The sequence below is a fragment of the Rosa chinensis genome, chromosome 1 (assembly GCF_002994745.2).
Source record: "Rosa chinensis cultivar Old Blush chromosome 1, RchiOBHm-V2, whole genome shotgun sequence".
Classification (NCBI taxonomy): domain Eukaryota; kingdom Viridiplantae; phylum Streptophyta; class Magnoliopsida; order Rosales; family Rosaceae; genus Rosa; species Rosa chinensis.
In genome coordinates this window covers 18713481-18773862 of record NC_037088.1, presented here as the reverse complement: position 1 = coordinate 18773862, position 60382 = coordinate 18713481, and the positions used below count along the sequence as shown (strand labels likewise).

The following is a 60382-nucleotide window of genomic DNA, read 5'->3' as shown; positions in this document are numbered from 1 at the left end:
ATGTCATAACGTTTCGCTATCTTATCAGTTTGGTAGTTTCCGAAAAACTGAATATGCAGCTTATGGATGTAGTTACCGCGTATCTATATGGGGATCTAGATATAGAGATATACATGAAGGTCCCAGATGGACTTCAATTACCCAAATCAAGTGGCTCTAAACCACGGAGCGCGTTTGCAATTAGATTGAAACGCTCACTATATGGATTAAAAAAATCCGGACGGATGTGGTTTAACCGTCTAAGTGACTACTTGATTGGAAAGGGATATGTCAACAACGAACTATGCCCATGTGTGTTCATAAAAAGGACAAGTTCCAGATTTGCAATAGTAGCTGTTTATGTCGATGACATGAATATAATTGGCACCCTTAAAGAGTTAAGGGAAACCGCTGAACACTTGAAATCCGAGTTTGAGATGAAAGATCTTGGGAAAACACGGTTTTGCCTCGGTTTGGAACTTGAGCACCGTAGAGATGGTATCCTGATTCATCAATCAGCTTATACCCAAAAGATGCTTAGGCGTTTCAACACTGATAAGATTAAGCCTTCAAACACCCCAATGGTCGTCCGTAGTCTTGATCTGAAGAAGGATCCATTTCGTCCAAAAGATGACAATGAAGAAATGCTAAAGGCAGAAGTGCCCTATCTAAGTGCAATAGGCGCATTATTGTACTTAGCACAATGCACAAGACCAGACATCTCATTCGCTGTGAACTTGTTACCTAGATATAGCTTTGTGCCAACACGACGCCATTGGACTGGTGTTAAAGATATCTTTCGATACCTGAGTGGTACGATTGATATGGGCTTGTTCTATCCCTACAGAGAGAAGATGGATTCGGACCCATCAAATGATAGGGACGCTACACATAGTGGAGTGCGTTTCCTCTCCCCATCCCAAAACGATATAAGTGTTTTGGAAGGTTTTGCTGATGCTGGGTATCTCTCTGACCCACACAAAGGTCGCTCCCAAACTGGCTATGTTTTCACCATGGGAAAGACCGCGATATCTTGGAGGTCTACAAAGTAGACCTTAGTCGCTACCTCTTCGAATCATGCAGAGATTATTGCTCTTCACGAAGCAGTTCGTGAATGTATATGGCTTCGATCCATAGTTACGCATGTTCGAAGCAATTGTGGTATAAAGTCTACCACAAATGAGCCAACGAGCATTTATGAGGATAATGCTGCTTGCATTGAACAAATGAAGCAAGACTACATCAAAGGCGACAACATCAAGCATATATCGCCCAAATTCTTCTACAATCAGCAACAACAGAAGCTCCTCAAGATCAAAGTGAATCAAGTTCGATCTGAGGACAATGTGGCAGACTTATTTACTAAGTCATTGTCCAAATCCACATTCGAGAAACATGTGACAAGAATTGGCTTGCAGAAATTATCTGAATTCCCATGATCGTAGTCATCAGGGGGAGGCGCAGACATCAGGGGGAGATGTCTACATGTTCGTCTCGAATCGTGAAGGATGTGTTGTGCTCTTTTTCCCCTTCGACTGAGGTTATTTTTGTCCCACTGGGTTTTTGTTACTCAGCAAGGTTTTTAAGGAGGCAACGAGAGAAGCACTGCATTTGGGCAACACAAGGAGGAGTGTTCAAGGAGAACCTAATTTGTGTTTAGCCCAAACTCTAGGTTACTTGACCTAGTGGTAATAGGATTTAATTAGAAGTATCTAGAATCCTAATCAATATAGAATTACTTTCCTTATATGATTGAGATTCTATGCATTGTAATTCTCTATATAAAGAGGCCCCTATTATCAATGAGAACACACAGCAAATTTCTCTCTATTTCTGATTCCCTAAAACAATTCCATAATTTTGAGTATTAGTTGCTCGAGGTGAACCAATAATTATTTACTGCATGTCAATAATTAATTACTGTAGTTGTTGACATGCGGTAAATAATTATTAACAGAGAGTTAGTTAGTTTGCTAGTCTGCACTCTGCAACCAATAATAAACTGGGTATTGGCTGACCACGCAGAATGGGATCTCCGAGTCACCAATAAGAGAGAGTAAAAGAAGCCACCAATAACGTAGAGACGGCAAAATGGGGGAGACGACGTCGTTCATGAGGAACAAATACTGGGTATTGAGGCACGGCAGGAGCATTCCAAATGAGAAAGGCCTCATTGTTTCCTCCATGGTACTCTTCTTCTCTTTAATTTTGCTGTTTTACCCCTTATCCTTTACTATTTTTGCAATTGCCACATTGTTTGTTAAAATCATTCATCACAGGAAAATGGTACCCTCCCAGAATATCAACTGGCGCCACAAGGTGTTAATCAGGCTCAATTAGCTGCAGAATTGTTCACAAAGGTACTTTTCTGTTTAAATATTTCATCTTTTCAGTTTTGTTGGTTTTGCTTTCATTGCATATAATCTTTTATTTTTTATTGTTCAAAATTTACTCTTTGATATAGTGCTGGGTCTAGTGTTACCAATACCGATTAGGAAATGTGAATTGTAGTTGAAAATGGAAGAGAAAGATGGTTGCCATAATTTGTTACAGAGGCTCCAGGCCTTTGGACTAGTTTTAAATTCCAATGCAGAGGGTGCCTACTAAATTTCATAAGCATTTTAAAGTGTTGTTTAGGAGATGAGATAATTAGTGTTGCCTGTGCAGTTACTTGAGGAAAGTTGCATACCACTTGCAGATGTTCGCATTTGCTACTCTCCGTTTTCGAGAACAACTCAGACTGCTCGAATTGTTGCATCTGTCTTGAACATTCAATTTGAGGGTCATCAATGTAAGGTAAAATGCTTCAGTCACTTCACCCCCACAAAAGGGTTTCTGTTGAAGTTGCTTTATGGGCCAGAAAGACCACAAAAACAAAATTGCTAGCTTCAGTTTGTGTTTGACACAATGCGCGAGTGATTCTTGTGTATGTAAGTACACCAGAGTTCAAGACCAACTTGGCTGTCAAACCAAGGGTTTTTGCCTTCTGGCACTGATTATGTAGTAGCTTTTTCTTTTCAGGTGATGGAAACCCTCCGCGAACGCTTCTTTGGTCCTTCATTTGAGCTTGGGTCTCGTGATGAAGTAGGTAACAGCTAATGGTTTAGCTTTTCCACTGACTATAGTCATTGCTTTTCTGTAGGGCTTGGTTTATAAACTCTACTATAACTTAATCCTGTTCTACTGAGTTTATCACTTTATCCTAATTCTGTTTTCCCTTTACCTATAGTACCATGAGATCTATGGCACACTTGATGAGAAAGATCCTCTGATGAGGCCAGAAGGCGGAGAAAGTGTTGATGATGTTGCATCTAGACTTGCAGAAGCTATGGTAACTATGGAGTCTCTATTTCAAGGGTAAGTTTATGAATAACATTTTTGGTCTATCTACATTTTGCTTGTATTCAATACACCAACATCTATGATAGCTCCACATACGCCCCATCAGTTGAATTAATTCATCCTATTCCACAGCATATCATTAGGCAGTTTGGCATTGCAGAGATTTGAATAAAATAATCTGACTAGAAACATAAAGTTCTTAAGAAACTGAACTAAAAGTTAGGATGAAAAGTTTGTATTCTAATTTTCCATATAGTTCAAATTCATCTGTATAACATGGAGACACTTGACCCTAATCAATCTGTTAGCTGGATATAACTTGACCCTGCCTTACTTGTTTAACTTCCATAGGAAGTAAACTAAGCCATAGATTTTTCTGCTTATATATTAGTTGAGCTTGTGTTTGTCTCTTGAATGTTTTCTATCTGCAGGTGCACGATCTTAGTTGTTAGTCATGGCGATCCCCTACAAATCTTGCAAGCTATATTGAATGCTACTAAGCTAAACACCGAATCCAGTTATGACGACTTGGCATCAAGAATTCAAAATGTTAGAGCTCCTTCCATCTTGTCACAGCACAGGAAATTTAACCTGCAGACTGGGGAGCTCCGGGCAGTTATATGAATATGAAGATTATATCAGGCTGAAAAAGTGTCCATGGATGAATAAGATTGCTATTAACAATAATAGGCGATATCTTCTTATTAGCTTTCTAACGAGGCATAATGCAACCTAAAGTATCTCAGTTATTGAATGTTTTGCACTTGGCATTTGGCAATGCTCTTTTTGTTGTGGTCAGATTTTTTGCACTTGGAAATGCTTTTGCAACTCAGGAATTCAACTGTAATGATATCCTTTATTTTAAGTAAGCTCACAAGATATAGGTTGGCAAGTTAGGCAGAGTTGGCTCAACCCAATGCGGGGTGAATCAAGTATTCAAGTAGCGTGGGCAAGAATGTTCTATTGGAGCAGGTCTGCTCTACAATCTTGCAATTAAGGACGCTGCAGAAGTGGCAATGTTTGTATGGATAGCATGCAAAGGATTCTTATTTCTTACCTAGTGCAAAATGTCTTTTTCGAAGGAAAGTGGTGCAGGACCCAATTTTTCGTCAGTGTGGGATGGAAGTGGGTGGAATCCATTATTCATGCCATTTGGTCTTGTCAAACAGCACGCTCTACTCGGAAATTATCTCTTTAGTGTCAGGGTCTGGAAAGAAAAATACTTCATTAAGGGATTCCAATGGAAGTCTGGTTGGTGTACATATGCATTGCGAGCTCTTTTTCAGCTCATGCAACGGACTCTTGCTCTCCTCTTTAGGTTGCAGTTTTCTCAGAATAAAGGTTTGCTTAGAGCATGGAAAGTGATAATGCGAGCCATTCAGTGAAGGTAAAGACTCATCTCTTGACTGTAGTGCCGCTGGCAATATCATTAGTGAACTAAAGCTGTTGCTGCAAGGCTACTTGTTATTCATTGCCATATGTTTCCCAAGTCTATAACAGCGTCGCGTATCTCTTGGCTATCGAACAAGTGGTTGAGTTTCATGATTCAGGTGTGCCGTGGATACCCAAAAAAATTTGAGTCCAGTATTTGATGATGTATTTGTTTATTTTACGAATTAGTGGTACTCTCTTTTCACCCAGCTATAAGTCTCTGAGATTTAAAGGGTGAAGTTTTAATGAGGCCACTCATGGGTTGGTTATTCATAAATTTCCATTTCGAATAAAAGATCTCTCAATTAGTTCCTGGTATACTTATTTGGACATGCTTTTAGTTCACTCCAGGGTTACTTTTGTTTGGATGAATTACATGTGGGTCACCGCGTGATTGGTGAAAAAATTCCTCCTGAAAAAGCAAGATCATTTCATGGGTGACCTTAATACAAGCATTACTTCATACTGCATGGAACCTGCTATGTTTCACCATTAATTAGTGTTTCTGATGGGCTTGACAAAATTAACAAAAATTATTTTGGGGACACTCCTTAATTCCTAACCATGGAATCTAGTTTGAATTTCAGTGCTTAGCTGCTTGCTCATCTTCATTCAAAATCTGCATATTTTACTGGGCTGGAATAGTGTACTAGTGTATTAGTCTTTATCGATCACTTGGTTTCTATGGATGTGGCGGTGTAAGAAGTTCATATTTGATCAAAACTTCTGTATGTCCCTTGATCTTAATACACAGTTATCTTGCTGGAAACGTGTGGTTGGAGGCTAATACTCCTAAAAAAGAAGAAGGAATATACTGATCATTTCATCTACAACAAATAGTTATTCAATTCGAGGGAAATGATCAGCGTGCAGACGATACAGTTTTGATTAGATATTCCATTAAAATGACAATAGATTCAAGTGAAGAAACATTAAAGCTTCAGAGATTACAGGAAATGGTTTTACATTTGTTGGTGTGGTTTTGACAAAAGTCTCGACACTAAGTTTGCGGTGATCGGTTCTGGAAGACATGGATATAGAATGGTGAAATCGGTGGATTAAGTGGGTCGGTGAATGACCTGTTGTCGACATGATCAATCTGGTCTGACTGGTCTTTAATATAAGCTACTGCAAATTTAGTTACCAAACTAAAATATGGAAGTGTTTCCAAAACATCCCAACTGAAGTACCTAGCTAGAGTAACTCGGGTTGGAGAACGCATTTCCGAATCTCTGCACTTGTCTTTATATTTTGCTCACTAGAAGTCCAAATTCAAAGCAACACACCTCCGTTGCACCTTTTATTACCAATAATATTGGCTAGGAAACCATCTACTCACGTACTATCCTAGGGGATAGAACACCCATTTTTCGTTGTTAGCCACGAACAAGTACTTGAGTTGCAGACAATGTAGTGAGCGATATAGCTGTAACACTGTGTAGTCAGACGATAACTAGAAGCACAATTTCGGTGCCCAATACGTAAGTCTTAGAGATCCGTCTATACCTTACATAAATGCATGTGCGATGGCAAATGTAGGCTACTTTACTCAAACGGCTATCGTTTCACGGCCTTCCCTAGTAAGCGATTAACTTTTCGTTTCATCTTGCTAACAACATTTTCCTCTTGAACTTCCCAAAACTCCTCAGCTACAATGACTCTTCGTATTAGTTGCTTGTGTATTCCCCTGAAGTGGTTAAAAGTGAAGTCTTCATCTTAGAAACGGAGCTATTAGACGAACAATTAACGACGATGACGACTAATGTGGAAGATAGAGTGTAAGAAAGTGATCGCAGAGAAGGATGAAAAAGAAAGGAATGTGTTACTTGTAAAAACTCAGGTCAATTTAACCATCACAAACCAACTGAAGCATTGTGAGTACCAAGCAGATCCAACCTCATTTATGATCCCAAGTGTCGAAATTCTCCACGAGCCGCGAGAAGTTATAGATTGATCCTTCAAGTGGGTAACATATATATCCTAAATTTCATTTCCGATTGCCAAGAGTCCTCTAGAAATAGCCCATAGTTTACCCAATACCAGGTCCAATACACCAGCTAAAACTAAGTAACATTAGGCAATGTAAAAGTTTGGGAGGGAAGAGAGCGTTCAAACTAGCGAGGGCGACCCCATTCGCCATTAGATCTTCTTGGGTATAGAGCCCATTTCTTACGTACCTTGAAGGCACGCCTCCTAAGTACGAGAAAGTGTTCCGGGAATAAGAGTTGGAGAAAGAAAGCGTGAGGGAAACCTCAACTATTTGAGAGTCAAACAAAAAGGAAGTCGATGTTTATGAACAAATGGTGTGTTTTTTTGAAAGGAACTGGAGGTGGCAACCTATAACTAAAAGGGTTAGAGGATGGGTATTGTTTGGGTTCAAGGAAGGAAATAATGGTTAGTGTAGGAGAGTGTGTGTCTCTGTTTCGAAATAAGGTTCAAATTGGAACAACGTTTTTTGAATGCTACCAATTTTTATTTTATTTTTTTTATTTTTTATTTTGTTTAAGGCTCTTTTCCAACCGCAGACCAAACTTTGCAAAATCACCCAGAATTTATTTCACGAAAGAGAGAGTTGAAAATTTCCATATCCATAGTTAACTGATCAAATTGAAATATATCAAAAATTCATGAATTTTGAAGATCAATAGGTTGGGCAAGATAAGACTCGATGTGGGCAGTCCAGTAATTGACTAGAGAACTTCCAGCAAGGTCGAATTTTGCTGTAGAAAATGAAGAAATGTAGGCCCCGTGGAATTCCAAACATCACTTTTGGACGAGATATATATATATATATATTTTTTTTTTTTATATATATTTTTTTTCTTTTGTGACCTCTGTTTGTCTAAAGACTTTTGGAAATTGCTTGGGTTTGGGCCTTATGCCCAAAAATAGCTTAACGTTAAGTCCATAATTTACTTTGGACACCCAACAGACGGGTATGCTAGTGAACGTAGCCCAATAAGTTAGTTGATCTTTGACCCGAACATCTCCCTTGATCCAATAAGGTTCTTGTAACTCATGATAACATCCATGCATAATTTTGAAATCTACTTGTGCGTGCATTTATGATTTTCTTATTTTACTTTATTTCTTAACAATTGGTGGAATTTCTATTCACCTTACTCAATGCTTACTCATCAACCATCCCTCCAATTTTCAAAAACACTATTTATTTACTCCATATATTTTTCAAACTCTAGCAAATTTCCGACAAAACTTACCTTGCCATTTTTCAATTTAAATACTAGATTGGTAACTCCAGATACTTGTTTAGTCCAGTCAACATTTTAATTTTGAGTTTTTCTTGAATTTATCAATTCTACTTTTATCTCCCTATTATTTTAAGTTTAAAACCTATTTTTCCTATCACATGACTTGGCTGATTCAAACCCTTTTATTGCCCTAAGTTGAGCCTTCTACCTCACACACAAAGCCCAGCCTTCTTCTTTTCTTGTTCACGTCAAAATTGGGCAGAGAGAAAGGAGAACCTCGTTCAGCTCCTCCATTCCACGTTGCCACCATGCAAAGGGCAAACTCTCCTAGAAAATCATCCTATGCCTTCAAAAGGGAGTATCCAAGCCAGAGATTGTCATTCACCCTTCCTCTCGTTCCTGTGCATATCAGTCTGCTTGCGCGCCGCGAAACGCCTAGTTCAAGACGTTTGATCAAAAAAAATTCTGCATCAAAGTTGTTCACCTCTGTCTCTTCTATCTGACCTTCAAATTTCCACTCTATTAGAATCGTTTTGAGACCTATACATCAATTAAGTGGGAGCTATTCAGAAGCGAACTTGCTCCGAATTTCTACTTGAATTCCTTCTCTTGCTCTACCCGAATCCCCCACATCTTGTATGAGACTGATACCAATAGCTGGTAAGATCATTTAACTATCAATAGTTCCTATCTCTTTTCTTATATTTTAGCTCAATACGTTCAAACAACTTTTCTACATATTGAGAAATTTCTATTTCACGCTACATGTCTGAGATCGAGTAAACTTCTTGGCCTGCAACTGGGCTCGATCAAATCAAACTCCCTCGGCCCTCTTTCCAGTTGAAGCCCTTAAGTAAAACTCACATTTTTGGTTATTCTTTGGTGAGTATCATGCTTTCCTTAACACTATGTTTGATTTGGTTGTTGTTACGAATCCTTGCAGATTACAACATGTCACTATTGTTGTTGGTACCTTGTTGCTTTAACTTTGATTTTCTCATTCTTTCTGATGTGTTGGATTTACGCTAGATCAAGGTTATCTTGAACATTAAAATTGTGCTTGGTCCAAGAGTTTATTCGTTTTATGGTTGTCCAAACATCATGTTTCAAAACATCACGTTATAGAGCTACATGACCTCCTCTTATATTATTAAAGGATGGCTGAAATTTTAGGTCTTTAGAAGCTTTAGATACATTCAATAGGCGTCTTAGAGTCTACTTCGCTGGCCATATTGGGTACCAAAAGTGCTTTGGACAAGAGAACAACTTTTTGCAGTTTTTCAGTTTTCAGTACAATCTGACCCAGCTGCATTTATTTCAAAACTGGAGCTAAACTACTGAGAATTTGGGATCCGTTCCTTCTAGGAAAAGATAGTACACACAAAAACGAATGTTTCAGAATTTGAATTGCTCTAAAAGAATTTTTCTAGAATTACTTACGGAATTTTGAAATATGTGTATAGAAGCTGATATTTCTGGAAAGAATCTGCTCATTGTTTTACTTTAGCCTTTAAAACCTTTACTTTATAAATGGCTTCACTTGAAATTCAATAGCCATTTAAATCTTGCTGAGTTGGTTGTTAAACCATCCTCCTTTCAAAATTTTCCCCATAATTTACCTCTAGTATTCTAAACAATTTTCCTTGACCCTTGACAGTTCCTTTTTAAACTTTGTCTCTAGCTTTTAACAACTTGTCTTTTAAAGGTATTCTTACCACTTTTTCCTGAAAAATCAACTTCTTGGAACCCAAATGGTCTGGTTATTAGTTAGCAAAATTAGATTAAAGGAGGGGTTTTCTTCGGAGAGTATTGAGAGTGAATTGCTAACCTTGTTTATCATTGTTTACGTCACTTATTTGATCTAGGCTCGATATCTTGGTAGGATCTTGTGAAGTGGTGGTTGCTACAAGGTTGCATTGAGGCCAAGTGCTGCAAGAGAAAGCTTGAGTTCCAAGTAGGGGATGCCTTTAACTCTATCAATGTTTATCATGCATATACTATGTTTTATATGAGGCCTCTTGCATGTTTTGAAAATTATATGTTTTACACTTGAAATGGTTTGCGTGGTTGGATTGATGTGTTGGCAATTGATGGGGATGTAAAGAGATGGTTTGTTCCTCCTTGGGGATTGAAAATCCTGAACCACCGGTGGTGGGCAGTGTGCACCATGCCCTTATTATTGATTTTCCCCTTTGTCTCTAGCCTTGTAATAATGATTGAATTCCAGAAAGTGATTGGCTAGATTGACGGTTATGATGGAAGTTGTGGAAGGAGATCAACTGTCGTGGGATTATAATTACGTGGTGACGATCACGTGGAATCGCAAACCGATTTTATCTACTATCTTTTTATCAAAGAATAACCAATGTTTTCAAACATAGATATGGGGGCGAACCTAGGCAATGACTGGATGTAGGAGCCTAACCCCTACTTTAGTTTGTTTTGCAGGTTGTTGCTGTCGAAGCTTGGGTACGAAGGATTATCTTTGGAGGCCACAAATTATTGTATTTAAAGTTTATTTTCCTCTTTATTTGGCATGTTTGATCCAGTCAAATTTTGTAAAGATATGTATGGTTGATGATGCGTGTGATTGCTTACCACCAAAGTGGAACCCTAGGGTTAGAACCACCACTTGAGTTTAGGTCCTAGTAGGCTAGACCTAGAAGACTCACACAAATTACCATTCAATGAACCTATTGTAAATTTGGGCTAAGAATTAAAAATGACGTAGGTTCTAAATTCAACACAACACCACCTTCCTTTCCTCTTCTTTACCTAGTTCATAATCTTGTGGTTACGAGCCAAGCCCACTATGCAAGCCTACGAATTTTGGGCTTATAGATTTCTTGTTTTTCAACCTAAAGGCCTTGTCTCTTTGAAGAATTCTAGGCCCAAAGCCACTTACTCCCTAAGTGTCGGGGGTATAGGGTTCCTTGGGGAGGCGGCGTTGTGGTAGTCCGGTCTCCGAGTCGCCACAGAAAACTTGGTATCAGAGCATACGGTTCTAATGGACCTTGAACTTGAACCTTTTCATTGTGTGAAGTTTGATGGATTGCCTTTAATCCTTGTTATTGTCATCAACCATACTAAAAGCTAGTGTTTTGAAAAATATGTTTTTTAGATTTGAAAGAAAAATGACTGACTCCTCCATGGACTCCTTCGGCAGCAACCGCACAGCCGTATCCTGTGACGATAGAATCGAAACCCTCCACCCGGATTGATGTCCCTCCACCCTCTTCCTCTAATGCTCTTCCCTTTTCTTCCGCCAAGCGTCTGAACCCGAAGGTGGTGGAGATGAGGAACCTAATTGCCGAACTTGATAGGGATCCCAAAAGTGTAACAAGGGCGATGAAAGAAGCAGTCTACCCTTGACAAAAGGTCAATTCATTATAGGAGTATATTCAAGAATTCTTGGCGGTGAGAACTAGACATCCTGACATATATAAATGCTTAGAGAATCATAGTTATCGATTCATACATGGTCTAAATTCAAGGATGTGAGAAAGAATGACAATGAACTACTCCCGACCTTGGCACGAGGCTGTTGAGGAGGCCGAGAGGGTTGACACATTCTTGGACGAAATATACACTGTGCTCGATGCAGAACGCAACGGACGACGACTTCCTCTAGAAAATCAAGTGATCAAAGACCGTATCGATCTTATAGACTATCATAGGGAGATAGCATTTTATCCATACGATCCGGAAGATTCAGACTAGAGCTTGTTGTTAGCAGGACGTTTGTGATCACTTTGTTAGACCCTCTAGTCTCTTTTCCAATGTTTTGTGAATGCTGCCAGATTAAAGAGTTCAAAAAGCAACAAGAGACTAGGGGGTCCAACAAAGTGATCACAAACGTCCTGCTAACAACAAGTTCTAGTCTGAATCTTCCGGATCGTATGGATAAAATGCTAGCTTCCTATTATAGTCTACATGATCGATACGGTTTTTGATCGCTTGAAATTCCGGAGGAAGTGGTTGTTCGTTGCCTTCTGCATTAAGGACAGTGTATATTTCGTCCAAGAATGCATCAACCCTCTTGGCCTCCTCAACAACCTCGTGACAAGGTCGAGAGTAGTTCATTGTCATCCTTTCTCGCATCCTTGAATTTAGACCATGTATGAATCGATAATTACGACCCTCTAAGCATTCATATATGTCCGGATGTCTAGCTCCAACTCCCAAGAATTCTTGAATATACTCCTATAATGAATTGACCTTTTGTCGAGGGTAGACGGCTTCTTTCATCGCCCTTGTTACACTTTCGAGATCCTTATCAAGTTCGGCGATTAGGTTCCTCATCTCCACCACCTTCAAGTTCAGATGCTTGGGGGAAGAAGAGGGAAGGGTATTAGAGGAAGAGGGTGGAGGACATCAATCTGGGTGGAGGGTTTCGATTCTACGGTCACACAGGATTCAGCTGTGTTGTTGGTGCCAGAGGAGTCCATGTAGGAGTCGGACATTTTTCTTTCAAATCTGAAAAATATATTTTTCAAAACACTTTTAGAATGGTTGAAGATAATAACAAGGATTAAAGGCAAACCATCAAACTTCACACAATGAAAAGGTTTAAGTTCAAGATCCATCAAAACCGTATGCTCTGATACCAAGTTCTCTGTGGCGACCCAGAGACTAGACTACCACAACGCCTTCTCCCCAAGGAACCCTATACCCACGATACTTAGGGAGTAAGTGCTTTGGGCCTAGAATTCCTCAAAGAGACAAGGCCTTTAGGTTGAAAAACAAGAAATCTATAATCCCAAAATTCTTAGGCTTGCATAGTGGGCTTGACTCGTAACCACAAGATTATGAACTAGGCAAGGAAAAAGGAAAGGAAGGTGGTGTTGTGTTGAATTTAGAACCTACATCATTTTTAGTTCTTAGCCCAAATTTACATTAGGTTCATTGAATGGTAATTTGTGTGAGTCTTCTAGGTCTAGCCCACCAGGACCTAAACTCAAGTGGAGTTTCGAAGTTTCTAACCCTAGGGTTCCACTTTGGTGGTAAGCAATCACACGCATTATCAACCATACATATCTTTACAAAATTTGACGGGATCAAACATGCCAAATAAAGAGGAAAATAAACTTTAAATAAAACAATTTGTGGCCTCCAAAGATAATCCTCCGTACCCAAGCTTCGATAGCAATAGCCTGCAAAACTAACTAAAGTAGAGGTTAGGCTCCTACATCCAGTCATTGCCTAGGTTCGCCCCCATATCTAAGTTTGAAAACATGAGTTATTCTTTGATAAAAAGGTAGTAGATAAAATCGGTTTGCGATTCCACGTGATCGTCACCACGTAATTATAATCTCATGGAAATTGATCTCCTTCCACAACTTCCATCATAACCATCAATCTAGCCAATCACTTTCCGGAATTCAATCATTATTACAAGGCTAGAGACAAAGGGGAAAATCAATGACAAGGGCATGATGCACACTGCCCACCACCAGTGGTTCGGGATTTTCAATCCCCAAGAAGGAATAAACCATCTCTTGACATCCCTATCAATTGCCAACACATCAATCCAACCACGCAAACCATTTCAAGTGCAAAACATATAATTTTCAAAACATGCAAGAGGCCTCGTATAAAATATAGTATATGCAAGATAAGCATTGATAGAGTTAAAGGCATCCCCTACCTGGAACTCGAGCTTCTCTCTTGTAGCACTTGGCCTCAATGCAACCTTGTAGCAACCACCACTTCACAAGATCCTACCAAGATATCGAGCTGAGATCAAATAAGTGACGTAAACAACGATAACAAGGTTAGCAATTCACTCTCAATAATGTCCGAAGAAAACTCCTCCTTTAATCTAATTTACTGACTAATAACCAGATCATTTGGGTTCCAAGAAGGAGTTGGTTCTTCTGGAAAAAGTGGTAAGAACACCTTTAAAAGACAAGTTGTTAAAAGCTGGAAGCAAAGTTTAAAAAGGAATTGTCAATGGTCAAGGAAAACTGTTCAAATACTAAAGGTAAATTCTTGAGAAAATTTTGAAAGGAGGATGGTTTAACAACCAGCTCAGTAAGATTGAAATGGTTATTGAATTTCAAGTGAAGCCAATCAAAGAGTAAAGGTTTTAAAGGCTACAATGTGCAGATTCTTTCCAGAAGTATCAGCTTCTGTACACAAATTTCAAATTTCCATAACTAATTCTAGAAAAATGTTTTTGGAGTGATTCAAATTCTGAAACGTTCATGTTTATGTCTACTATCTTTCTCTAGAAGAAACTGATTCCAAACTCTCAGCGGTTTAGCTCCAATTTTGAAATAAATGCAGCTGGGTCAGATTGTACTGAAAACTGAAAAATTGCAGAAAGTTGTTCTCTTGTTTAGAGCTCCTTTGGTACCCAATATGGCTAGTTAAGTAGACTCTAAGACACCTACAGAATGTATCTAAAGCTTCTAAAGACCTAAAATTTCAGTCATCCTCTAATACTATAAGGGGAAGTCTTGTAGCTCAATAATATGATGTTTGGACAACCGTAAAACGAATAAACTCTTGGACGAAGCACGATTTTAATGTTCAAGATATGACCATTGTCTAGTGTAATTCCAATACATCAGAATGGACTTGAAAATAAAAGTTAAAAGGTACTAACAACAATAGTGACAAGTTGTAATCTGCAAGGATTTGTAACAACAGCTAAATCAAACACAGTGTTAAGGAAAGTATGATACTCACCAAAGACTAACCAAAAAGGTGAGTTTCCTTGAGGGCTTCAACTGGAAAGAGAGTTGAGGGAGTTTGATTTGATTGAGCCCAGTTGAAGGCCAAGAAGTTCATTCGATCTCAGACATGCAGAGTGAAACATAAATTTCTCAATATGTAGAAAAGTTGTTTGAACTTATTGAGCCTAAAAATTGAGGAAAGAGATAGGAACTTGATAGTTCAATGATCTTACCAACTATTGGTATCAGTCTCAAATAAGATGTGGGGGATTAGGGCGATGACTTAAAATTTTTAACATTTTCTGGAAAATAAGTTTAAATTTTAATTATTGTGCTAAACTATTTGTTTATTATTTTTTATATGTGTGTATAATGTAGAGATGATTTTACTTGTTTATGGGTTTAAGTAAATAAAGTGCAGCCCAAAGTATTTGGCCCAAAACTCAACCCAAGTGGCTTAACAGCTTATAGAAAGAAATTCCACGACCAAACTAGATCAAACAACGTTCTAAACTCAAAGCTTTGTTCCATCTCTTCATTGCCTTCCTCACCTTCAGATTCTCTTCCATCTAAAGGGATGATTTTACTTGTTTATGGGTTTAAGTAAATAACGTGTAGCCCAAAGTATTTGGCCCAAAACTCAACCCAAGTGACTTAACAGCTTATAGAAAGAAATTCCATGACCAAACTAGATCAAACAACGTTCTAAACTCAAAGCTTTGTCTTCCTCACCTTCAGATTCTCTTCCATCTGATACACCAGCCACTGCCTTAGGAAAGTACAAAGGTCATAGCCGCCGCCATGGGCAAGTAGGAGGTGTCAACAGCCTTGGAAATCAAGTTTCAGAATTGGTGATTCCTCAAAGCTATGAAGCTAGAGCTGGAAACCCTAGAATCAGGAGCTGAAACTCTAGAAATCTAGAGGTGGCAAGTCTAGTACCTATATGGGTAAGATTTCAATTAGAATATCCAAATTTTCTTCTGTTAGACCTATCTTGCTTTCTACATTTTCACCTCCTTTCTAGATACTATAAATAGGCTGAACCATCTATACTTTCCATACAGTTCCTTGAGTTGCTAGATACGTAAATAAACAAGGGAGAGAGAGAGAGAGAAAGAGAGTTATGGTGTCTTAGAAGTGGAGGACTAAAAAGTCAGGTGTGATTTTTTTTTTTTTTTTTTCTGATTTGATAAGTTCATTGTTGGTTCTGATTGTTAATGCAATTTGAAAATTTGGTTATGTTTCTGCTTTAAATATCCATAGGCTATTATAAGACCTAGGGATTCATGATGATAGAAAAACTTGCAATAGATATGAAGTTCAGTTAGGAATAATTGTTGTTACTAGAACATAATTAATTCTTTTCTCATCTTCTATTTGATTTCACTAGTTTTCTGGAAAATAGTTTATATCTTTGGTCTTTGAATTTATCCAAAGTAGAATTTGAAATCATTTTGCATTTGGTTTGTTGTTTCCTTTAGTCATTAGAGTTTTTGGAAGACATAGATTAATAGAATCTGACTTGAGAAGAGTCAAGAACCAAGTAGGAAACATATGCAGTTTTAAAGTTGAATTTAGAAAGCCTTAACTCATCCTTTAAAGCCTTGTTGAGAGTGTGGTTTCTTTTCTTTGACACTTTAGAATGTTTATTTTCATTACTGAAAGTTTTACACAAATTGGAGTTTTAGAAAGTTCCAGTAAACAGAAGAAGTAAGCTCACAGCAGCAGTTTTTGCAGAAAAATGTAGAACTGTAGCTGGATTTTAAAAATTCATAACTAATTATAGGAAAATCGTTTTCAGGTGAGTCCAACTCTGAGAGTTTCTTTGAGATGTAAGCTACAAATTGTTAGAAGACCATGAAAATAGATTTTAAACAGATTTGCACAGTTTTTAATGTAAAGGTGACTGGGTCAGGAAACTGTAGTATTTCAATCTGTCAAGTAAACACCTGTTTTGGTCAAAACAACTCACCGCTCAGATTTTCAAAGTATTTTAGCTGAGTTTTGCTTGAATTCTTTGTGTGTGGAACTAATGAATTCTATTCTTGCAATAGGAATTTGTTTCCATCCGGATACTTAACGTGAAAATCGATCGAGGTAGGAGGAAACTTGGGGAGCCTCTATGTTTGCATTGGATGGTCGTTTGCATGATTGTATGCATATATGTTCTCTGTTTCTGCTTGTTTGGAATGGCTGAATAGTGAATACACTTATATAATCAGAGTATTTGATGCATCAGTAAGACATGAAGTATAAGGGTGGTGATGGTAATGTGAGTATGCTACTGGAATAAGTATGTTGTTAGTTTATCTTTTGCGTAATTGAGTCTATAACCTCAACAGGTACTAGATCCCAGGTATGCCCACTTGTTAATGTGCACTTAGTATAGGATATTAAAAGGGTAATTTGGGACTGACGAAAGAGGAATGGACAAGATGACTAGCAAAAGAGGGTTAGGGGGATTGATTTTAGCTGAGGGTTAGTTCACATTGTTGAATACTCTGAGTCACCTTCGTGGTAAAATACATGGAATGGGACATGTAGGCTTAGTTTATTTTGCAATGTGGATTATCGGGAATAGATAGTAGTTGCATCTATTCATTATTGTTATTCTAACTATGATCTTCAAAGAGGTTTTATTCTCCTACTGGGCAATGTATGCTCACCCCTTTTATCATTTTGCAGGTGACGAATAAATAAGTTTGAAGTTATTTTACTGCAAGGGTGTTTTTAATAATGTGATATACATGTGTGTTATTGTTAATCATGCTGGGGTTCTTAGACAAGAACTTGGAATATAGTTGGTCTTTTGTTGTAACTGTTGGTGCAAACCCCTCTTGTAATAAAGGTTGTGTTTCAATTTCGGAAACTTGTTAAGTGCCGTTCTTTTCCAATTATTCATATTTCGATTTCAGAAATTTACTTTCATAATTGGAGTATGAGTTGCATCTCAAAAAAAAAAAAAAAATTGGAATGTGACAATTCGGGTAGAGCAAGAGAAGGAATTCAAGCAGAAATCCGGAGCAAGTTCGCTTCTTAATAGCATCCACTTCGCTTTGTGTACAGGTCTCAAAACGACTCTAATAGAGCTGAAATTTGAAGGTCAACTAGAAGAGACAGCGAAGAAAGCATTTTGATCGGAGGTCCCGAACTAGGCGTTTTGGGGCGCTCAAGCAGACTGATATGCATAGGAACGACCGAATGGGTGAGAAGAGAAGGGAATGAAAATCTCTGGCTTGGATACTCCCTTCTAAAGGCCTGGGATGATTTTCTAGGAGAGGTTGCCCTTTGCATGGTGGCAACATGGAATTGAGGAGCTAAACGAGGTTCTCCTTTCTCTCTGCCCAATTTTGACGTGAAAATGAAAAAAGAAGGTTGGGCTTTGCCTATGAGGTAGGAGGCCCAACTTGGGGGTAGTAAAAGAATTGAATCAGATAAATCATGGGGTAAGAAAATAGGTTGTGAAAACCAAAATGATGGGAAAATAAAAGTAGAATAGATAGATACAAGAAAACTCAAAATTAAAATGTTGACAAGACTAAATAAGAATTTGGCTTTACCAAACTTGTATTTAGATAGAAAAATGGCAAGGTAAGTTTTGTCAGAATTTGCTCGAGTTTGAAAAATATATTGAGCAAATAAATAGTATTTTTGAAAGTCAGATAGATGGTTGATGAGTAAGCGTCGGGTAAGGTGAATAGAAATAAAACCAATTGTTAAGAAATAAAGTAAAATAAGAAAATCATAAATGCACGCACAAGTAGATTTCAAAATTATGCAAGGATGCTATCATAAGCTACAAGAACCTTATTGGATCAATGGAGATGTTCGGGTCAAAGATCAACTAACTTATTGAGCTAGGTTCACTAGCATACCCGTCTGTTGGGTGTCTAAAGTAAATTATGGACTCTAACCTTAACCTATTTAACCCAAGCAATTTCCAAAAGTCTTTAGACAAACAGAGGCTGTGAAAAAAAATATATCCCGTCCAAAAGTGACGTTCGGAATTTCACGGGGCCTACAGTTGGGGATCACAACAGCAGGTATTTCATACTTGCAACTGTCCTCCGAAACTTGGCTAATTAAAAGTTTCAGTATAAGATGAAAGAATCGATATGAAACTTTTTTTTTTTGATTAAGAATAAACTTTATTAATACTAGCATTGAGGTAATAAAGGTCGAGATTTAAAAAATAATAAAAAATAAAAAAGGGTTTTTGTCCATTTACCCCATTTCTAGGGATTTTTTCTCACTTACCCCATTAAGTTTTTTTAATTCTTTCTTACCCAAAACACTCTAAGAAGGTCTTCCCTAATACCCCATTAAGATTTTTTTTTGTTTTTAATTTTTTTTAATACCATTTTACCCTTACTCTTTATTACTTAGAGAGAGAGAGAGAATGGAAGAGAGAGAAACAATATGAGACTTCGCCGGAATCCGGTCGCCGGAATCCAGCCAACTTTCACTGGAATCCGATCACCGGTCGCCGAATTCCGGCCAACTTTTGCAGAATTCCGGTCACCGGTCACCGATCGCGGGATTCCGACCCCCACCCACCGGAAAGATTTACTGCTCCAATAGACATCTATTGCCCTCCAATAGAGGGGCAATAGAAGTCTATTGCCCTCCAATATACGTCTATTGCCCCTCAATAGACGTCTATTGCCCTAATAGTCTATTGCCCCAATAGTCTATTGACTCCTAATAGACGTCTATTGCCTCCTAATAGACGTCTATTGCCTCCCAATAGACGTCTATTAGCCATGTATTGCCCTTCAATAGACGTCTATTGCCCCCAATAGAACTTTCAGTTACCGAAATGGGAACTAATCTCCCTAAAATTAAACAAATAAAACTCTAATTACAAAAAAAAAAAAAAGGAGATTGCATCAATTTAAAACATGTATTGCCCCTCAATAGACATGTATTACCCTCCAATACACCTTAAATAAAAGTTTATGGGCCCTTCCAATAGATGTATTGAAAAGCCAAACTGCCAAAGCACTAAAGAAGCATGCTTTTAGTATTTTTTTAATTAAAGAACAGTGACTCTCTCCCAACTAGTTTAATGAACGACTTAACAATTCCAATTTTAAAACCATAGACATCGAATCCAGGTATAAAACTCTGATAGCATAGAGAAATAGAATGATTTAATTTGTTTCTCTATGCACGAAATGGTATTCTTATGACTATAAAACTATTAAAAACATAGCAGAAATAGAGCATATGAAGGTGATGGAGAGAATCGGGAGAGAAGCGAGAAGCGAGAAGGTCAAGCATGGCAGCTGCTGCAACTGATGGACTTTCCGGGCGCCGTGAATCAATTTCTCATCCAAGGACCTGGACGACGTCGTTTTCCGATCGATCATAGTGTTGCGGTCAGAGCCAACCCCTCGGTGCTGCTGCAACTTTTGCTCGTCTTCTTCGATGTAATCTTCGTTGTCGTCATCGTCGTCTTCGAAGAGGACGAGAGATAGCCGCTTGCGGCGGATCTAGGTGAGGCTGTCGATGACTTGGTCAACGCTGCGTTTGTGGATGTAGAAGGCGGAGACGGCCATAAGGGAGGCGCCGACTAAGGCGACCATGGCTAGGTTCAGAGCAGAGGTTGATGAGTGGAAGAAGATGAAGATGACGAGTCCATTTTCTGAGTGGACTCAGCGCAGTGGCTCTGTAAGTGGAGATGGCTATGGGGGAGTGTGAAGAGAAGAGAGTTGTGCATCGTGACCGGAGAGAGAGGAGAGAGATAATAGCGTGGCAGTATTGTAGTTTAGTAATTAGGGTGAGGGTATATCTATCATTTTGTTTTAAATTGTGTTAGTGGGATTAAAAATCTGTTGCTGGGGTAAGTGGGATAATTTTTGCTTATTTTGGGGCTTTTGATCAAGGACCCAATAAAAAACTCTAGCTCTCTCTCTCAGATTTTTTTTTTTTGTTGACATGGTAAGATTAAGGCCCCATTTGTTTGTGAGGAAATGATTTTCATTCCATGCAGTATTGTCTTGTTTGGTTTGAAAGGAAATAAAAATTGAAGGTTTGATCGGAGTCAAATTCACTGTTAGAGGCGGAAATAGTCAGTAATTAGTGGTTGGTATTTCAATTCCAACAAACTATGGAATTATTGTTAAATTACCAATTTTATCCTTTATTATCAGAGAAGAGAAGAGAAGAGGTTGAGAGACTCTGCCAAGAATCATATTAACCCTTATACTATCTAGATTTGTTCTTTCTTTCTGATAAACCAGTTCGTGAAGTTCGATACGAGATTTTTCAATTAAGTTCTAATCCTATGAGAATTTCTATGATAACAAAGTGGTTTTGATCTTAATTGGATATGTAGGTCTACTATTCGTTCAGCCTAGACCTCTGATGTCAAAAGGAAACCTCCTCTTCTTCTTCTTGATATCAGGTCAAAGGCTCTCAAGAATGAGAATATCAAGAACTTGATATATCTATCTATCAGGTAGCTTATGTTGAAGACTACCTCGAGCTTGGTCGAATCTGACCTCTGGTATCTACAAATTAATTTGAAACCTTGAAAACAAAATATGCAGAATTGGAAATCATAGCGATATAATCTCATTAGGTTTACTAGACCATATCATTTATCTGTAGGTATACTATTCCCATAAGTTTCTGGGAAAATGGCCCATACAGTACCCCACTTTTTGGCTATTCTAAACTTCCGTACCTCAGCTTTCAGAAATATCAGAAACATATTTGAGGTTCTGACCCCGACCCAATTTTGGTATCTAGAGTCGTTAGCTCCGTTATCTGCGTGCCATGTGGCATATAATGAGGGGTATTTTCATCCCTCATGGTATTTCCGCCAATTCAATGACCTATGCATTCCCTCTGTTTTTCCTTTGTGGATCTGAAGACGCATTAATAGCCAAATTTGGAGAGAATGGTTATTCCCTCCATCAGAGGACCAAACTATATATCACTTTGGTGCCTCATTTTTTGACCTTGACCGAAAATAAGTACTGCCTGTAATTTTTGAAGCTCTCTTTATCATACTGTGGCACTAATATGACACAAACTATGTAACCAAATTGAAAAAATATCAAACATCACATGACCTGAAATAAAGCTTGCATCGCCACAAAGTTTCAAACACAATTGTTGTTTCAAAAAGCACAAATGACAGCAAATTAATTTGAATCAGCAACATACAAAAACAGAGTGTGCTCTATGTCAACAACACAAGAAAGAAAACAAATCCAAATTAGTCCCACAACTCTTCTCTATTCATCTGAAGTAGTTGGTGATGGAGGGGCATTCTTTGGCTTGGGCTTTCTGTAGGGCTGTAAATAGGCTCGATACAGCTCGTGTTCGGCTCGTGTTCAGCTCGATTTTAGCTTGTTCAGCTCATGTTTGTAAGATAAATGAGCTGAGCTTAAACTCAATTTTAAGTTCGACAAAAATACAAGCCGAGCTTGAACAAGGATATATTCAGCTTGTCTAGCTCGTGAGTAGCTCGTAATTTTCAAGGGTAGCTCGAGCTTGTTAAAACTCAACTTATGAAGATTTATAGCATAAATAAAAATATAATTTTTCTAATCTCAAATCATTAATTCTTTTTAACACATTCCTTTTCAATTGGAAGAGAATTTGAGAATTTAAGTAAAATTATTACAATAAAGAACAATAAATCCAAATTTGATGGATAGACATCAAATTTCGATAAATTTTCTTTCTTCCATTTTTATTTTTTAAATTTAAAATCAAATGAACCAAGCCGAGCCTATTCAAGCTCGAGCTAGTCCAATAAATCGAGCTGAGCCGAGCCCAGCTCGAGCTTAAAAAAAATATTCAAGCCGAGCCGAGCTTGAGCATGGAAAAAAAAAAATTCAAGCCTTAGCCCGGCTCAAGCTCGACAAAAAGCAAATGAGCCGAACATGAATAGCTTGGTATTCGCTCCGACTCAGCTCATTTACACTTCTAGGCTTTCTGTGAGCAAGTGTTTTGAACCTTCCATGTTTAAATTGGGGAATGGATGAGGTTTCCTGAGCAATACTGGTCTGTGATAGCTGAGTGGGCATAAAAGCAAGCTGGGACTTTTGTTGCTGCTGCAAATTCTCTGCACTGTGTTTCACACTCTGAGCTTGTGACTGTTGTGTATTATTGTCACACCCCGAATTTCAAACATAAATAATAATACAATTACATCAAATATAGAGTATCGGGTGTGATGGTTCGGACACCAATACTAATTAGCGGAGAAATTTTTCCTTTAAACATGGAACCCAACGATGTCCCAAATCCACAATGTAAACACAGGCTCGTTCTTTAGAGTCACATATTACATTAAGCAAAGTTTACAAATTAAACTGAAACATCAATTCAATAAATAATTGCACACACAACGCTTATTACACAGCGGAAGACTAATAAGTGCATAGCACAATTAGGTAATAAACCTACCAATGCAACAGCAAGGGAAAATCTACGGCTTTAACCACACTCACCCTAACCTGTAGGATAAACCCCTACACCATGGAATAGTGCATCGGGTTGCAAACACAAACCCTATAAGCTTTTGCAAGCTTGTATGAGTAAACTCAAAACCAGCAACAAAAACAACATGCTTAAGTCCTCTCAACCTAATAGTCAATAAGCATATGTCACAGCATCAACTATCATTTCCACTTATTTCAATAGCATGCATCAACAAGGCTACTCATAAAGGAGTCTATATGCCCATGTCTCAATTCAGCATTCAAATCCATGATCATAGTCCAAAACAAAACCCTTCAAGTAATGTTTGAATCATATTTGACGCTCAAAGGCGGATTTCTAAATCACGATATTCAAAGTCATGGGAATGCAACTCAAGGAAACAACTCACCTAAATGATAAGGAAAACAACTCACACTTTGATTCCTTAACACATGAAATAAAGGAGAACAACTCATGCTTTGATTTCCTTTCAAATCGTAATAAAAGAAAGTAACTCACACCTTGATTTCTGTCAACATGAAATAAAGAAAGCAATTCACACCTTGATTTCTTTCAAATCAGGAAATGAAGAAAGCAACTCACACCTTGAATTCTTTCAAATCACGAAATTATAAAGAAAGCAACTCACACCTTGATTTCTTACAAATCACAAAACAAAGAAAGCAACTCACACCTTGATTTCTTTCAAATCACGAAATAAAGAAAGCAACTCTTACCTTGATTTCTTTCAAATCACGAAATAAATAAAGCAACTCACACCTTGATTTCTTTCAAATCACGAAATAAAGAAAGCAACTCACACCTTGATTTCTTACAAATCATATATAAGGAAAGCAACTCACTCTTTGATTCCTTAAAACACAAACTCATGAGTTAGATATAACCTCGCTCCGTTACCCCATGAATTACACTAGCAGACAGACTAGAGCTCTAACTGAATCGTAACTACTCGTCCGGCCAAAGACGTGATTACTCGATATACTGCCAAAAGTCAACTTGTGACATTAAATCCTCGGGCCTCTCGGTCCCTCAGAGTAAAACATTAAAGAAGTCGCACATAACTCAAAATGTTACACAAATCTCAATGTTTTTCAAAACAATAGAAATCAACATTTCCATAATCATTTGTTTTCCAAAAAGCCAAAACACAAAACAATAAATGAGCATAATCATGCATATTGTTTTCATCAATCAACAAAATCCACCAACATATATAAATTTCACATAAATATATATATATATATATAAATACGTAGTCATTCACTCAGGAATGCCTACTAATACCAACTATACCAACTATAGTTTGCAGTTAAATAAATAACTCCCAAAACGATAAAGGTAACTCCGTTTGTAAATAAACATTGTGAGATTACTCACCTCTGAATCCCGATGCGTCTTCACACACAAACCGAGATAAGTACTAATTGCCGCAATCCACTTAACACACTTTCCACGTACCTAATCACATCAAGGTCACATCTTAATACCACTTGTGGTACGAAAACATCTAATTTCAAAGCAAGCGATTAAAGTTCGAATCCCCAAATCGCACTACAACCCGAAAGTACAATCGAGGCGAAACCTCATCCAAGATTACCCAGAGTCTCCGGAATACATCTACGATCGATATATCAAAACCACAAGTTGATCAGACAATCAGATCCACAAGGATCGAATAATCGAACGGTCTGAAACCGTAAAAATCATAACATATTCATACAATCTCCAAAAATTGCGTATTATATATCAAAACGCTCGTATCTACGAGTATATGATATATAAAACCAGAAATTGTTCCTTGCATAGCCGAAAAGCCCGCCACAGGCGGTGGTGCACCACCACTGGTCAAACTCAAAATCACAATAATCAAGCCATCCAGAAATGTTTATCATGAAGAGTTGAGCAACTTTCATACCTGGAGCTAAGCCTAGATCGGTCTAGATCGTCCTAGATCAAGCTGGCAAGATCGACCAATCGCTGCCGTCTAATCAAGCTCCAGATTTGTTGTGCATCGCTGATCTTCAACCCTTGATCTTTCACTCCTCACACAAAATCATTCTTTAAGGCGGGTATGGGGATGATCAAGAGGAGGAGGAGATTCCAAAACTGAGAAGGATTAGCCGAGACGTCGCTGGAAAAGTGGATTTCCGACCGGGTCTCGATCGTTTCAACTGTTGGAGGTCTGATCTCCACTTTCTGATGAACCACTGTGTAAACCACCACCATAGGTCGACGCGCAAGGCTGGTCTGAGTTGGTCTTGGCTTGTCCCGTCGCTTGAGGTGGTCGGAGTTTGCCGGAAAACTCAGGTCGGGTCAGGCAGGTACGGGTCGGGTCAGGATGTTTTCTCTGAACTGAAGGTATCAGCCGAGAGAGAAAAGAGAGAAAGAAATTTCCAAAAAAGAAAAATGGGAAATTATGAAATAATTTTCGGAAAAGTCCAATATATACTAAAATGGAAACTTTTTCTGATGACCATAACTTCCTCATACGAACTCCGATTTCCGCGTTTTACATATCCACGAACTCATAACGACGTGCTCTACGACTTTTGTAAAGGAAGTTTTTGGAGAAACCCAACGTATAAAAGTCAACCTTTGCACCCCCCCCCCCCCTAAAACTATACTTTTCGGATAAAAATTCTTCCGAAACACTTCCGCTCCATCCACGCACCACATACTCGTACCAACACCCACTGAATTAATTCCGGAAAATCCTTGAAAAATAAATATGAATTTTTGGGGCATTACAATTGTGAGCTTCATGCTCTGTCACATTCACTAGACCCTGTTCTTGCACAATCACAAGTTCCTCCTGCTGCACATTATTACCTTCCTGAGATCCCAAAATACAAATCAATATAACTTTGGATCCACAACAACAATAAAGATCACCATCCACACAAATCCACAATAATCCAAATCTACATCAATTCAAGTCAACATCGATCTATATCCTCAAACCAGACCTGATTCCTTGTTTGACGTCCTTTTATTGTGACCCTTTTTCTTGCAGATTTAGCAAGTTACCTAGGAGTAGTACACCTTAGGTAACTTTCTGGTAATACTAGGAGGTGGGGCTACCTCACCTACAATTATTTTAAGGCAGTGTGAGACAGTTAGTTACATGGACAAAATCACAAAAATTGGCTTGAAATGAAACTTCAAATGGCCTCTTACCCTTGTCAACTTGTCTCTTTTATCCCCTTTCATATTCAACTTTAACCCTGTCAATGTGTGGCCCAATATCTTCACTAGCTGGCTCCTCAGGCCCATGTCCCATCTCTTTATTCTCTGGCTTATCCTCATTAACTGTTTCATCAGGCCCATCCACATCAATTACAACCTCAGGCACAAATTATGGATCCCAATCTTCTACACTTAACTCATCATCCCAATTAGGAATGAATTCCACCTCGTCAATGTCATCAATCAACCAACCCAAGAAGCTAGTGTACGTGATCTAGGTTTTGTAGATAGGTTTTGTAGATAAACATTTAGCTCATTAGCTCTAAACACCCTTCTTTCTGCTTCACACACTATGTACATCTCCAACATCTTTGTTCTTCGAGAAACAAACCTACACGCATCCACTGCTTCCATATCATTGGTTATAGGAAGAAAGCCACTCCTAGGTTCACTACCTAGAATCCTAAACCAGAATTGCATTGGAGGGACTTGATATCCAATATCATAAGCCCAGTATACCAAACCTGTCATAGAGATCTTGTTTGGGTCTACTCCATCAACAAACAAGACCCCCCCCCCCTCCCCCCTATACTGCCTATTTAACCCATTCTCACTATGAAACCTACCTCCATGATAGATTTTCATAGTGAACACATTTGGATCTACAACAACAAAATCAACAACCACATTAATCAAAATTGTCCAATTTGAAACCGTGTTTTGCAGAACCATTAATCCACATTATAAACCCCAATTTTGGAGACCCATTCAACCCCATTTTGAAGCTCTAAAATATTGTACCCTAGTTATGACTGTCACCAACCCGGCAATAAAAACCCTAAACTCGAACACCCCAAATCTGCTAGGATTTTTGATTCCTCACCAACCCAGCCCCAATTCTTAAACCCAATTCATTTATTCATCCCACCCACTAAATCCCGATAGCAAACAGACACATAAATAGAAAATTGCAGATGATAACAAGAAAAAAAAAGGGCATAAAATCCTAACTCTAGACAAAACCCTTGAAAGCCAACAAAAAGTGAAACTTTCTTGCCCAAATTTGACACTATTCTATTCCCCCCTCTAGTAAAGGAACAGGGTAAATGTATCAAAACAAAAAGGAAAAGGGGACCATTTTACCTAAATCAGTCAAATGGGCCCCTGCCACATGAAAGTATCTCTACTTTTGGGTCATAGCTTGGAATCTTATGGATCAGTAATAAGAGAATCTCTAAAAATCTCTGAGTCAAGATTCAAATCAGTTTAGAGAGAGGGAAACACCGTTTTTGATTTCAATTTGGGAAAGGGGAATAACGAGATAGGTTAAGATGTTTACAAAAATATGGCTGAATAGACGAGATTACCCTTGCACATTTGAATTTAGGAAGCCTTCGTAATGGAGCTGGGTCGGGGTCAGAACCTCAGATACCTTTTTGATATTTTTGAAAGCTGAGGTACGAAAGTTTAGAATGGCCAAAATGTAGGGTATTGTACGGGCCATTTTTTCTAAGTTTCTAGTGAAAACAACGGATATTATTGGAAATGATTTGATTCTTTTTCCTATATTCGTTTTCCTCTTTGCTGAGTTACCAAACTATTCCAAACGTTGGGAACAAAAACATTAAAATCATTCCATTCCAATGCAGATGGGAAATGAATACAATTCCATTTCCAATTCTCACATTCCCTTTAAACAAACGGGGTTTAAAAGTTGATTTTTGAACATTTTCTTTTGAATACCAAAGGAGGTAAAACGAACACTCTAATTTAGTTTAGTCCTATCGATTTCCAACTCAATTCCAACCCCCTCTCACCATTTGAGCTTACTAAAAAATATTTTTGGGTCCTTGCCCAAAAGCATCAAAATAAGCCAAACTTTTCCCACTTACCCCAACAACAAATTTTTATTCTTACTAACCCAATTCAGAGTACAATGACAAACACACTCTCAGTCTAATTAAACAACTTCATTTTATGCAATTCTCTCATCTCTCTCTCTCTCTCTCTCTCTCTCTCTCTCTCTCTTTCTCTCTCTCTCTCTCTCTCTCTCTCTCTCTCTCTCTCTCTCTCCATATCCGGTACAGATCACTGGCCACCTTCACCTGAGAAAGTTTCATGGCGACATGGAGAGCTATTCTTCCCCGACGCTCTCTCTCTCTCTCTCTCTCTCCATATCTGGTACAGATCATCGGCCACCTTCACTGGAGAAAGTTTCATGGCGACATGGAGAGCTATTCTTCCCCCGACGCTCTCTCTCTCTCTCTCTCTCTCTCTCTCTCACTTTCTCCATATCTGGTAGGGATGGGCGTCTGGACCCGAAAGACAGAAGACCCGACCCGGATCGAGCAAAAAAGCCCGATTCAGTTCGGTTTTAGTATAGAAAATCTCGGTTCGGTGCAAAGCCCGACCAGAATGTATATTTTCGGTTCGGTCTCGAGCTTCAAATATTCGGAGACCGAAAACCCGACCCGATTTCTCTTCCATCTCAATGAAACCATCTCCTCCCAAGCCAGATCCTCTTCCTCCTGCATACTCAAATTTGCAGTGGCTCCTGAAGCAACCAAAGCAATACCGGAGTGCCCAGTCTCCACATATGAAGAAGCATAATTTCAGCAAACACCCATAAACCATGTGAAACAAGGAAATCAAATTTGGGCTTTTGTTGGAATCCAAAAAAGTGACAAGACTATGAGGATTATAGTGGAAGCCATGACCTTTGTGAAGGAGCCCATGTCAGAAAATAGCTAAATTATGCTACTGTGACAAGCAACATGGAATTAGAGAATTGAAAAGAACATGGAAATTGATTGAATCATTGGAAAGCATAATTTCAAAAGAAACCTAGAACCTATATGAAACAAAGTATTAAAATTTAAGCATAGGACATCGGAACATAGAGAAAGGAGTTGCTTTGAGTAATCTTATCTTAGGAACCAATGAAGCTGAGAAAGCAACAACTGGGAATTGAAAGAGTTTTTTTTGGCCAAAAGGAATTCCAAATCCAACACAGACCTCATGCTCCCCAGACGCAAGACGTTGATTTGATGAATATATGGGACGTCTTGCGTCTGGGGAGCATCACCGGTTTCGATGGGATTGATCTCCACCGCTCCACCCAAGGACCCGATCCGGCGAGGGCCTCAGCTCCATTTTGCAGAACCACCAATCGCCGTCATTTCAGCATCGGGCTCCGGCTAGTTTGGATTTGTTTCAGTGACCGGCCAGAGTTGAATTCGATTTAGCAGAACCACCAGTCTCCAATTCGATCTTTTTTTTTTTTTTTTAAGTAACGGGACAAAATGAAAGAAAAAAAGTTTTGAATGTCTATTGGGGGGCAATAGATGTCTATTGGAGGGCAATAGACATTTTTAAATTCATATAATCTCTTTGTTTTTTTCTTTAATCAAAGTTTTATTTGTCTAATTTTAGGAAGATTAGTTCCCATTCCAGCTACCGAAAGTTCTATCGAAGGGCAATAGACGTTTATTGGGAGGTAATAGAGGTTTATTTCCCCTCTATTGGGGGGCAATGGGGAGCAATAGACGTTTATTTGGGCAATAAACTTTTCTAGCGACCTATTAAATCTTCGACGACCTCTTTAGGGATCTTCGGCGAGGTTTACAGAAAAATCCGGTGGGCTGCGGCAGGTGACTGGAACCCGGGGAAAGTTGATCGGAATCTGGCAGTTGGTGACCGGCTAAGGCGAAGTCTCCTATGGTTTATCTCTCTCTCTAAATAACAAAGGGGTGAGAGTAAAATGATATTAAAATTAAAAAAAAAAAAAAAAACTTAAAGGGGTGAAGTGAGAAAAAAAGTAAAACTAAAAAGTTTGACGGTAAGAATTATGGTAAAAGGATTAAATACAAATTAAAAGTGGTGGTAATAAAATGATAGAGACCAAAAAAGGCTCTCAGAGTCGCCGAACCAGCCGTAATTCAAAAACACTGTAAACTTGTCCACTCGGGTGAATTTGAGCAGAGAAAGCAGGAATCAGGGATGCCTTGCTTTCCCAAACCCGGTTCCTTCACCGTTTGCGAAATCAATCGCGACCTAAGTAAGTCCCAACCCCCTCTTTCTTCTTCTTCCTCATTCCTTCGACCTAATTCTCACATCAATTGCTTATTGATAATCTTCTCATATGATATAGTCACCTCTGAAAACCTCTCCGATGATGGAGCCAAAGAAACTTATGGAAAGATTCTGGTCTGTGTTTCCTTCACATTTTCATGTATCTGCATATCTATTCATTCATTCATGTCAAATTGATGGGTTCTATGTGTTTTAACAGGGAATGACATTCAGCCCGGTTCCATTTCAATCCGAAGTTGGGCCTCCACCGAGTCCGGACCGCGAAACAGCTCCCACAAAGGGACTCCTACAAAGCCTATTCCATCCTAACCATGTATCTTGCCTTTACTCTTCTTTGTTTTCACCCAATTGCACTATTTCATTAGTTTTCTACATGTGAATAATTACTAGTGACTTTCGCATTATTCTTAGCGCAGTTTAGTTTGTAATGTATAGGGGCGGCATTATCGAGTTAACGATAGTAGAGTACAAATTTGTGATAAAACAAGCTGCTAAAGTTTCCATGTCGCGTCACTCGGATGTGTAGGTGAACTTGTTACCGGAAGTTGATCTTCAGGGATTGAGCTGGCACCCACATAAACATGTTGTAGCATTTATATCTGGCTCAAATCAAGTTCTAGTTCGAGATTATGAGGATTCAGGTTAGATGATTATCTACTTCCTGTATCAATTTTGCTGGCTTGTTTTGTTAGACTTTTGTCTTTAGCTGGACTTGTATGTATGTGAATGCAATTTTTACTTCAACAGAAGGGAAGGAGCCGTGCATTTTGGCTAATGAATCGCAGAAAGATGTCAAGGTACTTGAATGGAGGCCAAATGGTGGGAGGACGCTTTCTGTGGCATGTAGGCAAGTAAAAGAGTTCCTGCCTGATGACATTGTACATTTTATTTATTTAGACTGGCTATATGTTTGTTAACACTGATCTTGTTTCATTGCATGGAATTATTTCAGTGGTGGGATCTGCATTTGGGCCGCTTCTTTCCCTGGCAGTGTTGCATCTGTGAGATCTGGTGCTTCTTCCTTTTTGGGAACTCTCTCTAGAGGTTCTGGAATCCGATATACTTTGGTGGATTTTCTTCGGAGTCATAACGAGGAACAGATTACTGCACTTTCCTGGAGTCCTGATGGAAGATATCCAAACAAACTCACTTCTGGGTTCAATTATGTTAAATTGAAAACACACTGCATGAAAATGAAGGCTTTCTTGCAACTTATACTAGTTTTTCAGACATGCAAAATGTTTTTTATTCCCCTCTTAAGATCAATTGTTTTTGTTTTCTCTTTGATCCCAGAAATCCACAGAAACTTGCATGCTCCATATCACCTTTTTTTTTCTTTTCCTTTCTTCTTTTGATACCGAGGTATCTGCTCTATAGTCATGCATCATATTTTAAGCAGGAAAACATGCTCTGCCTTCATTGTATTAAAAGAGGCTTTAGATAATTTGAACCCTTACTTTGTACATTATGGCTATTTGAAATATCCTTGACATGTACTTACATATTTGGCTTCTGGCTCTTATGAGAGTTCATCATTTACCATATGGGATGTTGCTCAAGGTATTCACCATATGCTACTCACTTCTTTTGCTACTTTCATTCATTGTGAATTGTATCTTGATGTTTGCCTCAGAGGAAGTGTTGTCTAGCTCGCTGTTAGCTATTAGATGACATTATTTTCTGTTTGCAATCTGTCTTAAACTTTGATGTTCTTCTGCATTAGCATGTTATTACTAGATCGTCATAATCATTACTAGTAGTATTAATCATGAATATTGTTCTAGCTCATGCTGCCCCCTATACCCTTTCACTGCATTCATGTTCAAGCATGCATGACACTGTAAACTGACACACTGCAGCTAATTTACTGATTTAATTGTTGTTTTGGTAACATAACTTGATCTGACACTTTGGCTTGTGTCTTGCCTAACTGCACACCATCAAATACTGTATTTACCAATTTGATTGAAAAAGGATTGCATATGCTAGTGTACAACTGGCACTGCTTTTATGTAAGTAAAGTAATCTTTCGTAATGACCCAATATGCTAGACCATCTTAAGATTGGTAAAAGATGATAAAGGGTACATTTGGGATTTTTATTATTATTTTTTGTATGACCATGTGCATCTGCTTTTCTAATGGAATTGTTGATTTTTTTTATTTTTTCAAATTTAGCAAGCTGCTTTGCTTTGCTTGTGCGTTAAAAAAACCTCTTTTGGAAATTCTTTTTAAAAGCTGGTAATCTGCTTCATTCAGGATCTATTACTTTTAGTTTATTTGATTTTTGAAACTTCTTTGTTTGCTGGTGAGTAAGTTAGATGTTTTTATACTCTTAAAGCAGAAAACTTATGCTTTACTTTTTCAACTTGTGACTTAATTGCCTTATCTGCTTTGTTAGGGATTGGGACACCTATTCGACGTGGACTAGCTGGCATATCAATACTGAAGTGGTCACCAACTGGCGATTACTTTTTCTCCGCAAAATTGTACTGTCATATTGAATATTTGCTCTTTGGTTTGGTTTGTCCTAAGCTTAATTGAACGTAAACCAGTTTATGATGAATAAGCTGATCATTCTTTTATTGTTAAACAGTGATGGAACGTTTTATCTTTGGGAGACAAACACATGGGCATCTGAATCATGGTCGTCAACTAGCGGCTTTGTAAAGGTCAGTTACAGTGCTATTTTCAATTTGTAGATGCATATTAAGTGATGACCTATATGGCTATCAATGTCTTAGATCATTGAGGTCGGTAGCCTGTGTACCATGCTGTCATTTTGAGTGCATGGCAGGAGCAGTTCCCTTTTTTTCTTTTCCTGGTTGTTGCCTTGCGAGGAATGGCTCCTTACAGGTATGCTGTATGTTTCTTGTGAGGATTGCTCAAGTTTCTTGGGTAGTTAGCCACTTAGCCCGCAATGGAACTTTCTTGGGTAGTTAGCCACTTAGCCTGCAAGTAGAACTCTTAGTCCTATCGCTTTTGAACTGAATCACCCATTGTAACATACAATTTCTGCTTGTCCATTGCCCCACTCACTCATGAAGCCCATTAATGCACATTTAGTTGAACAGAAATGCCTGGCCTATACCAGTTGCAGTTTTCCCTGTCTATGCTTATTGTTTTGTCTTCATACTAGGGAGCATCATGGGATCCTGATGGGCGTATGATACTTCTTGCCTTCTCTAAATCTTCAACTTTGGGGTCCATTCACTTTGCTTCAAAGCCACCATCACTGGGTATGCCAGCGTACTTTAAAGTTTGTATGTATGAGATATTTTTCTTTTTTAATTTTATTTATTTTTATTTTTTTAATTTTTAATTTTTAATTTTAATTTTTTTTAATTTTATTTATTATTATTATTTTTCTAATGCGAAACAAGACTTTGGTTATGTTTGAGACAGTCATTGACATTAAGTGTGTTCCTTTTGATCTCATTTTGTTGTTCTCCTCTTATTTTTGTGGTCAGCTTAATTGACATAAGAGATATGTTAGAAACCTAACAGTAGGAAGGGCATCCCAAGAAAGAAAGCTGTAGAGATAGAAGATGAAATTTGAGAAGCAGCTAAGTAACAATTTTAATCTTCAAGCTGGTGGAAGCTTTTAATAAATTGATATTTACAATACTAGTAACAGGGCTATCTAGGGGCTTTTGCTGCTTGCTTCTTAAGGTCTCATGTAGTTATCTTCAAGTTCTATATGAACTATCGAAAATTGTATCTTTCGTTATGATCTCTGTTGAAGAAGGAACTTGAGTGAGAGAGAAGAGATTCGCTAGTGCATTACACATCAAGAAATACCTGGCTTTCTTGAGAAACAGATCTTCCCAAGTCTGCTTTCGATTTCAACCTTTAATATAAGCTGACAAGGAATTCCAAACAGTCAGTGCTTAATTCAAGTAGTCAGGATCTTAACTTTAGCAATAGTTCTCCTAGCTTAATGACACTTCCCGCAAGCTGGGAAGCAGACATCAAGGACTCAGGCTTGGTGCAAATAGAATTAAAGGCATCTTTGGAAAAGCCTTAGTACAGATGTCAGCCAAATGATTTCCAGTGGGACTGTGAGAAGTAATATATCTGCTGTCAAGTTCAGCCTTTAATTTACACTAGCAGACAATTAGAAACAATCAATCCCTAACTTTAGTCAATAGGCTGTATACTATTGTCTACATTAAGGAAGATCTCTGATGGAATGTCACTCGTGTCATTTCAGTTCGAAACATATCATTTGAGAGCAGTTACCATGCAACAGCTTTATTGCGAAAACAGATGAAAGCTCATTTTCTGTACAAATTGTCTCATTTATTTCAACTTGATTTTTGAGTCTGTACGACTTTAATAAACTTTCCCATACACCAATTAACTTCAATTTGAACCTAACCTTCCTTTGCTTAGTGAGGGCAGTGCGCACCTTGTGTGTCAATGCTTACTGTATTTTTTTTTTTTTTGTCAAAGCATTCTTACTATGCTCTTTCTCGTAGATAGAGAATGTGATGGTTTTTCATTGAGGCCATTAGAACTTGCAAAATGTACTTTTCAAATGTATGACAATACTGTCAAGATGAATAAACAGTTCATGAGTTGGTATTGAATAACTATTTTCTGAACCTTATGAAATCTTACTGTTATTATCTTTTCACTGATTTTTTTCCCAGATGCGCACCTATTACCTGTCGAACTACCAGAGATTACGACCTCAACAAACAGGTAGAGACAACCATTTCCAACCGTTTTTACATTTTTAATAATCTCCATGAGTGTTTGATATACTGATTTTATTCAATGGGATTGTCTGCAACTGTGATTCTTACAACAGACGATTGTGTGTACCATGTTGTCTTGGTGTGTTGGATGTTAGGAGTGGCCTGCCTTTCTTTTATCTCTCTCCCTCTCTCTCTCTATTCTATCTTTCTTTTTTTTGGGTGCTGTAGATATATATATAAGTTTCTTAAACTTGCCAATGTGTCATTTTTTTTTAACCTTTGAGTTAGATACTTTTTGCGTCTATTTCATCTTTTATCTTTAGCCAAAAAAGCTAAGTATTACATATGACAGTTGCAAGTTGGAAAACCTCAACGAAAGATTTTTTAGTGTATTAATTTACCACTTGTACATGGCAATGTTTGTTGAAGCCAGTTCTGATCTATGTTGTTATCTCTTCAGTCAGGGCATTGAGAAGATAGCTTGGGATGCTTCGGGAGAGCGATTGGCTGTATCTTTTAAAGATTGCGATGAGTTGTATAGAGGTCTGATTGCCATCTATGATGTTAGAAGGACTCCTCTTATATCTGCATCATTAATGTGAGATGATTATTCTTATTTTTTTTTAATTATTATTCTTTTCTTTTCCCGTGTAATAGTTGTCAAATGCTGTATGTTAAATTTGTACGGTCTGCTGACAAATAGAATGATTAAGTATGTTGCCTTTGCTTATGGTTTCCTATAATATGAATACAGTGGATTTATCAGAGGACCTGGGGAGTATCCAAAGCCTATAGCATTTTCATTCCATGACAAGTTTAAGCAAGGACCATTGCTTTCTGTGGTAAGCTGGTTTCAACTGTTCTTTCTTTTACCTAGTATACTGGGAACTGTGGTGTGTCATTATTCTCTGTACGAAATTTGGTTATTTTAGGTATCTGTAAATGCATGTGACTTTCATATAATTTATCTGATAGAATGTTGTCAAATTATGATATTGTTATATCAAATTCCCATGCTTGTATATATTTTTTGCATTGATCAGTACCCAACTAGTTAGGGCTTTTCTGAGGATTGTTAATTGGAGAATGGGAAGAAAAACTAATTGCATGACAGCTTGCTCATGCCCTGGGGACTGGGGTGGAATACCTCTTGTTTATGAGGGAAACACATTCTCAAATATCTGCAGCAGTTGCATATTAAAGCTACATCCTAAAGTAGTAGAGGAAACTACCTGTTTTTACTTTTAATTTTTAATTTTTATATAGCCATAGTTTGCACTTTAATTGCTTACAGAAACTGATCATGCCCTTTAAGGGCATAAAAAGAATCCCAAAAGAAAAATAAAAAAATATAGAAGCCAGGAGCCTAAATGGAAAAATCTTCTGGAATTGTCTTAAAATATTTCTTTTAAATTATCTTTAGAAAAAAAAGGTAATGCAACTTTGACTAACTTGTGTGTACTTTTGCAGTGTTGGAGTAGTGGATTTTGCTGTACCTATCCTCTGATATTTCGTTCCCATGTTCTTCCTTAGTTTGTTCCTGAATTGCTCTCCTACCACCGATGATGTTTATTTGCATTTGCCATCACAGTAATGTTTTGTACATCATTTTGTAAAATTGAATATTGTTTAACCTAGATGTTGAAATTCTCTTCATTGTTCTCAAAGGGAGGTATTAATGAGATAGATGTTTAGATGTTAGTTATTGATTTATAGTTTCAACAATGGATTACACAAACACTGATATTGTATGAATTTTTCAGCTTCCCAAATATCTCATTAATTTAGATTTATTTGTCGACAGAATTTTCAGATAAGGTCTCTCTAAGGGATCCCAAGTTTCTGAGTAACATACTCAACTTTTGGTACAACTTGATTTTCTAGCTTTCCAGAAGTTGTAGATCATGTGAGATTCATTTCTTAGTCATTTGTACAGACAGTTTGTGACACGAATTAGTCTTTATAGTATGGTATGATTTTGTGCTATAGGAAGGGTTCAGGGGAGAATACAATAAGTAGAGAATCTTCAGTACTGTAGAGGAAACCAGATTAATAGGAAGAACAAGGGCTGCGATTTGGATAGGTAATTCCGATAAAAAAAATAACGTCAACTTATTAATTGAAGCACAAGAAATGAGGGTACCCTTGGAGACATATCTCAAGCTTTGAGTGGAGCCATCTCCAACTACCTGTGTAACTTCAACTGCACTGAGCTTCCGAGATAACCTCTTCCCCTCTTATTAGGGTTTAGGCCATGTTCGTCCTTCCCTTTGGCCTGCCTCTTCTTATAGGCGAAATGTGCCCCATACCAGTTGATTTTAGATATACCAAAACCCTCCTCCACATCCAATGGAGAGGAAGCTACGAGAGCTAGCAAAGTGACTGTCGCACCCAACCCGAAATGGGGTGCACACCAAACACTAAAAATCCCACCAAATAGACATGTGTAGGGATAGGTTGTCGAGGCAACATCACTACATCAAACTCGGTATACACACCACCGTAGCAGTAGGCTTTGCTCCCTCAACAACCATTTTAGTGTGGCTCGGTGGTGGCGCAACGACACCCTGCCTTAACTGGCCATCACCTTCTACTCAGTACGAAATGTCAGCATTGTTATTGTTGCCTTATGCAGTTTGACCATCAATTGGGCTGAGCCTGAGATTTATAATTTATTGAACTTTAAGAGCCAGCTTGAGAGTACTAACAATACTTTTTAAATTTGACAAAAACGTTTATATACAAGGAGTTTACTTCTCAAAACCATGAAGACGCATTCCACTTCTTTGCAATTTTTTTCTTTCTTATATAATTCAAAAACATTTTTTAATTTTTTTTATGACTATTCAAAAACGTTTTTGCATTACCGTGGAGGGTCCTTAAACCGCATCGCGCCACACCATGCCCACCCCTACCAGCAACCATTTTTCTATGGCTCGGTGGTGGCGCAACGACACCGTGCCTTAGTTGACCATCACCTTCTACCCAATACAAAAGTCAGCCTTGTTGTTGCTGCATCCTGCAGTTTTTATCGCTTGTTTGACCAGCAATTACACTGATATGCTAATTTGTTGAAGTTTAAGGGCTAGTTTGAGATTGCTTCTAAAATGCCTAACAATACTTTTTAAATTTGACAAAAACGTTTGTACACAAGGAGTTTGCTTCTCAAAACCATCAAAACGCATTCCATTGTCTTTGCAATTTTTTTTTCTTATAATTATTTTTTATTAATTCAAAAACGTTTTTGCATTACTGTGGAGGAGCCAAACAAGTCATCATGGGAATACAAAGGAAAAAAAAGAAAAAAAAAAGAATTTACGTTTTAAACAGATTGGGGAAGTGTGACTTCAAAGTTGAAAGTTGAAAGTTGCAGAGATAACCGAAACGCTGCCGTTCGGGGTGTTCCTGTGGTTCTCGTCTTCTGGGTTTGTCCCACTGTGCCGTCTGAGCTCGTATCAGGTACTTTCCTTCATCCAAGTCTCCCCCAGAAACAAAAATTTAGAAATAATTACTACAAATTATGAAGTTTCTTCTCCATTCTTATCTAATAGAAAATGTGAAGTTTTGTTCTCCCAGAGTAATAGATATGTTTGTGACTGTTCTAAGTCTTTATGAAATTTGCAGTATGTAAAAGGAGTAAGCTTTGTTAATAAACCAAGTATGATAAAACACCAGGGGCTTTAGTTGTGGCCAGTCATCACTCTAACTGTCTAGATTTACTCTCAGACTTTGAATTTTTGTTTTACCTCATTCCAGGGTGTTGAAATCACTGTGGCATTCCCACCTTAAATGGGTCGGAGTTGCGCTTATTACTAAGTTCACAAAGGGGAGAATGCTCCTTTTGGCAAGACTCAAGAGTGGAACCAATCAATTTCCAACCCCTTTAAAGCTAAAGTTTTCTCTTGTTTCCGCCGCTAAAGTATCCGGCCAATGTGTATCGTCTGTAGAAACGGATGTCAACATTGATAGGATTACTAGAATTATTAACAACCATCCATATCCTGATCAACCACTTCAACCGGCTCTTCTCCAGAATATCCCACCACCTCTTCTTTCTACGAGCTTTGTGGAGAATGTTCTTGGTCACCTTTTCGGAGCCCATTCCAATGGTCTTAAAGCTCTTGAGTTCTTCAATTATTCCCTCCATCATTCCCAGTTACGTCCAAGTTCAGATGCTTTTGAAAAGACGCTGCACATCCTTACCAGGATGCGCTATTTTGATAAAGCGTGGGAGTTGATGGAGAAAATAAGTAGTATGCATCCTTCGTTGCTTACCCTGAAGTCGATGAGCATCATGCTGTCAAAAATCGCAAAGTTCCAATCCTATGAAGATGTCCTTGTAGCATTTGAGAAGATGGAGACTGATATTTTTGTTGGTAGGAAGTTTGGTACTGATGAGTTTAATGTACTTCTTAGAGCATTTTGCACACAAAGACAAATGAAGGAGGCACGCTCAGTTTTCATAAAGATGCATTCTCGGTTTTCACCCAACACCAAGACCATGAATATCTTGCTCTTGGGGTTCAAGGAAGCTGGAGATATTACTGCAGTAGAACTCTTTTACCATGAGCTTGCTAGAAGAGGCTTTAAGCCAAACAGTATAACTTATAATATTAGGATTGATGCTTACTGTAAAAGAGGTTGCTTTGCTGATGGTTTGAGGCTTTTTGAAGAAATGGAAAGGGCCAAATTGTCGCCTGCATTACAGACTATCACTACACTGATTCATGGAGCTGGGGTTGTTCGGAATCCAATTAAGGCACAACAGTTATTTGATGAGATTCATTTGAGAAATTTGCTTCCTGATACTGGGGTTTATAATGCTTTAATGAGTTCACTTATTAGATCCAACGATGTGCAGTCGGCAGTTGCCTTGATGGATGAGATGGAAGAGAAGCATATTACGCATGATCATATGACTTATCACACCATGTTTTCTGGCCTGATGAGAACATCAGGTATTGAGGGGACTTCTGATCTGTATTACAAAATGGTTGATAGAAATTTTGTGCCCAAAACACGAACAGTGGTGATGTTAATTAAATTTTTCTGTGCAAATCATCAGCTTGATTTGGGTTTGCACTTGTGGGGATACCTAGTGGAGAAAGGATATTGCCCTCATGGTCATGCATTGGATCTTTTGTTAACAGCATTATGCTCCCGCAGTAGGGCAATAGAAGCTTTTGAGTGCTCCTTACAAATGTTGGAGAGAGGGAGGGATATGAGTGAACCATCATTTCGGACATTAGAGACCTTTCTGCTTCAAGCTGGTGAGACAGACAAGCTGAGTAAGCTTAAGCAGATGAGACAGAAACTGCATAATCTGCTGGCCCTTTAAGAGCTCTTAAACTTTCTATTCTTGCATCCAGAAACAAAAGTAGTATGGACTCTGTTTACTCCCCTTCATAAGTATATCTGTTGTCTCTTTTGTATTCTTGATAAATGCATGTGGACCTTTCAAATAGATTCAATAGAAACAGATATTTAGTGACAAAATGCCAGTGTTGCCTACAAAATGTGCATTCCTGAATTATGGGGAAACACATATGTACTGCTTTGCTTATTTTTTGTAACAATCTTTCTAACTAATTAATTTAATTAGCAAAATTGTATCTCACTAACTTCTCATTGATGTATTTAAAAATGAAAATGCAGTAAACTCATAGTGGGCTAATTATCTATTGAATGAAGGTAAATTGGACTGATGCAATTGCATCTTGCATGGTGAAAATACATTGTATGAAAATTATTGAATTATCATATACTTGCGGCTACCTGTTGGCGTTCTATTACTCTGTATGGGATTGAATTATGTATCTGTACTGAAATTATATAGCTTATTTGTGGTATCTTTCAAAACATTGGTTTTGGTCTTGTGGTATGGTTTTATTGCTTATATGATGCATTCTGACTTGATTGACAGCTACAATGAATAGATAGTGGACTCTTTGATAATGAAAGATTGTTCAATGCATTCTGTCTACGCTGATCCGTAGGAAGATAAAAGGTAAAACTGTTCTTTAGTATATCTAATGTAACCTGTATATCTTTTAGTGTTGTCATTAACTCTGAGAAATTTGAGCAGGTTGAGATGTAGAGAACCATTTCTAATGGCTAAGGTTAAACAATGGATTTTACGACAAAGACATATTTGTTGTTAAAATGTCCATCTTCACACCCCAAGGACATGCTTTTATAGCTTGTTATTTATATATATTTATATTGGTTTTTGTTTCTTTTTTTCCCAATTATAGTTGTATTGAATTTCTATCCAAGTTTTGTTAAGCTTGTTTGCTGTATGACTTTGCTGAATTGTACAGATGGATTGAAATTTCTTCCCAAAAAAGCCGGCAGGTCCTCGAGGCTTTGGATTGTACTCATGAGCAAAGCTGCCCCTCTAGTATGGGAATTTGGCACCAGATTATATGGGATCATGAAACCTAGTTCTCAAGGTTTGGATTTGTAATGTTTGAGTTTTGACAGTGAAGAAGTTGTTATCTAACTGAAACATGATTGATATGATGGAGTTGAGCGTTTTTAAAGGGTCTCTGCCTCACCAGATTATATGGAGGTGATAATCCGATGCAAGAGTTGTGGGCGAGTCAAGCTGCCACATTATTATTGTTGCAGGGGATGGGAAGTTGAAATGTGTTAGAATTGATATGGGCTTTCTGTGTTGAGTTCATTCCTTTGAAAGATTGATTCCCACAAAATCTTGAGTGGATCTTAGAATCTTTACTTGGTTCAATTTTGGCTGGTCAGAATTTAAAATAAAAAATAAAAAATAAAAACCAGCATGTATACAGATCCCCTTCCATTGTTGCATGCCCAGTTCCATATCACAATGTCAGGTTGGGATGATTTGTTTTCTGAAAGCTGTTCGTGATGGAGAGCATGTTTTTGGTGTCGCTCACATCTTTGCCTCCTTCAATGATACCATCATTGTAAGTTGTGCATCTTCTTGAATCTAACTGTCATCATGATTTGCAAGTTTGGAGTTGTAAATGAGTTTTGTGTATTCTAATTGCAGCATGTGACTGATTTGTCAGAGAGGGAAACTCTTGTCCGCATCACTGGTATGGTGTTCTACTCATCCCTTTGTTTATAATGGAATAATATTGGGTACAATTGGTTTATACTGGTGTTGAATTACCTAGTAATTAATTGCAGTTCTGTTTGTAAAAACCCCGCTCAATGAAAGATTATTGATGTTTATCAATTATATTTTTCAATTCATGGAATTTGAACAGAGTTGTGCTCTGCTGGACAAGTCAGTGGACTCTAGTGAGCCGGAGGAGTTGGTGTTTGAGTTGTCTAAGAGTGAAGAGGAGAAGGCGGGATTAAGGAGTGGAAGCCGCCAGAGGTGAAGCCCAGGAGAGCATCAGGGGTGAAGATTGTGACCAGTTTGGCTTCAGTCATGGAGGATGAAAATAGGATTTTTGATCCTTCCTTTTCACTATTAGAGAACTGCAATATCATATATGCCTATATGGTAGCCCATAACCGTATGATCCCTTCTATGTTTGTCTTTTTGATGTAAGGGTCGGAATTTATTCATAGCAATAAAACTCTCGTAGGAGAAACTAGTTTCTGAAAAGATCCCCAGAACATTTTTGCTTGTTTCAATTTCTGTAATGAGGAAGATGATCACGTTTGGGGAAGAAGGCAAAACTCTTGTCTTTGTAGTATTGTTCCTGTGCAACGTGGTATTTTGAATTAATTCCGATGCTGTTGATTTCACAATTCATGTCATGTCACAGTTAAATCCTTATTATATTGTTGGAGTTCATGTCACGGTTCATGCCACTAACAAATTAATAGTTCATGTCACTAACAAAGTCGCTCACCATGTCACAGTCACTAATTAAGCTGCTCACATTGTCACGGACGGTGCAGAGCCACATGGGGTCTTATTCCTCAGTAAACTTAAGATATATATAATTAAGTTACCAAATAGTACAGATGGTCGGTATGGTGCAGTGGTTTGCCATGCTATAGCTACATTACAGGTCCTGGGTTTGAATAAGCCTAACTTCATAATTTTTTGTTTAGATTTCTTCCGATGTTTAACTCTAGCTTGCAGCACTAATTATTATTACTATTACTAGTAATTTTCATTAAAAATTATTTTGATATTATTATTTTGTTTTTGTGCCCTAGTAACCTTCTGTTTCTGGCTCCGCCCCTGGTCACAAATCATGTCATGTCACAAGGCACGTTATATCACAGTTCATGTCACAATTCATGTCACTGCCATTGCTATTACCTCTCTGCAACCTCGATTAAGATATATGCAAATTCAGCCCGTCTTCAAATTCAGCCCGTCTTCAAATTCGATCAGTGAGGTAGTCTAATTGACGGCTGCGATTGCGTTTCTTCAAGAAGCAGGCAATGGGAGCTGCCATGAAGGTTAGGATTTCGGCAGGGAAACCGAGATTGAATCGTTGATGTTGTGCATGGAGAGGATGACTGCCGGTCATCTCTGGAACTCAATTTCCCTTTTCAACTTAAAATTGGTGTTGATTATTGAATGAGAAGCTTCAGATACCATCATTTTTTACATTTACTTCATCTAACAGCTTTGATAGTATTTTAGTGCTTCTTCGTGTTGTTTAAATGTGGCATTAGTGTTGTCAGCTTGAGCTGTATTGATGAAATAGGTGACCTAAATATGTTAAAATGGCTTAAGCTGGCAATATTCTCAATAACTTTTAATTCAGTTGTTATAATCTAATACTAGTGGGCAATTCTCTATTGCTTTTTATTTCGTGTTTGTTTGGTTCCTTCGCTTTGTTTGGTTGATGAGAAAATGCAGCTAGTATAGAATGGTACACGTTAAAGGCTCAATTTGCAGTACTTGGGATCACTTGAAACAATTTGTTGTAGAATGTTGCAGCGATACTGAGAGACAAATTGGAACTGGAAGCGAAGTGCAGTGCTTGTAGGATTTGCAATAGTTATCGGTTGAAGTATTTTCGGGACTTCTCTTTTGCTGTGATAACGATGACTTTGTTTCATTGCTTACCGATCTTTAGTTCCTTCTATAATTTTTTCCTTTGTAACAAACTAACAATTATAATACATTTTAATGTTATACCATTAAAAGTTGTGTTTATGTAACATTTAGTTAGTGATTTGCTTGTTAGAACACAAAAAGAAGTTCTGCTGACGAAGTCACAAATCATGCCACTGACTAAGTCGCTCACCGTGGCACAGTTCATATCATTAACCAAGTCACAGTTCATGCCACTTACAAATTCACAGATCATGTCACTAACCAAGTCGTTGGCTATGTCACTAACCATGTTACTTTTCATATCGCTAAACGCGTCAGTGACATGTTTAGAGAGAAACAGTTGCTATATCAAACTATATCACAAATATGTATTTGACATGTCACCATGTGTATTACACTTCAACAAGCCATCCTGGTTTCAAGTTGCAGGAAACCATAATCTCATACTATAATCATAGTGTACATATATTGAGTGCAAATGGCAATTACCATAAGTACGAGTGCCTTAAAAGTAATTAAGGCACCTTTAACAGAAAGGACCATAGGAAACATCCAAATTCAAGTCATTTCTGAAACTGTAGTCCATCATAACCTAACATGACGTAACAACCTACCCCATAGCTAATCACATGAAAACCAATTTGATTTGTCCAATCAACCTGCATCACAAGCCAGCAAACAGAATTAATGTAATGCCCCGTACCTACTAGTTACTTTTTTACCGTGGTTGACCGAGGAGTGACTTTTTCTTTAGTCCGATAAATTAGGAAATTTCTTTGAGATTGTCGTAGAATACGTAAAATCGAGTTTGTGGACACGAAGTTTGTTTTAATCGGAGTTTCTACGGAAAAGTTATGATTAAAAAAAAAACAGAAATTTACTATTCATAGCTTGGTTTTTTTAAAGGGTGAGTATTATTTGTGGAAGGAAGGGTTAAAAATCAAATGGGAAGAGAGAGAAGGTAAGAGAATCAAAGAAAGAAAAAAAAAAAAAAGAGAGAGAGCACTGGAAGAACCCGAGCCCCCCCTTTCTTTTTTTTCTTCCGCCGCTGCTCTCCCTCTCTCCGGCGATTCTGTCGCCGTCCGGCCACCCCAGGACGAAAGCTTGGGCACGGCGTGATCCTCTTTTCCTTCTCCTTCTAGCTATGTAAGTATTTCGCCTTGGGTAGCTTTGGTTTTGGAGTTATGAGGAGAATTGCAGAAATGGGAAAAAATGGATTTTTGCTTTGATGTCCGGTTTCCGGCGATTTCCGGCCGGATTCTTTGAGGGTTTTGGTTGTTGGGGAAGTACTGAACGTGTTCCTAACCTTGTTGCAGCTCGTTTTGATCGGTGGAAGAAGATTTGAGGGTGTTTGAGACTGTGAACAGTACTGTGAACAGTAACTCTCGAATTCTTGGGTTCTTGTTTGATTTTTCTGCTTGTTTTTGGTGGCTGCTGCAGGTATAGAAGTGGTTGTGTGGGTTTTGAAGTTGATTTTGGAATAGATAGGTTGTTTGGTATAGGTTTTAAACTTTGAGTTTTGTGTTAAACTTGATATTGTTGGATATTGAGTTTTTGTTGTTGAGCATGGTTATTGGAGTTGTCAATGTTATTGTGGGATTGGTCTATTTTGTTGAGGAATTTGGTGTTGAGATTGTGGTTTGGAAAAGAAAATTTAGAGAGGATTTGAGATTTAGAGTTGGATTTGTGAATGGAAATAGGGAAAGTTAAGAAAGAATGTGGAAATTTTGGAAAATGATTTATATTATAAATTGGTGGTAAATTGTTATGAAGGAAGTGAAATTAAAATTGATTAAGTTATCGAACGGTCCTTGTGAAGGTTTAGATTAAGCGAGGTTATTGAGTGGTTGAGGAACCGAATTAAAAAAACCTCGCTTAATCTAAACCTTCACAAGGACCGTTCGATAACTTAATCAATTTTAATTTCACTTCCTTCATCACAATTTACCACCAATTTATAATATAAATCCTTTTCCAAAATTTCCACATTCTTTCTTAACTTTCCCTATTTCCATTCACAAATCCAACTCTAAATCTCAAATCCTCTCTAAATTTTCTTTTCCAAACCACAATCTCAACACCAAATTCCTCAACAAAATAGACCAATCCCACAATAACATTGACAACTCCAACAACCATGCTCAACAACAAAAACTCAATATCCAACGATATCAAGTTTAACACAAAACTTAAAGTTTAAAACCTATACCAAACAACCTATCTATTCCAAAATCAACTTCAAAACCCACACAACCACTTCTATAACTGCAGCAGCCACCAAAAAAAAGCAGAAATATCCAGAAAAATCAAACAAGAACCCAAGAATTCGAGAGTTACTGTTCATGGTACTGTTCACAGTCTCAAACACCCTCAAATCTTCTTCCACCGATCAAAACGAGCTGCAACAAGGTTAGGAACACGTTCAGTACTTCCCCAACAACCAAAACCCCCAAATAATCTGGCCGGAAATCGCCGGAAACCGAACATCAAAGCAAAAATCCATTTTTTCCCATTTCTGCAATTCTCCTCATAACTCCAAAACCAAAGCTACCCAAGGCGAAATACTTACATAGCTAGAAGGAGAAGGAAGAGAGGATCACGCCGTGCCTTAGCTTTCGTCCTGGGGTGGCCGGACGGCGACGGAATCGCCGGAGAGAGGGAGAGCAGCGGCGGAAGAAAAAAAAGAAAATGGGGGGGGGCTCGGGTTCGTCCCGTGCTCTCTTTTTTTTTTCTTTCTTTCTTTGATTCTCTTACCTTCTCTCTCTTCCCATCTGATTTTTAACCCTTCATTCCACAAATAATATTATAATACTCACCCTTTAAAAAAACCAAGCTATGAATAGTAAATTTCTGTTTTTTTTTTTTTTTTATCATAACTTTTCCGTAGAAACTCCTATTAAAGCAAACTTCGTATCCACAAACTCGATTTTACGTATTCTACGACAATCTCAAAGAAATTTCCTAATTTACCGGACTAAAAAAAAGTCACTCCTCGGTCAACCACGGTAAAAAAAGTAACTAGTAGGTACGGGGCATTACAATTAAGAAATCGATGGTAAGAAAAATCCAAAAATTTATTTCGTGGGCATTAACCTTTTTTTTCGATGTAGAAGTAACAACAGGAACCAAACTACAACACAAAACCTCTTGAAATTCCCCTGCCCAGTTGATCCAAATGGAACATTGGGGACACAAACAGGGGCAGGCAGAGAAACCAAACAGAAGGACTAAGGGCATTGTGAGCCAAATCAGCAAGCCTATCTGCTACAAAATTAGTTTCTTAGTAGATGTGTCGAAACACAACAGAATGAAATTGAGTAGCAAGCCTGTTGATATCTTGAACTAGAGCCTTAATCCTCCATGGGATAACGGTCCTCAAGTGAATGCAATCCAAGAGAAGTTTAGAATCACCTAACCGACGACAAGCAAAGGCACATCGGATTTCCATATCATAGCTAATCACATGAACCCCAACGGGTTGTCCAATGAAAAAAAGCATTAGAACCCAGCAAACACCAAGAGAAATAGGTCACATAATACAACTTAACCGATTTAAAACGATGAAATATCAAAATCAAAACCGCACTGAACCGAACCAAACTGAACTGGTCAGATCGGGTTAGTTCTTTGTTTTTCTTTTCAGTATAAAAGAGTATACTTTCACGATATAAAAGAGTTACGTACTGTTGAGATTGAACGATTTTGAATGATAAATAACTGACCTCACTAGACGGCCAAAATTGATTTATTATATGTGGGCTTGCACCGCTTTGTTACTATGTATACTTCTTTGGCCCAAAAAAGGAAAAGAAAATGAAAAGCATCCCAGATGTCCTTGCCTAAGAGAAACTCCCACTCATAAAGAATAAGAGAACAGTGTTCGAGTCGAGCACCAAGCCATGCCGCAACTTGGTCTTCTTCAATGTTCCTTCCCAGAAAGAGAGAAGCAGAAGCCATGAATGAACCGACTCTTGAGTCCCCAAGATGAGGAGAAAACCCATTCTCCCAAGCAGCAGCAGCAGCAGCAGGGCCTTGTTTCTCCACCTCAATTCCAAACGCTTCTTCTCCTTCACTGCTTCCGCTTCCGCTTCTGAGCCAGTCCTCGACGATCTCCCCTCTCAGCTCTTGTCCATCCTCTCCCAACCCAATTGGCAAAGACACCCCTCCCTCAAACCCCTAATCCCCTCCATATCCCCCTCCCATGTCTCCTCCCTCTTCTCCCTCAACCACCACCTCCCTCCCCAAACCGCCCTCGCCTTCTTCAACTGGATCGCCCTCAAACCCAACTTCACCCACACCGTCCACTCCCACTCTTCTCTCCTCTCCCTTCTCCTCCCCAACCCTTCCTTCCTCTCCGTCGCCGAAAAGATCCGCATTTCCATGATCAAGTCCTCCACCTGCCCCCCTGACGCCCTCTTCGTCCTCCACCATCTCCGCTACCTGAACAAGACCCACTTCAAGCTCACCCTCAGGTCATACAACTTTCTTCTCATGTCATTGTCCAAGTTTTCGCTGTTTGATGATTTAAAAACTGTGTATATGGAGATGTTGGAGGATAAGGTGTCCCCCAATTTGCATACATTTAACACCATGGTCAATGCTTATTGTAAATTGGGGAATTTGGCTGAGGCAGAGGTGTATTTCAGTAAGATAGGGCAGGCCGGATTGCGGCCCGATACTTTTAGCTACACGTCTTTGATACTGGGGCATTGTAGGAATAAGGATGTGGACAGCGCTTATAGGGTGTTTAGGGTAATGCCACAGAAGGAGTGTCGGAGAAATGAGGTTTCGTATACGAATCTGATACATGGGTTGTGTGAGGCGGACCGGATTGGTGAGGCTTTTAAGTTGTTTTCGCAGATGGGGGAGGATAATTGTCAACCGACTGTCCGCACGTTTACAGTTCTTATCTCTGCATTTTGTAGATTGGGGAAGAAGTCAGAAGCAATGAATTTGTTTAAAGAGATGAGGGAAAAAGGTTGTCAACCGAATGCTCATACTTATACGGTGCTCATTGATAGTATGTGCAAGGAGAATAAGCTAGGTGAGGCTAGGAAGTTGCTGAATGAGATGTTGGAGAAACGGTTGGTTCCTACTGTAGTCACATACAATGCATTGATTGATGGGTATTGCAAGGAGGGAGCAGTTGACGCTGCAATTGATATTAAGGCTTTGATGGAATCAAATAAATGTTGTCCAAATGCTCGAACGTACAATGAATTAATTTTTGGGTTTTGTAAAAGGAAAGATGTAAACCAGGCGATGGCATTGCTCGCTAAGATGCTCGATCTGAAGCTCTCACCTAGTGTGATTACGTATAACTCATTAATACATGGCCACTGTAAAGCAGGTGATTTAGACTGTGCTTATAGGTTGCTTGATTTGATGAAGGACACTGGTTTGGTTCCTGACCAGTGGACCTATAGTGTTTTTATAGACAGTCTTTGTAAGAGTGGGAGACTAGAAGAAGCTCATGCCCTGTTTGATTCTCTTAAGGAGAAAGGCGTAAAGTCAAATGAAGTGACATTTACTGCTTTGATTGATGGTTACTGCAAGGTGGGGAAAATTAATGATGCCCATTCCTTGTTTGATAGGATGCTTACAGAGGGCTGTAACCCAAACACATGCACTTACAATACCTTGGTAGATGGATTGTGCAAAGAAGGAAAATTGCAGGATGCAATATTACTGGTCGAGAAGATGTTAAGTACAGGCCTGACGCATGCACCACATACTTATTCTATACTGATCAAACATATGCTGAAAGAAGGGGACTTCGGCCATGCTCATAGACTGTTCAACCAGATGGTTTGTTCTGGTAGTAAACCGGACGTATTTATTTACACTTCATTTATTCATGCATATTGCAGCATAGGGGATATAGAAGAGGCAGAAAAGCTGATGGTTAAGATGAGTGAAGAAGGAATTAGAGCAGATTCATTGACTTACACGTTATTGATTAATACATATGGACGTATGGGACTACTAGATTCTGCATTTGGTGTTCTTAAGCGCATGTTTGATGCTTGCTGCGATCCTTCTCACTATACCTATTCTTTCCTGATCAAACATCTTTTGCGCTCGAAGACGAATGACGATATAGTGAGACTTGATTTGGCCTCAAGCTTCATTGATATTGCTGATGTATGGAAGACAATGGATTATCAAAATGCTTTAGATCTGTTTGACAAGATGGTTGAACATGGCTGTGCACCCAATGGCAACACATATGAAAAGCTTATAATAGGTCTTTGCAAAGAGGGGCGCTTGGAAGTAGCCCAGAGGCTATATGTTCATATGAGAGATGGGCGGATTTCTCCCAGCCAGGATATTTATCATTCTCTTATTAATTGTTGCTGTCAGTTGCAAGTGTATGGAGAGGCGGCAAACCTGCTGGATACGATGATTGAGGATGGTTATTTACCAACATTAGAGTCTTCCAAGTTGCTTGTATGTGGGCTATTCATTGAGGAGAATATCGAGAAGGCAAAAGCCGTTTTCTGTAGTTTGCTCCGTTGTGAGTATAACTTTGATGAAGTAGCTTGGAAAGTTCTCCATGATGGTTTACTTAGGAGGGGTCTTGTCAATAGATGCTCTGAGTTGATAACCATCATGGAGCAGATGGGTTGCAAGCTTCATCCTCAGACATATTCAATGCTGATTGAGGGAATTGATGGAACATAATGTGACATGCGCAATCTTTGTATAGGGAATGACATTCTGCCCAGGTTTCATTTCAATTGGGTCATCAGCAACTTCTGCCACCACCGAGTCCAGACCACGAAGTTGCAACAACAGCTCCAACAAAGGGAGTTTTACAAAAACTGAAGGGGTTCGTCAACCACTCCCTAACACCTCTGTTCCATCCTAACCGATGTATGTTGCTGTTGCTTTTCTTTATTTGTACTAACGATCAACCCAATTGCACTTTTTCATTATTTCCTACCAGAAAATCAAAGCTAAAATAGTGACTTGTGTTAATCTTATGGAGTTTGGTTTGAAATGTCTGGGCATTTGGCAGTCATTTCAAGTGAGGCATTATCTAGTTAAAAATAGCAGAATAAAACCTTCATTTTGTCGTTGAGAAATTTTTGGGCTCAAGTTATTTGTTAGTGAAGTAGAAGTAATACTGATCCATCGTAGGTATACTTATAGTTTAATTGCTGTTGCAATAGATCCAACTTCTCTTTTAAGCGGAAATTCTGTATCTGCAAGATTTCTTTTACTTTACGGGAATGTGGATATGATCTTTCAAGTAGAAGTCATCCTGGCAAGAATCCATGTTCATCATATATCAGAATGTTGTACAGCTGTGGCCATGGCTTGCAATACGTTAGAAGGCCTGTAGCATGTGACTATAGATAGTATTTGAGATTACCTCTTGTTGCTGAACTTCTTGCTAGTGTGAATTACATAATGACGCTAACATTTTTATCAGAAATAAACACCTGTGAAGAACAAGTGCATAGAGGAGAACGTTATCTTCTAATTTCTATATCCTCGATAAATTTATAGGTAACCTTGTTACTGGAAGTTGATCTTCAAGGATTGATCTGGCACCCACATAAACATGTTATAGCATTTATATCTGGCCCCATTGAAGTACTAGTTCAGGATAACGAGGATTCCGGTTGGATGATTAACTAGTTAGTATTTGCAGTAGTATAAGTTGTGTTTGTTAATTTTGCTTGCTTGTTTTGTTTGAATTTTACCTTTTTGATTGATTCTTATTCTTGCTAATGGAATTTATTCTTCAACAGAAGCTGAGGAGCCATGCATTAGTCACAGAAAGATGTCCAGGTACTTGAATGAAGGCCAAATGGTAGGAGACAAATTTCTGTGGCATGCAGGCAAGTACCAGAGTTGCTGCCTGACAACATTTACATATACACTGTCTCATTGCATGGGATTTATTTCAGTGGTGAAATTTTGCATTTGGGCTTCTTCTTTCCCTGCCACTGCTCATCTGTGAGATCTGGTGCTTCTTCCTTCTTTGGAACTCACTATTAGAGGTTCTAGAATCAGATATACTTTGGTGAATTTTCTTCTGAGTCATACCGATAGTGCACTGTTCTGGAGTGCTAATGGAAGATATCCAAACAAACTCAGTTCTGGGTTCAATTATGTTATATCGATAAGACTGCATGAAAATGAAAGCTTTCTTGCAATTTATATTATAAAAGTTATTTGTATATGCAAAGTATGGTAATTTTGTTTTTGTTTTTGTATTTCATTTTATTGCAAAGTTTGCATGCTCTAAAGCATTATGTTCCATATCAATGTTCCCTTTTGTTACAATTATCGTGCTCTACAGTCATACTCATATGTCATGGTTGGAAGTAGGAAATTATGCTGTACTTTTATTGTGTAAAATAATCAATCTATTTCGGTTCATAATGGCTATGTAAAATGGTTTCTTAACATGTATTTGAATATTTAGCGTCTTGGCTCTTTTGAGAGTTTGTGATTTATCATATGTGAATATTCATCAAGTATTACCCACTTCTTTTGCTACTTACATACATTGTGAGAACTATTTTGATGTGTGCCTCATAGGAGGTTTATTTATTTTTTTTTATTTTTTTATTTTTTTATTTTTTTATTTTTTTATTTTTTTAAATTTATATATTTTATTTTATTTTATTTACTTATTATTATTATTATTATTATTATTTTAAACATAGGAGGTGTAATTAAACTTCATATTTGTTTGCATCTTTAGCGTGTTATTACTTCATTATTGTAACCATCAGGAGTATTGTTTTTCATGAATATTATTATAGCTTATGGTGTCCTCTATATCTTCTTTTGCTGTCAAAATAACTAGGTCCAGTTTGGCTTGTGTCTTGCCTAACCGCACATTATCAAATAATTCTTTTGCCAGTTTGGTCAATAAAGATTGCACACACTTATGCACACTGCTTTTGTGAAGTGTAAGTAATCCTTTCTAATGGCCCAATTTGTCTGAAGACTGGGCAAAGGAAGATTTTAAAGGATCCTGTGGGATTCACTCATCAGTTTGATTATTTTATTTTATTTTTTTCCCCATAACCATCTGCTTTAATCTTTAATGGAAACAACTGTAGAGTTCAGATCGGTTCCATTAATTTTTTAATGGCAGCCAATGGTGTGGCTGATGCCTTAGTTAACTTAGGTCATGAGTTCATGGACACTAGGATCTGGTTTGGTATCCCTCGAGGGCTTCCTCTACCTACAACCTTGATCGGCTTCAGATCGGTTGTAGTAGAGGTTCTTCTTTCTAATTCATTTTCTGAAGAGAAAAAGGATGTTTCAAAACTTAGCAAGGTCCTTTGCTTTGCTTGTGCGTTAGAAAAACATTTGAGATTTTTTTTTGTTTTTTTCTAAAGCTGGTTGTGCTTCTACTGTACTAATGGGGTGTATACGGTGAAGTTGGATAATTGGTTAGGTATGGAGACGGAAAGGAAGGAATTGGGATAGGGTAGTGAGAGTGGTAATGGTATGGAGATGGAAGGGAAGGAACTGGAACAAAGTCAAGCTTCTACTATGGCGGGCTTGCCACAGATTCCTACCCTGTGGTGAGCATCTGTTGAGGTGCAAAATTGGTCCTAATAGGGGGTGTGAACGGTGTGGAGGAGACTGTGTTACATTGTTTTTGGGAGTGTCCGCAGGTGAAGAAAACCTGGAGGTGTACTTGGCATGGGGTAGTGGGGTGTGTGTAAGTCGTGGAATGAACCAGGGTTTCAAGATTTGCTTGCTCATGTTGTTAAGGTTGGGCAACAGGGAGAAGTAGAATTCTTCTGTTTGATGGTTTGGTGGCTGTGGAAGGATAGAAACAATCTAGTACACGGGAAACCAGTAATTGCAGCAGTAGATTTGGTTTATAGTGTCTGAATGGCTGGATGACTGCACTAGTGCTCATGAGCAGAAACGGTTGCAGGTCACTGAGAGGTTGGATGCTATCCAAGTGGAACAGCAGGTCCAGGGCTGGATGCGTTTAGACCCTCAGTTTTTCTGACCGAATTTTGATGGGGCAAGTGACTTGAAGAAGGGAAGATCTGGGCTGGGTGCGGTGGTTAGAGAGGAAGCTGGGAAGTTAACTGGTGCGTTAGCTGTCCCAGTTCAGGCACAATTATCTCTGGCAGCAGCAGTGGCGCTGGCACTCTGGAAAGGGATGGTGTCTGTGTAAGCAGCTGGGAGTGCGTAAGATGTTGGAGGGTGATGCCCTGAATGTAATCAATGCCTTGCAGTCATCTCAGGGATCTTAGCAATAATGGAGCAGTTCTTGATGGGATCAGGTTGATGCTAAGCGAGTTTGAACAGGAAGCATGTCAAAAAACATGGGAATCAGGTGATGTTTTGCCAAGAGGTCGGACCTCCATGGCTTTTTGATTTGATTGAAGCAGAGTGCTGATAGGAGTTTCAATAGGGGCAGCTCCTTTGGAGTGTTGGTACTTGGTAGTCCCAGTTTGAATTCAAGTTTATTAATGAGTATTTCATTTCATTAAAAAAAAAAAAATGTTGGTTGTGTATAGACTGACTCTGGAACTTTTGAGTAAACATTTCTGTCCTCCCCAATCTCCTCGATTCCGGAACTAGTATATTTCATTGTATTTTTTTAATCTTTCATTTCTTCTTTTATACTTTTTGTTTGCGATGAGTGATGAATAAATAAGATGGTTCTTTTCTCTTGAAAGTATGCTTTACTTTCCCAACTCTTAACTCTATTGCCTTATCTGCAGGAGTTGCATAAGTAAAAAAGATGGGTTAGATGGGTTCACGAATACTTGCAGGAGTTGTATACCAAAAACTGCCTTCTCAAGTAGTCACGAAAATAGCTGGATTAAATTTTTTTTTTTTTCAGTAGTTATGCACTGAATTGCTTTGTTCTTTAGGGCCTTAAAATAACTCAAAAATAAATAAATTGGTAATTGTTTTTGAAAGAAAAAATTATGCAGCAAGGACTAACTTGGGCATACTTGTGCGGTGGATTTTTCTGTACCTACCCTCTGATTTCGTTCCCATGTCACCCTTTGTCCCTGAATTGCTCTCTGCTACTAAAGAAGTCCTATTTCGTTTTGTAAATTATTGTACATAGAGATTACTTTTACTTTTTTTTTCAATTGATCTCGGAGTAAATTATTAGATCTAGATTTTAGTTATAGGTTCCTACAACTGAATGACTGAAGGAAATTTACAAGGATGTATGGGATCTCCAGTTTCTGAGAAAATACCCAATCTTTTGGTGTGACAGAAGAAAATTTACAAAACCAAAAGACATGTATAATAGAACTTCCGATATCAATTTATAACAGAATGATGCAAAACATTAACATCCATCCTTCCAAGGCCTCAACCTGATGAGTTGAGGCACAGATTGATTACAAGATGCACGCATTAATAAAGAATAAGAATAACACAGACAGTAAGTCAAGAACAAGTTCAAGAATGGGCGAAGCTGGTGGCGATGGGGATGACAATTACAAGAATGAGTATGAGGAGAATAATGATTCCGATACACATCCACTTCCTGGTGCTCCTCTGGTATCCCTTGGCAGTGTTGAGTTGTTTGGTTCCAGCCTTGACATAGTGTGAAGCATTTATCACATGTTGCTCAATGTCATCCATCTGCTCACCTTGAGCCTCCACCATCACAGCCATGTCCAAGAACACCTGATGCAGCTCCAGCAAGCTCTTTTCGATATCCTTTGCCGTGTCGTGCCTGTCCTGTATCTCAACCACAGTTTCCAGCACCTTCCCCCTCCCATGTTCCTGTATGGCTCTTCCCATGAACTCCTCCCCACCATTCGAAATGATCTTTTCGATCACCTCCTCATCCGCCTTCTCTCCTGTCACTGTGAAATACCTCCTCCCCACAGTCTCCTTGTACTCGCTCATCATCCTCTGCCTCAGACCCTGAAACTCCATCATAAGCTCCTTCAGCTTCTTGCGCAGCCCGTTGGTGACCGCCATCCTCGTCCTGTAAATCGGGGTGCCTTCTTTCGCGGCCGAGAGCCTCTTATTGGCGGCATTGGCACGGTCCATGTCTTCCAGATGACATCGAATCGTCCTGGCCTGCTTCAGAACACTCACAATGTCGGCATTGATGCGGCTACGCAACGATTGCAACGCCTCCGATTTGTGGAGGGACTTGCTCTCCTCGTTGGCTTGCTGTAATCGGCCCAGAATATCACGCACACAAGCCATCTCCTGCTTCACCTTTTCTGCCTCTTCCAGGAACAGACCCAGGTCACTGTTCATGTTTGTTGACAGCTCCAAATTCCCAGCTTCAAGGTCCATGTCTTTCATTGCCTCTTTCTTTAGATCCACATAGTTAGTGAACGATTTCGTCATCAGGTCGTTCATCTTTCCTGCATCATTCACCTAAAGTTTCAGTAATATTTCAACATTTGACTAACAAAATCAACCCAAGTTAGAGCTGCATACCTTTAATTTCAAATTACGAATTGCTTCTTCTTGTTGTTGTTTTGGGATCACCGAGAACTGCTTCAGAGTATAGCCGATATGAGCTGCTTTTATGAAAATGATTTTGAAAACGGCAACATTTCAAGTTTTAAAGAAATCTGCATCACAGAAGTAGCCGTTGAGATTCCAACGGCTATATTTCAATTATCTGTCCCACATTCAATTTTTCTCCCCCCAATTTTCCTATTTTCTTTTTCTCCTCCTATGACTTGATGTTGTTTAATATACAAGTCAGATCTGACTTGATGTTGCTTATTCTGACACGTGTCTTTATTTTGGGTCGATGGATATATCAGTGTTGACGGGAAGACACGGTGAAACACCAATACATAGATGAGAGTCAAAGCATACCTATAGTGAGGAGAGAGAGGTAAAATTGTCAACTGATGTTTTTTTTTTGAAAGGATTTGATTTTATTAGATATCAAAGCCATGAAAAACAGGCCAGAGTCTAACAGAACTTACATAAGAAAGCCCGGGACAAACCGGATAACCTATCTAAGCCACTCTAAACTCATTAAGATCTAAGGGACGCCCGCTGAACAGCAAGCCTAAGCTAAGCAAGAGTAGCCTCGCTATCTAAGGAAGAAATATTCATCTAGTCTAATCTGCAAGTCACGCAGTTGTGGTACAACTATCAACTAGACACGTCTTAGGAAAGCTTATAGAAATTACCCCTACTTCAAAAAGCTTGAGTCCAGAATGTCTAAAAGCCGAGAGAACTTAAGATAGCACTAGTCCCACCCTCTTAGGGTTGGAACCTGCACCATCTTCAGTCTCCTCAGTAGCCAACAACCTCGGAAACAGGTTGCTCCTTGGGCTATTCTTGAGGCACTGCAGCCTTTATATCTGTATCAGCAACCTTTCGCTTTTCTTGATGTTATTATATCTGTATCAGCAACCTTTCACTTCATAAATAATCAAGGGGAATGAAATTTATACTTTCTGTTACGATCCACATTCTATGTTTTATTTTTTAGTGTGACATTACTCTCTAATTTTTTTCACTCATTTGTACTTCTAATAAGCTTCTAATTTGATCACATGTGCTCTTATACTCTTGAAGTTGATTAATTATATTCAACAACTGTCATCTTATTGATTAATGTCTGCATGAATTGTTGACGTGGCAAGCCTACTCAAACTAGGTTTTTGTCTCCGTCACCCGAGAAATACACCTTATATAACATGATAACATCGTCTAAGGATAAAATTTGCTCCTATGTGTAATATTTACGCTATTATTTATTTTGTTTTGTGGCCTTGTAGCTTTGCCGACTTTATTTATCTTGACTATATTTTAGGAGACCTTAATTTATTTTTAGAGTCATTAAGAGCATATTTAACAATGATCAACATAATAAGTCCTCCACGAGCAATATTATGCTAACCAATATGCATAAGTCTCCACAAGCAGGGGTGGAGCTACATTGGGGCCAGTGGGTCTCATGCCCAAGTCATTACTAATATAATAAAACCCGGTTACTATTACTACTGTTCATAAGGGACAGAAAAGACGATTTTGTCCCTGTTTTTTTTTGTAATCACATCATTGCCATTCGTATTAGGCTCACCCTTTTTTTCTTCTTTTGCCCTCCTCGCGTCTGCATCTAAAGACCGAAATTTCTAGAAGTCCAAGGCCCCAGAGAGAACAATAAGCCCATCCTCCTTGACCAAACGGCACCACCAAACAGCAAAGAAACTATTCCACCCTGCTTGGATCCAGACCTACGCCCCACGCTGAACTTGCATCTTGGAAGAAGACCAGGCCACACAAGACTTCCATATTACTGAGGACGAGCTCAAGATTTGGGACCAGGATTTCGTCAAGGTTGACCAGGCCATGCTCTTCGATCTAATCTTGGTGCGTTTTTCTTATCTTTATTGCTTTTTGTTTGTGATTTAGGGTTTGGGTTGGGTTTTGATTTTGGGGCCTTAATTTTGTTTGAATAGCTTTTAGGGTTAGGGTTACTAACTTCAACTGAATCATATCATTCACGAGGCATCAGGCAAGCTATGTTGCTGCATTTCTTTACTCCCCACATTTCTTGGTAAGTATTAACACTTACTCTAGCTCTTGCTATAATTCCATATTAGATTGAGAACAATTTGTCAAATATACATTGTGGAATTTAATGATCAACCATTTTATCTTGCAGGGACTAAGATTGGTATAACTTCAGAATGACAATGATGCATTGAACCTCAGGAGAGATCCAAGATTTTGGTCAATTTTTGGAGGAAGGTTTAACTTTGTTTCAGAAGAAGTGGCTGCCAAAATTTTGATCCAAAACTGTTCCATTCAGTTATCTAGAATTCTGCTCTTGAGTGAGTTTTTTCTTTCTAGATTTTGTGTATCTATACTATTATTAAGAGAAGAGAGTTTGTCAGCCAAAACAAATTTTTTTTACCAAAATATCCTTCAAATATTAAAATACATTTGAACTTAAATATTTGAGAAATACAAAATGGTCAATTCACAAATAAAAGAAAAACAAAAGAAATTAAAAAAAAAAAATCAAAAATAAAAAACAAAATATGTGCAGCAATTTTCTCTACATTCTGTGGAATAACTTCCCACATAATTATCCACACCCATAGGGTGTGTTTGGTGTCTAGTTAGTATATTATATTAACATGTGAAGGAAAATAATTTGGCTTTAAGTTTCATCTAATACTAAGGTCTTTTTTTTAACTCAATCAAGACTTATAATTCATTGATAACACTAAATCCCGCGGCAAAGCGCGGGCAAAATTTTCAGACGGTTAGGGTTTTTCCTCTTTGTTCAGCATGACAACAGAGGACGGCGGTGTATCAAAAAAGAGGAAAGCCGTTTCCTTCGACGTTCCCGAACCCGATCCCGACTCCTCCCCTCCGTCCCGCCACCGCCCCAGTAAAGACTCCCGACGTCTTCTTCCCGTCCCCACCGATGATCATTTGTTCGACAACGAGATCGACTACACTACTGATCGCAAGTACCGTATTCCCGACTGGATCTGGCATGACAATGCTAGAGGTAAAAAAGATGATAATCATCGACTATTGTCCTTGGTAAGTTTTCATATCCTTCTTGTTCTTCTTCAGATCGATATTCTTTCTTCCGTTTCGATTTATTGATTTTGGTCTCATTTTGCAGAACCGTAGGGTACGTGAAATTGATCTGAAGCGCTTACAAGTGAAATTTCTTAAAGAGGAAAAGATATTTCAAGATAAGAAACAGAAATGGGTTGAAGAATACTTGAATCAGCCTGGCTGCGACCAGGTATACTCTTCTTTCGATCAATTTTTGAATTGACTTGAATTTGCTGATCCATGTATTTTGCAGGATGAGTTGAAAAAGAACTTGTTTGCGGAGGTATCTAAATGGGAAGCACGATACGAGGAGGAGCACTTTGAGCCCTTCTACAAAAAGAGATATGAGATTGTTACTGGAGGAGGATATGAAAAACCAATTAAAGGTAGGGTGGGTCCCCTCACAAGTTGACTCTTTTAACTCTTGCACTAGACTTGAGAGAGTACGTAATTGAGTAATGTTTGGCTGCTGTGTTTTGTAACGTAGACAAGGGACTGGATAGATTTTGGGTTTCTGCGTTGATGGCAAATCAGATAGTTGTTAGGCAGGTGGGCTCATTTTCTTTTCTATGCTTATGATGTTTTTAATGAATTGTTTTGTGGACACATGATCTAACTATCTCCTTTCCTGGAGTAGATTGAATCACCAGACCATGATTATCAGGCTCTCTGTCGTCTCACTGATATCAGGTGTCACAGGATAAAAGATCCGAGAGGATTCAAGCTCGAGTTTCTCTTTTCT

At 38.5% G+C, this 60382-nt stretch overlaps 6 protein-coding genes across 10 annotated transcripts in view; 5 read left to right on the top strand and 1 right to left on the bottom strand.

Annotated features, from left to right (window-relative positions):
• LOC112181853 overlaps positions 1 to 5029 on the top strand; it is an 11888-nt gene extending 6859 nt beyond the window's left edge. For 2 of the 3 annotated variants that reach the window (XM_024320253.2, XM_040512576.1), the window contains exons 2-7: positions 2005 to 2166; positions 2259 to 2339; positions 2647 to 2775; positions 3001 to 3063; positions 3209 to 3336; positions 3753 to 5029. In XM_024320253.2, the coding sequence (XP_024176021.1) occupies positions 2071 to 2166; positions 2259 to 2339; positions 2647 to 2775; positions 3001 to 3063; positions 3209 to 3336; positions 3753 to 3945 (690 nt within the window). In that variant the 5' untranslated portion in view covers positions 2005 to 2070 and the 3' untranslated portion in view covers positions 3946 to 5029. The remainder of the gene's footprint in view (positions 1 to 2004; positions 2167 to 2258; positions 2340 to 2646; positions 2776 to 3000; positions 3064 to 3208; positions 3337 to 3752) is intronic. The other variant, XR_005804540.1, reaches the window with a different exon arrangement.
• Positions 5030 to 30196: 25167 nt separating this feature from the next.
• LOC112182192 (aladin) lies at positions 30197 to 36890 on the top strand. Its single transcript, XM_024320648.2, has 14 exons — positions 30197 to 30350; positions 30444 to 30499; positions 30585 to 30698; positions 30912 to 31026; positions 31133 to 31232; positions 31338 to 31517; positions 31887 to 31945; positions 32786 to 32873; positions 32981 to 33056; positions 33524 to 33623; positions 35040 to 35091; positions 35548 to 35685; positions 35842 to 35929; positions 36558 to 36890. Exons 1-14 carry the CDS (start codon positions 30293 to 30295, stop codon positions 36618 to 36620), a joined length of 1287 nt encoding a protein of 428 aa, XP_024176416.1. The 5' UTR covers positions 30197 to 30292; the 3' UTR covers positions 36621 to 36890.
• Positions 36891 to 38279: 1389 nt separating this feature from the next.
• Positions 38280 to 42830, top strand: LOC112187713 (pentatricopeptide repeat-containing protein At3g61360). Its single transcript, XM_024326612.2, has 6 exons — positions 38280 to 38546; positions 38844 to 40467; positions 41011 to 41094; positions 41408 to 42031; positions 42118 to 42163; positions 42338 to 42830. Exon 2 carries the CDS (start codon positions 38920 to 38922, stop codon positions 40423 to 40425), a length of 1506 nt encoding a protein of 501 aa, XP_024182380.1. The 5' UTR covers positions 38280 to 38546; positions 38844 to 38919; the 3' UTR covers positions 40426 to 40467; positions 41011 to 41094; positions 41408 to 42031; positions 42118 to 42163; positions 42338 to 42830.
• Positions 42831 to 47936: 5106 nt separating this feature from the next.
• Positions 47937 to 52375, top strand: LOC112187694 (pentatricopeptide repeat-containing protein At5g65560). Of its 3 annotated transcripts, XM_040516199.1 has the most exons (3): positions 47937 to 50979; positions 51542 to 51749; positions 51864 to 52375. In XM_040516199.1, exon 1 carries the CDS (start codon positions 48088 to 48090, stop codon positions 50785 to 50787), a length of 2700 nt encoding a protein of 899 aa, XP_040372133.1. In that variant the 5' UTR covers positions 47937 to 48087; the 3' UTR covers positions 50788 to 50979; positions 51542 to 51749; positions 51864 to 52375. The 3 variants fall into 3 exon arrangements, with proteins under 3 accessions (XP_040372133.1, XP_024182368.1, XP_024182355.1); XM_024326600.2 differs by lacking the exon at positions 51542 to 51749 and having other exon boundaries at positions 47937 to 50935; XM_024326587.2 differs by lacking the exon at positions 51542 to 51749.
• Positions 52376 to 55362: 2987 nt separating this feature from the next.
• Positions 55363 to 56679, bottom strand: LOC112175199 (syntaxin-related protein KNOLLE). The gene is made up of 2 exons (XM_024312867.2): positions 56530 to 56679; positions 55363 to 56453 (listed from the first exon to the last, which is right to left on the bottom strand). The coding sequence occupies exon 2, from the start codon at positions 56446 to 56448 to the stop codon at positions 55525 to 55527; it is 924 nt and encodes a 307-aa protein (XP_024168635.1). The 5' UTR covers positions 56449 to 56453; positions 56530 to 56679; the 3' UTR covers positions 55363 to 55524.
• Positions 56680 to 59258: 2579 nt separating this feature from the next.
• LOC112181659 (nucleosome assembly protein 1;2) overlaps positions 59259 to 60382 on the top strand; it is a 2187-nt gene continuing 1063 nt past the window's right edge. The window contains exons 1-5 of the mRNA XM_024320038.2: positions 59259 to 59619; positions 59705 to 59830; positions 59894 to 60026; positions 60128 to 60189; positions 60278 to 60382. The exon at positions 60278 to 60382 is cut by the window's right edge and continues 89 nt beyond it. Coding sequence (XP_024175806.1) covers positions 59359 to 59619; positions 59705 to 59830; positions 59894 to 60026; positions 60128 to 60189; positions 60278 to 60382 — 687 coding nt within the window. The 5' untranslated portion in view covers positions 59259 to 59358. The remainder of the gene's footprint in view (positions 59620 to 59704; positions 59831 to 59893; positions 60027 to 60127; positions 60190 to 60277) is intronic.

Excerpts from the sequence above, each read along its gene's own strand:
- LOC112175199 (XM_024312867.2), bottom strand. The coding sequence starts at position 56,448 with ATGAACGACCTGATGACGAAATCGTTCACTAACTATGTGGATCTAAAG.
- LOC112187713 (XM_024326612.2), top strand. The coding sequence starts at position 38,920 with ATGCTCCTTTTGGCAAGACTCAAGAGTGGAACCAATCAATTTCCAACC.
- LOC112182192 (XM_024320648.2), top strand. The coding sequence starts at position 30,293 with ATGCCTTGCTTTCCCAAACCCGGTTCCTTCACCGTTTGCGAAATCAAT. Across the intron at positions 30,699-30,911 it reads GCCTATTCCATCCTAACCAT|GTGAACTTGTTACCGGAAGT; the intron begins GTATCTTGCCTT and ends TCGGATGTGTAG. Across the intron at positions 31,233-31,337 it reads ACGCTTTCTGTGGCATGTAG|TGGTGGGATCTGCATTTGGG; the intron begins GCAAGTAAAAGA and ends GAATTATTTCAG.
- LOC112187694 (XM_024326600.2), top strand. The coding sequence starts at position 48,088 with ATGAGGAGAAAACCCATTCTCCCAAGCAGCAGCAGCAGCAGCAGGGCC.